Raw genomic sequence first — 72089 nt, forward strand, 5'->3', positions numbered from 1 at the left:
CACATAACGAAAATTTTAATGCCCCATATTAACACTTTTTTTTTGTTGCTACATCAATCTGAAAACAGCTAAGTGTACACCAAGAAAAAGTCGTTGCCTGTGTAGAATAATAAGATGGTCCAAGATTTTCTTTCAAATCAAACAGCTTAGTCATTTGGACATTTTGACTATAAGATACAACAAGATTTGACATTTAAAACTTAAAACCTCACTAACAAACGGAATATGTCATATGAAATTATGATTTAAAATTATGATATGAAATTAAATTGATATAAAATTAAATTTTTATTTGAATATGTAATTTAGATTTTTAAATTATATTTCTTTTTCATATAAATATGAAAATCTCACAAGTTTTGAAAATTTTCAATATTTCTTCAATTTTTATACAATCTTACCAACTGAACAAACCTACTTGATAAACAAAATATCAGAATAGAAAAAATTACGCGAATAAGCAAACATATATAAGTTATTTAGTTAACATGGCTATAGTTTAGCTTATTTACAATTCGCTACTAACATTTAACGTTAATTACGATTCGAGTTTATATAATTCGCACGTTTGTATAATTCGAATTTTGTATAACTTTTGTATAATATAATTTGTACAACTGTTTAAAGTTCATATATTTCTATTTGTATAAATTCGTTGTTTATAGTTTATACAAAAGTAACTCAATTATCCGTGAATTATACAACCCACGAATTATACAAACCTGCAAATTATACAAAAGAGACAGCTTAAACTATATCTACTGCCCATAAATATACAAACTATAGCTAAGGAGCCTAATTAAGTTTATTGTAGTGGTTATTTGTGAAATCTCCCCATCAGAATATCCCAAAGGCCCACATTAATAAATTGCAGATGTTCATGTTCCCTTTGTAAATAAATATTTGCGATTATAATTTTTCAAATACACATAATTTTATAAAGATTCACTAGTCTATAATAGTCGTAACTAGTTATTTTTTAATATAATTCTTTCACATGATACAAACAATCTCATACGCCTGCCTATCATGAGTCTTCTTTTACAAAATTTAAAATATTTAGTCTTATTTTTTTAACTAAATATTAAATTATGAGTCAAATTTTACATTGAAATCATTATTCAAAATCTCAAATCATTTTTTTTTTGTGGAGAATTTACAATTTGAAATCTTGTCCAAAGATTATTTGAAATCGTAACTTCATGTTGCATTTCCAAATGCAAGCCAAGTATGAGAATTGAAATCTTATGAGACAAAATATTAAATCATGATCTAAAATTTTATAAATTACAATAAATATTAGGTGACAATTAACTATTTTTTCTATAAAGTTAAGCAATACATCGGATTCTAACGTTATTCGGAAGGGTAATATCAACCATTTATGTTGGGCTTTATCTGATATTTGGGTTAAAGTACCATAGAAATGTTCTCATGGACCGGCTCATTAAATGTGATCTATTCTAAATGGGCTACAAAATCAATTAAAAAGACCATTAGAGTTTAGAGAAATAGTATTAGCTTAACTTATGAGTAAACATGTTTATTTGCATAATAGTTGGAAATAATTGTTAGGATATAGAATTTTCTTGCAAATACGATCGACTTAAAAAGTATGCTATTAAAAATTAGAAATATTCCAATCTTCGATAAAAGTAGATTATGGAATAGCTTTTTAGTCGTTTTCTTTCAAGTTAGGCCAACTTACATATATGATAGATTCTTTATAATTTAAAAGTGCATCGGATTTCAAATCTAGATCTAGACCAAATATAACCAACTATAAGTAATCTTCACAAAATCATAAAGAAAATGGAAAAGATTAATAAGTCCATTCTCAAGACTATTGTTCCATGGCTTTAGTTTAGTAGTAAAAGAGTAACATATAATGCACGGTATTTAATAAGTTCAAATTTTATTGTAGACAAAAGCTTGATATATAAGCGAAAAGATAGAGAAACAAACTCATTGTTCACAAAAAATTTATGCCATGCATCTGTTACCCTCGAAAAATTCTTTACTATAAAATAAACATTTTGGATTTTGAAATTCAAATAAAATTATCTTTGATCGTAATTTTTTAATATATCTTTTAAATATTTTAAATTGTTAATCATTCCGATTTATAATACTTTTGACCGAGTAGGGGTAAAAATTACTCGGTAAAAATACTATAAGTAGAAAATAATTTTGAATGTGATCAAACAATCAAAAATTAAAAATTTTAAACTAAATTCATGATTAAAATTAGTCTGTTTGACTCTCAAAGTTTGAAGTGACTATTTTTACAATACTTATAAAGAAAAGTGAGTAAGAAAAGAAGGAAACAGAAATAAACCTAAACTAAGGGTATCACAATTGAATTACAAGTTTTTTGTTGGTGCAAACTGTAATAATCATAACTTCAGTGGAAAAGGTAGAAATTCTGCGATTCATAATTTTCTCAGAAGTCTTTATCAGAATATTTCATCTGCTATCGGCGATTGAAGCAAAAATCGTTAAATTCATCAGCTGAACAAAAGGTAAATTTCTGAGCTCCATTTTTTATGTTACTGTGTTCTTGATTCGTTTATTGGTATTTTTATCCATTTTTTTGCTTGATTTTTAGTGCATTATTTTGTTATGTAATGAAATTGAATGAAATAGATATAGAGGATTTTGATATAGGCGATTCAGCTAGTTTGAGATTGAGGTGTAGTTGATTGATTGATTGTTTGATAGATAGATAGATTTCAACTTTAATCAATTTCTGTCAGATCTCATTGATTATAAGTGTAAATAGTATCCTTAAGGGTGTGGCATAGTCGTGAGTGAAGTGAGTTTGGAAATGATGAGTTCTAGGGTTTAAACTCCATCAAAGATAAAAAAAAATATTAGGTGATTTATTTCCATCTCTCTGAGCCTTAGCGGGCGGAGTTGTTTGATATGTGTTGCTGGTGTGAGGTGACTAGTACAACAACAGCAACAACAAACCCAGTGTAGTCTCAAAAGTGGCGTATGGACGTGGTAGAGTGTACACAGACCTTACCCCTAACTCGATTAGGTAGAGAGACTCTTTTTTCGAAAGATCCTCGGCTCGAGTAAGGAGCGCCAGAGTAGCTAAAAGAAAAAGGAGGGGGCAGATATTCGGTGGAATTAGTTGAAGTGCATGCTAACTAACCGGGACATCACGATTATTATAAAGAAGTAGTGTAAATAAGAACAGGATGTATGCTTATGCATGTGTATAAGAGATTGAATTTGTTGTAGGTTTATGTTTTGTGTTTTTTGGTGGGAGATGATTAGGTTTTTGGTTTATTGGTTTGACTCAGCTATGAGCCTATGACTGATGATGTTTGATTGTTGATGTTTAACTTTGATCTATGAGATGGAATCTGAACTAGCTAGGAAGGCGTCAGCTTAAGTTTTGCAGGGTTTGGGAGCAATTACTTGTATTTTGTCAATGAAAACATGACAAAAAGGTTGTTAACTCAGGCATGTGTACAAGGGATTGAATTTGTGGTAGGCTTATATTTGTGCTTTTGATGGGAGATGATAAGGGTTTTGGTTTATTGGTTTGACTAAGCAATGACTGATGCTGCTGCTTGGTTTGTGAGAGAGAATCGTAACTAACTAGGGAAAGTGGGAAACCTCAACTTCCATTTTGTGCAGTTTACTGGTTTGGGAGAGATTACTTGTATTTTGTCAGTGGAACCACGAAAATAACTGTTGTTAACTGAGGCATGTGTATTAGAGATTGAATTTGTGGTAGGCTTATATTTTGTGCTTTGACGGCAGATGATAAAGGTTTTGGTTTATTGGTTTACTTGGCTATGAGCCTATGACTGATGATGTTTAGCTTGATAAGTGAGATAGATTCGGAGCTAGCTAGGAGAAAAATACCAGCTTACATTTTGTGGGGTTTCGAGAGAAATTACTTGTAGTTTGTCAAAGAAACGACAAAAAATACTGTTCTTTTTTTTCTTGTGTGCATTAAGATACCGATGATTATATGTAGTTAATTGAGATGAAAATCTTAGATTTGCCTGTTTTTAGTAGCGTCCACGTTGTTGTCTTATTTATTTGGGAAATAATATTCATTGAAGTTTTGAAGTTGGCCCGAGATAAGAGTAAAATAGGCGTATATTTCATATAGATGGGATTGAGGCTTAGTTGATTGATTATTTGATGGAGGTTTAGGAGTTGAGACTCGATTCTGTTCTTATTTTTAGTACAATAGAACGGACCACAAAACAGAGGTGTGCTCCATTCAGAGTCATTCTAGGTACATGTGTGAGCAAGTTCGAAACTACTTGATCAAAAGCCCCATTCACTCCAGAATTAGATTGCTAAATAGCTGACCTTTTGCTGTATTTCTCTGAGGGAAGTGGTAGGCGATATTTTGAACCTTTTTCAGGCTAGATCGTTAGTGGTTACCTAATTTAGTAAGTTTGTGGAATAAAATGTTTTTGCATTTGATTTGGTGTTTTTTTTTGAATTGAAAAAAGCTGGTGTATGTCTGTGATAAATATTGTTGTTGGTGGTGGCACAATCTGTATAAAATGTCCATCAAGCTTCCAGAGATCTAGCCAACTTCTATATAATTGGGCGTCTTCACTTAGGAAAAGCTAAAAGAAACAAAGCAAAACGTTTGGCCCTGGACAATGAATCCTCAACCCTTTGTTTTTTCTATTTACTTCTCACAATAATAAACAAAAAATACAGAATGGTGTGGCCTTCCCAGCTACTTCCTGCCTGCCCCCAAGTTGCAATTGTATCCGCCACTGTGCTAGGGCGTGTATTTTGGTCTATTAGCTCATTTGATGTTTGATTTTATATCCTTTATTGCTGGGTCCAGGACTTTCTTGGGTTTGATGGCATCCAAGATTCAGCAACTGCAATCTAAGGCTTGTCAAGCTTCACAGTTTCTCTCTAAGCATGGTACTACCTACTACAAACAGTTGCTGGAGCAGAACAAACAATATATAGTGGAGCCACCCACTGTTGAAAAATGCAATGAGTTGTCCAAGCAGTTGCTCTACACTCGCCTTGCCAGGTTATACTCTCATCAGCCTAATTGCTTGACATCTGTTACTAAGCTTTTAGTATCACTCATTGTTCAAAAAGAATTCTGTAATAAGCAGGCCACTATCTGCTTTGACTCTTCTTTTAATATGCACAGGAAAGCGAGTGTTAGTAATTTTGGTTCCTTGGGTGATGGATTAAAGTACACCAAATTGGTCTGATTTCACTGATGCAGAGTAGACCCTGGACTGCATCTTATAGTTCTTTTATTTGATAAGTTTTTGAAGTACAAAATTTTGTGCATGATAATGTGTCTGTGGTGTCTTTGTCAGTCAAACCAAGTAAATAGTAAAGCCATATTCATAATCTCGTGTTAAAAAACACAAAGTATATTATTTACTGCCATGGTCATTAAATTCTCTGGTTAAATATTATTAGAGGCAATTCTATGCTCTATAATAAAATATTACTATGCGAACTAATCTTCCTCATGTAATGTAACATGGCCAAAGACATCATTATGTATTTAACACACACAAAAATGCCTCCCCTGTCTGAGATTTTATGATCATTTCTTCCATAGAGCCAAGTGGAGTTGTATGCATCTTTACATTTGAAATATTTATGAGTAGCTTACTGGCCGTTATGAGTTCCATTTGTCATTTGAACCTATTTTACTCCTTCCAGCATCCCCGGCCGTTATGAGTCATTTTGGAAGGAAGTCGACTCTGTCAAGCACATGTGGAGGAATAGAAAGGAATTGAAGGTTGAAGATGCAGGCATTGCTGCTTTGTTCGGCTTGGAGTGCTTTGCATGGTATTGTGCTGGTGAGATAGTAGGAAGAGGATTTACTTTCACTGGTTACTATGTCTGAGATAACAGTTTCTGAAAATTTGTTTGGGCAAATTGAACAACTGTAAGGTCTCTCTTTTCTATTAGGATGAGTTGAGTAACAGGGAATTCATACAACATTTTGTTTCCCAAGAGAGTTTTTGGATCTGAGAAATCCGTGTTTAAATTGATGCAATAATTTGCTCGTCTTCGCTCATTTCATTCCCACTTCAGTGGAGAGGCTTAGACTGAACTTTGTAAAAGGTAAACTTTATCTTTTGAGTGATAGTGCTGCCTATGACAATATCTGTCTTTGATAGTGTTGTTTTTGTTGATGTGGGGATTAGCTGACCTACCATACCTCTTGGTTCCATCAATAGAAATTTATTTGCTCGAACTCTTCAAAATTACAGCGGGATGTGTGTTGATCCTCCAAAAGTCATGCATTTTTGGAGGATCCGAGCAAGATAACTGTGGTTTGTCTGAGCTACAAACCCAGTCTCTCCTATCATTTGTATGCCTCAGTACTTAGGAGTTCCCTGTTCTTTGCGTCAGGTAAGTTGTCTACATTACACTCTCTTTGGGTATGACCCCTTACCTGCGATCATGCTGGATGCTTCGTGCACTAGTCCTCCCCTTTTTACTGGGCTGCATGCCTTACTAGTTGAACTATCTTTTTGTCAATGTTCCCCGCTAACCTCTCCCACCACAAGAACCAAAGCCGGATCATTAATCCTTAAAGCTTGCTCATGAGGTGAGAGATTGTCTAAGATCACATGAGGAGACTTCTCTTTCCTTCAATTAACGTGGGACACTTTTGACAGATTTCCACTCTACACCGCCCTCACTACCCGAACCTTTCACCCACTCACCCCTCATGACACAACTCAGCCCTTAACCCAGTTACTGCCAACATTTTGCTCTCAATGTCCCTTTATTTCACTTTTCTAACTACAACTTACCCTTCACTTTCCCCATTCAATTCTCTAAACCTTCTGTTGGAGTTCTTCTAGTCAAGTAGACTGCAAAATACAATGGAAATCTTTTACTTTAATACTTTTTCTCAATTATTTTAATTGTTTTTGGCTCCAATATTACTATATTTTCATGAGCTCCAATCTTCCGGTATCCAATAGGTATCCAATGCCGGTACCCTCTATTTCCTAGGGCTCGAAGAGGAAACCTCTGATTAAGAATGGATGGATCCTATCCATGATCAACCTCACCACATCCCTGATTTATGTGCTCTTATTGATTCAACACCATATTTTCTTTCTTTTTTTCTGTAAATGTGCTCAATTTTCATCTCTATCCTTGACTCCACTGATACATTAAAATTCAAAATTATCTGCCTCCTTGTATGTAGGTAAATACTGGTAAATATTTATCCGCACTAGGATGTTTATACCAATTTAATTTAACTTACTATAGTTAAATAATTTAATAACGTGAAAATATGTATTAATAAACCATGGTTATTTGAAACCAAGACCTCAATAAAAAACGTGGAGGAAGTAATATAAGAATCATCGCTCGTATCATAATCAAGTCTTCTCTTTACTGCTCACAACAAATTTTACAAACAATGATATATCTAGTACAATCCGACTAGTGAAGTCCGGGAGATTAGAACGTACACAGATTTTATTACGTAGGTGTCATTTATAATGGACCTTTCACTCAAAAGAAAAGAAGAATTCAAAGTGATTATAAGAAATAAAACAACTAAAAAACAGGATTCAAAAGCAAATGGAGTACTAGATATGTTGCTAGCGTTCTACCATTATTCAAAAAAGTGGGGCGTTCCGAGAATCGAACTCGGGACCTCTCGCACCCAAAGCGAGAATCATACCACTAGACCAAACGCCCTTGTTGGAAAACATGCCTACCAAATCAACTATAACCGTCTCATTTGGGAAGACCCAAAAAAGAAAGGGGAAAAAACTCAAATATGACATCGAATTTTGAGAAAAGACTTATTTATGCAATATGCTAAAAGTTTGGCTCATCTATGCCATTTTCATTTGAGAAAAAGCTCATCCATATCAGTATTTATTGATTGAAAACAGTTCCAATTTTGCAAAACCATTTTTTAGAAGAAAAAACGCTCAAATATGCCATCATACTTTGAGAAAAGACTCATTTATGTCACTCATTAAAAGTTTGGCTCATCTATGCCATTTTAGTTAACAAATAATGACATGAATGAGCCTTTTTCTCAAACCAAAATGGCATAGATGAACCAAACTTTTAACGGATGACACAAATGAATTTTTTCTCAAAGTTAGATGACATATATAAGCTTTTTCCCAAAAAAATGATTCATCTTTTAAAGATAATCGTTTTTAGACGTTCCATTTTTCCTCTTGAGTTCTTATAGTTCTAATAACCATAGCTCCGGATCAACTTATGTGCACATCGACTAATTCTATAAGCTACCTACTACCTTCCACTAGCACAAGGAAGTCCATTGCACCTTGGTCAAGCCTAAAGGCATGATTATAATGAATTCATAAGCTCCATACCTCATGAGAGAAGTCACTTTGGTCTTTAATTCATCCCGCTTTTGCAATTTTGATTTCACATATTAAATATGAACTTGACGTTTCTTCAATTTACAGTTTGATGCTACTCCCATTTGATTACTATTACATCATTTCACAGTTTTAAGTGTATTCCACTTATATGCATCTCTTTAGTAGGATTCCTGCAACAATTTTTTTGTAAACGGTATTTGCCAACAACCCATAGTTGCTTTTCATTTGTTTTTTGTAAACAAAAAATGTTTCACAAGCCTATTCGCGGTATTTATGTAATAAGACTAAAGAGAGCTAACCAATGAAAAATCCAAAGAAGCTGAAAACATGAATAGCATAGAATCATGGTGAGAACTTTGAAACACAAAAATACTCGAGTATCATGAACAAAATTTAGCAGTCTCACAGCACTAAAAAGGATCACAAAAAACACTAATAGTATCATTCTTCACTAAAAATGACAAGTTTATTCCTCATCCTCGATGATCTTGGTACCAAGACCCTTCAATCCTTCTGCTGGGATCTCAGCAACAGTGACAAGAGAGTAGAGCTCCTCCTTTGCGTCCTCATCGTCATTTCTCTTGCGAGCAATACGAACTCTGACACGTCTTGGAACACTCCGAATGCCCCTGCTCCAGATCTGCTTGTTGAGCTTCACATCCACTCTGACATCCTTTGTGCCCATAGCTTTCTGTGCAAACTTTCGGATCTCCTTGATGGCTGTAGGGGCCTTCTTCTTGAATGTGCTATTAATAATACAGCCAGTCTAAAGTTAGCCAACATAAAGAGTAATATGAAACAGATTAAATTGTTTTGCTGACGTATGGGACGACTTGATACGATTTGATAGTTCTCAAAGCACATGCAGGGTTCCACTAGTCCTATAGCAGTGCACATCAAATAAAGCAAATTGATAGATCTCAAGTTATAATCAGTTTTCACCTGTGGAGTGGCATAGAATGTAGATTGTGTTACAAAAACATTAAGATTGCTACAAAATTACCATTACTTCACTAAGTTTACTACTTAATTAACCCTATTGTAGCTTCCACACAATTTCTATGTCCAACACCATATCCTTCCTACCTTAGACTCTCAAAAATTCCCTATGCATTTCTGTGTGCAAAACCATATCCAACCTCAGAACCTCACAGGTTCCCTATGCATTTTAAGGCAAGTAAAAAATCTATGGCAACAGTTTTTCATTTTGGCACCATAAACACAAACTTGATAGATGATAGATCCCAAATGATCTCTGTTTTACAGATTCCACCAACTCAAAAATTAACAAACCAAACAATCACCATTTCCCTTGAAAAACAATAATCCTCATATGACCTCTATACATTCATGTTACTACTGAACATCACCTAGATTCAAAGGTCATTCATTCATATTAAATATCGTAAAAGTTCAACAATTCATAGAACAACAATATCTCCAGTGTAACTCCACTAGTAGCATCTAGAGAGTGTAGTGCATACACAACCTTTCCCAACCCCTACCGTGTAAAGGTATAAGTGTGTTTCCAATAGACACTAGGCTCACCTCATAGTTGACAATGAAACTACTACTACTATTACTACTACTCAATCAATCAGCCAATCACTTCCCTACCAAACTAGTCGAAATCAACTATTATCAATCCTTCACACTCCTTACAATTCAATCAGCAGCATCCTAACACTCAACTAAAACACTTCAATTAAACAAAAGAGACCTAATATAACCAACAAAAAACGCATCTGATCGATGAAAACAATATTTTTTTTAAAAAATTAATCAAAATAGTCAATAAGAAGCGAGAAGATTTTTACCATCCATGCAAACGCTTGTGGAGGTTAATGGTGTACTCCCTGGAAACAACCTCCTCTTTTCTTCCTTTAGTTTTCTCCACCATTTTCGTTCCTTTTTTTCACTCCACTTACCGTTTCCTGCATTCAAACAACAAAATCCATTAACACCATTACTCAACACTGATCAAAAATTCAGATCTGCAATGAAAACTAATCAATAATTTTCCTCCATTTTAGAGAGAGAGAGAAAGCTTACTAGGGTTTGAAGGAAGGAGGCGAAGTGCTAAGAAGAAGAGAAGATGGAAGTATATATATGGAACGAATTAAAACCCTAGTGATATAATCGTAATTTTGGACTATATGAGGGGTTGTTTTGTATTTGAAAATGTAGAAAGTATTGATGGGCTTGGGCTCTAAAGACTAATTTGGGTCAAGTTCATGTTGCTTTGGGCTTGAAAATCTGAACTACAGCTTAGTTTGGGTTAAGTGCACAAATAGTAATTTTCTAGGACATAATATTTAAAAATATAGCTGCATTACATAAATTTTATAAATTTAGCCATTTAGAATGTTGCTGAAGTTAAGTTTATCAAAACCAAACTTCTTAGATAATTTGGAAGAAAAGATACTTCATTGCGAACTTCAGATAATTTTGTCTGAAGTTTGGTTTGATAGTTCCAAACTATAAAATCTAATGTCAGATTAAAAATTTTGAATAGAAAAGGTATTCGAGAAATCTGACATGAGTATACGAGAATTGTTATAATGTATGTGAAAATTCATTAGTAATAAACTCACTACATAAATAAGTTGTTGTTTCTAAATGAGGGCTTGGAACCTTTTTTTGGGGTGCAATCCAACTCCATATCTATCTTGTTGATCCCTATAGTTTCCTGCAATATTTGTGTTGAATGATGGGGTTATGTGAATTGAATATGATGTTTTATATCGTCGAGTTTTTGTTTGGATAATGTTTTGTTTCAAGTAAGAAAGAACAAACTTACGTGTTTGGTGTCCAAGTTCATTTGGGTAAGTTTAATATATACAGAAAACTAGATGAAAATTATTGTATGATGACTAAATAAGAGTAGAGATATGGACAACTCTTTTATTTGAAGTTTAAATTGGAAACAAGACAAAATGATGGGATGAATTATAGACATTATCAAACGTGTTTTCAAGAAGTGAATACAAAATTCAGAGGCATTATGTTTGAAATAAGTGTTATCTCCATTTTAAACTTTTTTGTAGATACACTAAGTTTGAGATAAAAGGAATAAATTCACTTGAACTTGCAACCCCCCCCCCCCCCCCTCCCTCTAACCATTATAAAAAATAACCAAAAAAGTGACTAGTGAACGTTATTTCTACCTACGTATAATATCAATGGGCAAAGCCCATGCTAAGACACTTATTTCTTGGGTTTAATATGCTTAGCATCAAGTGTAACCAACTTGATATTTCTACTTATGTTTTGAATCATAAGGTTTGGTGTGAAAGAACCAAAGAGACAATCAGCACAACACTTGCCAAATATATTTAGATTCAATTCAAGAATCACAAGTTGATTCACGAGTTGGAGGTTGACCTCATGCGGGATCCTGCATGTGCAAGCTTCAATCTGCTACTAAAACGACCATTGAAAGAACGGAAATGGAATCTCTAAACCAAAGAAACGAAAAATAGAACATAACCAAAGGCGGAAAAAAAACCCTCTCATACTTTCTCAATTATAAGGTAGGATCAAACCCAAGATCAACTTTCTAAGCTTAATAATCCTGGCACAACCTAATGTTCTATATAACAGTCACCGATAACAAAGGCACATTGATATATGGTACAAGAAGGCCAAAGCTGAGTATGAACAGATATTTTGGCAAAGAATGCACTGAAATCTCTCATGCAAACCATTTAATTGTACTACTTTTGGGTTGGATAAGCAAATGTAGTACGTTGCTTCCTAGTACGTAGGAGCAACAGTTCCCCGTATCTCTACTACGATTTCAGTGTACTTCGGGAATATTTCCATAAACTGAGGGACAAAACTGTTACACCAGCAATTCCAGCCAAAATCTGAAATAGTAGGCAAGACATAAACACAGCTTATAAAAAAGCAGAACATGAAGAATGACTTCGAAGGTTGAAGGTTATGGATGTCTAAAGTACAGCTTAGGAAAGAAATCTACTTAGGAGCAATAGCACCAATTTGTTAACTTTATATTCATGCATGTGTATCAATTTCAGAGCTCCAAGATATGGAACTAAGTTAGGCGTAAGTTAAAAGTATTAGACAAAAACACTAGAACATGTTTAATTATTCCATACTACTGGCATACTTGTGCAAGAATAGAGTAGAATCCTCAGGCATGACACAACCTAAGTGTTGTCGATGTTATGTAGCTTTTCTTGTTTGAAGTGCTGATCAGATTCACTTTTTCTTTCTTTCCGTGGCAAGGGACACGTGAAGAGGGAAGATATTATAAAGATAAATGCATGTTAGAATTTAGATCATGACGCTGGAAGAGGAAATATGAGAACTACATGAGACTAACCTTTGCATCTCTTGAATAACTCTTGGATACAGATTGCATCAATGACTTCAACTTTTTTAGACGAGATGCCTGAGGCATCAAAATTACTACAGTATACTGCTTTTTACAAGGGAACGGCAGAATTCTTTGCAAGGCTAGTTGGGCAGTTAATGGCGTTAAGATGCTTCTCACTTTGGAACGTGCAGCATCTTGGATCTGCATAAGAGAATTAAACAAATTACAAAAGGTGTTGTCCCATAGGATATTCTATTCTAAGGCCATCTCTGAACTTAATTGAAATAACAGAAGTTACAAAGGAAAAACTATATGGCAAACTCCGAGGGTCCATTTTGGCAGCGAAAGGGAGCATTTACGAAAAAGAGAGTGAAGCATTTACATCTTAAATTTTCCAAACAACTTCGCATGTTTTCTTTTCCCCCTTTTTCGAAGAAGGAAAAACCCAAGGAACACAAAAATAAAAAGGAGCCACATTTGAGAGTATTCATAAATATGTCAGGACAAATTCTTTAGATAGGATGAAAATTTTGAGGAAACCCAATTTACAACTCTTTGTGCATATTCAACACACTGTAAGTCTACAATCCTAAAATGACGACCGTCATTTATTTCAGAAAGGCATTGATGACAAATAATGGGATAAGTTCAATGTGCACAGGGAATAAGAAGCACCAGACTAAGCAGACTGTGTTTAAGGAATTGTACAAGCACTTGAACTAAAGACAGACCTCAAAAGAATTGCCAACATCACCAGAATAGATCCGTGACTGGTAACTACGCAATATTCTATCTAGCCAGTAGTAATTCTCCTGAAAGAAAAAACAGCAAACAGCAGTGGATCAAATGGATATTCAAAACTCAAAAATTTGGACAGCAGAAATTTGGGACTTTAGTATATATTAGATCTGTAACACTTCATATCCATCTTCTCACAATGTTTGCAATCAAATGAAACTTTGATCCTCTATAGACAAAGATTCTGGTGAATGTCACCTGTAACCCATTTTCATGTGCTCTTTGCTCGATTTCTAGCACAGCCATAACATCGTCATTTGAAGGTCCTTCCTCTTGAAGATGTAATATTTCCTCCAAAGCAAGATCAACCTTGTCAAAAATTCGTGATGTTAGGATTTGCTAACCGTTTTTTGCAACATGCCGATAAAAAATTGCAAACATACCAATGTCGATGATATGTCTGGATCACAGGAGAAATTTATACTAATATCTCCACGGATATTGCCAACTCTGGAGGGCTTATTGCCGCCAAGAAAGACAGAAACTCCAGCAGAATAAATCTAAGACACAAAAAGTACCAAGAATAACAAGTTATCGAAATGCATCACAGAATATCACACAAATTACAAAAGAACACACCTGTCCATACTTGAAGCGGAGAACCTGTACTATCTTTGTTTCCAGAAGCTTGCTCAAAAATCCAACAAAATGAACATCTTCCATCTGTAAATAAGATGAGATAGTGTACATGTCAATGTAACAAGAAAAGCTTCAGAATATATAGATCTTATATTAGGTATCTAAACCACGTACCATGTTTTCATTCTTTAACTCGACAGGAAAGCATAACTGCACCGAGCATTGTGCTTCCACCATTGGGCTCCGAACAACTTCTCTACAATCAAATGCAGCACATTAAATGGGGATGAATTTTTGCACATAAAGCACATCATAGAACGTCAATAGTTTATCACATAGAAGAAAATGAACACTAACACAGGGAGCCCTGCGCCCCTAATCAAGGTGGATCTTCTATTCTTATTTTTTTTAGATATTTTATCGGGTAGTGGTTATAACAAAGTGTAACCGATGGTTCCAGGCCAAACTGCAGTAACTTCACATAGTGAACAGGAATCCTCTCCTGATCAAGTACTCAGAGACTTACTCCCCCCCCCCCCCCCTCCCCAGTTCATCAAAATAAAGAAAACAAAACAAAGAAGTATAAACGATATACATGTGTTTGTCTGTATACAATTTGCTAGTTTCGGAAGAACAATATAATAAAAATTATATCATTAGGACTCCCTCACCAAGCCCCCAACTCAAAAACCTTAAGGCACCAGGGGAAAAAGAACAATGGAAAAGGACAAGGTGCAAAGGGAAAGGCTTTGAAGCTACGGTATCCTGCAATCAATTTTAATTGGAGAGAAAATAACACCGGGACCACCTAGTTATTGTCGTAGGGAACTGAAAAGGCAAGCCTTTGAGGTCATCACGGCTGAAATGCAGAACTAGTTCAGGAGGCCTTGGAATTCCACCCTGCATAGTGAAGAATAAACCAATGACAGATGCTAAACAATGCTAGGGACCAACCCCATTAGAAATTGTAGTACCTACCAAATACTGTAAAATCAATGGACATGCTATAGAAGGGTCAATATTCCCAACAATCACCACCGTGAAATTTGAGGGGTCCTTGAAGCAACTATTGAAATATTCGCAAGCTTTATATGGGTTGACTTTTCGAAGGTCATTAAATTTGATTGGCTGCAAGAAAACACTCTACTATATAAGTCATGAATGCACCCGTCACTACAGAGTTGACAATGCAGATTGAAAGTCATATTACCCTGAAGAAGTAGGAGTTCCCATAATTGAGCTCCCTCACTCGGTTTGCAAATGCAGTGTAAGGATCTCTCTCCTGAGCACGTATGGCTTCTTCGGCCATTTGCATCACAATTTTGACATCTTCTTCCCCTGGCTCAATGGTTGTTGTGAAAAGTTGATATACAAGCTGAGAAGATGCAGAATGCAAGAAGTGAATATCACATACAAGTAGGACAAACAAAATAATGAAGGTTACAGACCAATTCCACAAGGTATTTGCTATCTCCCACCAGCACAGGTACCGAGTAACTCTGTCCACCAAGGTTAAAGTAATGCTCTTTTTTTAATACTATTATTTACTCAATTAATATCTTTTAAACAATCTTGCTACTATTATCCAGAAAGTATATTATCAATTGATGGGAGAGAACTTTCAACAAGAGGTCACTTAAAGAAACTGGGTTTTAACTAAAAGTTTACAAAGCAGAAAACATTTGAAGCAGCTAAAGTTTGAGATGCCGCCATTCAGAGCTACTCAATCAATAGCTAGGCGCCCTTACTTTGAAAATTTTAGAGGACCACATTTCTGATAAGTGGGCTCTCTAAAAAAAATTCTGACATTGAAATAGCTTCTCTTACTGGAAATAAACTACCATGGGCAGACAGGCAGAGCAGTATGCCATTGTTGCTATTATCTGCCTAAAAGTTGTTGAAATTCCATTTGCACTCATTTGAAACAAAAAAGATAGTTGAATTGTGATCAATTGTCACATGATAATTTTTTAGTTACATTTTATACCCCCACAAAATTCCTTGTAATATTGGTACTTAATGGACATGTATGGAATACTCAATCGAAAATTTTCTACGGAAAACTACACAAATTGGACCCAACCCAAACTATTAACCTGAGTTGGATCCATGGCCCAAACTACTTACCCGCCTGCCTCCTTGTTATATTCACTGAACCACTACTTCTTCATCCTTGATACCATCGGAGTTATATATACACTCTGATGGTATCTATGTATATACAATCTGATAGTATCTATATACTCTGATGGTATCTATAAACTTTGATGGTATCAAACAGTAATTGAGTAGTTTTTTCATTGAAGCACTGCCTATTATATATATACTCTAAATGGTATCAAGGAGTAACTGAGTTGTGTTCTCTATTTCTCTTTGATACCATCAAAGTATATATATATATACTCAGATGGTATCAATCAGCAAACGCGAATTAGCAGTTAAAAATAAGAGGGTATGAAAGTAAGGGGGTAGTTGCTTGTAAATAGTTTCCCTCTTTGGGGTACAAATGTTTTTCCTCCAACGTTGTAACTACTCTTTGAATAGAGAAATCTTCATGAATCATCTGCAAAGGATCATAAGGAATCATTATGAATCTTCAAACTCCTGCTTAATACTTTCTAGGTCCAACCAACTCATCCGTATTTGGCAATATTTATCCTTGGGACAACTGATATGGAGGATTTATCATTTAGTCCTGCATGCCTTTTGTTTTCTTATGTGATATACATAAATTTAGAATGACACAGATATGTAGAGAAGAGAGATATACAAGATAACAAAACAGATGCCATGTGCACTTCAAGAAAATGGTCTAACCTGCAATGCAGTTTCTAAGTCTGAAGGTGAACAATCACCAGAAAAAGTTCTCATATATGCTCCAAGTTTTGTACCAACTTCAGCTCTTTTTCCAGCAAGCATGTCCATGAGTACTGATGGTCTATAACCAAATATACCAATTTCTCCAGCAATGGTTGAACCCATTGAACATGAAAAGTATTCATTCTCAGGGAGTTCAGACAAACCCCCGTATGAGAACCCTGTGAATAAAACCTATTTAAACAAGATGTTAATAGGAATAACAAGTACACATCAACTTGGACTCAAAAAACAATGTGTTCCTAGAGTTACTATTCCTAGAGGTATCTTTTAAAAAAAATGAATCTCTTTAATGAGTAGTGAAAGCTAGATTTCACAACTCAAGGGAATCTTGAGATGGAGATCTTGGCTTGGTAAAGAAAGCAGAAGCATTGTCCTAGTAACTAGAAAGAAATAAAAAACATAATAATCTGCAATGGAACGTTATCGAGCCAAAACAGTGCTGCATATGTTTCATGAGCATATGTTTCTATTCCTAGAGGTATCTTTTAAAAAAAAATGAATCTCTTCAATGAGCAGAGAAAGCTAGATTTCACAACTCAGGGGAATCATGGTATGGAGATCTTGGTTTGGTAAAGAAAGCAGAAGCATTGTCCTAGTAACTAGAAAGAAATAAAAAACTTAATAATCTGCAATGGCACATTATTGAGCCAAAACAGTGCTGCATATGTTTCATGAGCATCCATCTATTTACCAAACAACCATCTTCAACGACAAGAACGACTATCCGCGACGTTCATTCACTAGTCTATGACAGCATCCCAAAGGAAGGTTGATAAGAAAACTTCATCTCCAAAGAGAAACAAGACAGGGAGACCTCTGAATAGAAATCTCATAAAATATCTTCAGCTTAACCTCTGTGCCTATTTACCTGGTCATCAAGGAAGTCAGTAGATTTATAGCAAACACGCATTCCATTCGATAAAATCAACTCAGTGGCTCCAATGTTATTATATTCAAGCTGCTGTATTATATGCCTGGAACAAGAAACTAGGATCAGTTTCAGCATATATCATGACAAGAATGAGACTTAAACTGCCACATGATTACTTTTCTTTTAGGAGAACAAGTCTGTAAACTTGATGACCAAGTCAAAGAAAATGCTGGAGTAACAGAAAGTGCTTAAACAATTGCCTACTAAGTCAATGTGGGCAAATTGCCTGCCTTCCCAGAGAAAATCGTTCAGACAGTGTTGCTTTGTCCACAGGTAACTATCATCTTAGGGTATTTTCTTTAGATGCAGGTGGAGCAACAAATATTTTCATTTTGGTCTTTTACCTCTAAGAATCCTTTGGGCCTCAAAGACTAATTCAGGAAAGTCAAGTAATACCACTTCGTAAAATCTCTGAGAATGCAAAAAATGCTGATAAATGAAGTAATAATCAATAATATGAACAGTAACAACATACCCAGAGAAATACCACAAGTGGGGTTATCAATAATATAAACACACTTTTCAATTTTGCTTCAATATACAATAGATAATACAGTAGCTCATTGCACAAGCTCAATAGTTCTTATATTATTTTTGGGGGGTAGATCAGGCTTAACAGTTCTTTTTGACATCCTAGTTTGATAAAAGAAAATAGAGTTTACTCCAGAATCTAGTTAGCGTGGAAGTCATAGCCAGTTAGAATAGTTGCAAAATAAATGCACCTTTTTTATAAGACACGGGGGATTTAATTTTTTTTAAAAGCCGAAATTACTCTTGACCAAGTTCAGCTAAGATGTTTCAGTAAGCTAAAAATAAGCAACAGAAGTCAAATTGTACGTGAATAACACCAGATTAAAATGTAGCCATGGCCATATGCCTTGGTAAAATATATAAGCATACTATGTGAACTTCGTGTCACAACTCAGTGGTCACGCTTAACTATCCTGGATTTCGTCCCTTTTTGGAAAAAGAAAGGATAGGTTATCCAAAATAGGCATGCACATTTTATTTAAAGCACATAGTAGAAAATATGGGGGAGAGGTGATAAGACAGAACATAACGCAGTTTCAACTTACCGATGACATTACCTTAGATTGGAGGTTGTGGAGGGCACGTTAGGGGAGAAGGTTATAGGTAGGAGTGCATTGTTCGTCCATACTAGTAGTCGTAGTATTACTCTTGTAATTTCTTATCCTTCGATTTTTGTTACTATCTATTGTTTCATGTACTTTGACTATCGAATTATTTTGTTGTGGTGTTGTTCTTTTACTATGTGTTGTTTTTGTTACCATTTGTTGATTCTTGTACTTCCATTACTATCTATTGTTTTTTATTGAGCTGAGGGTCTATCGGAAACAATCTCTCCACCTCTGAGGTACGGGTATTGTCTGTGTACACTCCACCCTCCCCAAAGTCCACTTCGTGGGACTACACTGGGTATGTTGTTGTTAACAATGTAGCAAATAGCAACAGAGAAGAAGTTATCAAGGATATCTGCTAAGAATGATGCATTGCCTTGCAGATCACATAACAAGTGTCAAAGCTTAATACAAAGGCATAAACACAGATGAACTGCAGTTCTAAATTTTATAACATGGTAGCCCACATATAAACAATATATTGAGTTACGACTTGCAAGACTCTGTTCCTTATGAGTGCAGTACTGGTACAAGGTAAAATAAGAGATTATGAAAGTTAAACGTGATATAAGTTACCCCGGATCTGGTTTTGCACAGACAATTTCTTCTGGGATGTTTTCATCATCCCAAGGAGGAAGACCTTTTTCTATTTCAAGAGAATTTATCTTCATTACAACAGCTTTCAAATCATCCACTGCAGCAGTTGCTCGGGGCTCAATTGTTTTAACAACACAGCTAGTTGAAGTCTGAAACTTCTCAGAGTATTTGGACACCTCGGATGCTGATATGTCTACAATCAAAAAAGATTTAGCAATATCAACATCCCCTCCATCAGGTGAAATGAGAAAAAAATTCTCTTGCATTCCCTCTTTTCCCCTCCTAAATACAATGCTGTTTCACATATATAAGAACTCATAAATAAAAGTGAAATACTAGCAGACACTCACATGGTAGTAGAGTTTTCTGGAGCTGTGCCTCATACTCAATCCCAACGACAGGTTCATTTCGAAGAAAATGCTATAAAGAAAAAACAAAATCACTTGAGACTCATACATTGTGGAATAGGTGTATTCAGGCTCTTACTAAATTTTATATAGGCTTGAGATTCACTCAATTGAAGAGGTTTGTGGCAAGGCAACTTGAAAGAAAGGAACGAAAGTAATTAGATGCACCTGCAAATATTCATCACGTAAGCTGGTTGATTGCATTTGATCTCGCTCCAAATATGCAGATTCAATCTCTGACATCAGCAGAGCCCGAACAACAGATATTTCACGTTCAGAAAAACCATGAATTCTTACTCTAGCAACCTGGAACCAAGGTATTAGAAACAACTAGAAAGCAGAATATAATTCATAAGGATTTGGAAGCACACCTCCGTCAACATTGATTCCAAGGCCTCAACGGTACCCTTCTCTTTACAGGATGATGTCATTATATAGGCCTTAACTGGACGAACAAGGGTATCCGCTGCAGCCGAGCAAGAATAATAAGGAGGATCTTTGCTACGAGATATTTTAAAAAATCTCTGGTTTAAAGCATGAAAAAACATGGATTCAGTGAGCAATTCCCGGTAATCTTTCACTGTCTTGAGCTCTTCCACAGGCATTTTGCAGCTGATCATCACCGCTGACTGTTACAAGCCATTTCAAAGAAACGTCTTATGAGAAAACCCAGAGCAGCATAAAGGCACAATGTATGAAAACCCAGAGCAGAATAAAGGCACAATGTATCAGCTGTGACTGATGAAAGATCTGCAAAATACTAACCCCAGCTGCCTCAGATTCCACAAAGCATGAAAATCGTGGCTCATCGTGCGATGGAACCGAATAATATGGTATAAGAGGAGGATCAACTGCTGGAACCTTCTGTCCAAAGTGAGTTTTTATCAACTCAACAACACTCTGTCAAAGAGAAAGGCAAATGATTAATATAATTATTAATGTCCAATTCCAAAACTTTATGTAAAGATAAGATCTAGGTTAACTCCATCTCAGTTATGAGTTGATCCACTAAAATCTTGGGCAGTGGTTTAGGATTAGATAGCAAGTATTCCCTCTGTCCCAATTAATATAAGTCATTTTCCTTTTCAGTCAGTCCCAAAAAGAATAACACATTTCTATATTTAGTAACAATTTACTTTTAAAATGTTCATTTTACCCTTAATGAAATGATTTATAGCCACACAAACATAAAAAGGGCAGCCCGGTGCACTAAAGCTCCCGCTATGCGCGGGGTCCGGGGAAGGGCCTGACCACAAGGGTCTATTGTACGCAGCCTTGCCTTGCATTTCTGCCAGAGGCTGTTTCCAAGGCTTGAACCCGTGACCTCCTGGTCACATGGCAGCAACTTTACCAGTTACTCCAAGGCTCCCCTTCTATAGCCACACAAACATCTATAACTTATTTTAGACCACAATATTCAAAAGTTTTTCTTAAACTCCATGCCAAATCAAACTACATCACATAAATTGGGACGGAGGGAGTACTATTTATCCCCATTGAATATGTCAGAAACTGAGAAATGATTTTGAATTATTATGAGGTCGAGCAATTTAGAAATATATCAAATATATATAGATGTAACATATCACTTCAATAATTTCAACTGAATTACATGATCGATATTGCCATTAATTAATGGAAATAAATCAGATAATTGGGACAGACAGAAAGTATGAGATATTTCAGGAAGGAGACAATAACAGTCTACGAACCTGCGTATCAGGAAAGTCCCCGACAGCAATCACAGCCATATTCTGCAAATGGTACCACTTCCTGTAAAATTGCTTTACTATCTGAGGAGAAACTGTTCGGATCACCCTTTCCAGTCCAATAGGCAGCCGCTCAGCATACTAATAGATAAGGAGATCAGGATGAGAGCAGTCAGTTGAGGAAATAACTTCAACAACATGGTTTAAAATCAGAAATGGAAAACAAGATATTAGCTCTTTTAATTATTTTATGGTATTACATTCATGAGTATGCCAACTCATACACAATGACAATGCTAGTCCCAAAAGAAATAAAAAATAAAAATAGAAAGAAAACAGCTCGTAGCATTATTTTTTATTAAAAAATAATAATTTTAAAAAAAATCAAAGGAAAAAAATCTCATTATATGAAGGCCATTTCCATCTTGTTAAAGAGTAATATAACTAGCCATCTTATTGTGGTTTATGTTTCATTCTAGTAAGTACAGTGCATTCAAATAAAAAATCATTGTTTAAGGTGGAGAAGGAAAAGTGGAACTGGTAGAAGTCAAGAAGAGCTAGAAATGTTACCTTTGAACCTTCCATCATGAGAACCCAGTGTGCATCCTGCATCCTTCCATTGGCATTCCTGGTTCCTCTATACTCTTCCATTACTGCTCCTCTTTCCTTTTCCAAGTCATCTGGTGACACTCTGACCTATATATAGAAAAGTCAAATAAGAAAACTTGAAATGATCTACATTATACCATGAGAAAGGCACTATAAGCACCTCTGAACTGAACTCAGCCAACACCGAGATCGCCTGAGACAATAGTTCAGGTTTGTCTACAGGGACAAATAGCTCATAAACAGTTTCATCAGCAGAAGTCACTGCATTCTGGCAAGCACCAAATTCTGCCCCAATACTCTCTAGAAACTTGACAATATCGTGATTTGTGTATTTCTCTGTGGCACTAAAAGCAAGATGCTCAACTATGTGAGCAACTCCACGTTCTTCCTCTTCTTCTAAAACTGACCTGCGATGGATTAAGACCTTGAACTTAATTAGCACGTCAACTATCTCTTATCAAAAGAACTAGCACGTCAGCTATCATAACGGAAGAAAGCACTGACTAATTAGGCAACAATGAAGCAAAGTTGAAGTCAAAGCACTGTGCAAGATTACTAAAAGAATTGATGGAAGCACCAGATTGAGTTAGTATTTGCAAGATTACAAAAAGAATTGGAGTTAATGGAAGCACCAGATTGAGCTAATATTGCAAGATTACGAAAAGAATTGGAGTTAATGGAAGTGCCAGATTGAGTTAATATTTGGAAGATTACAAAAAGGCCTAACCCATCGGTGGCCCCTCAAAGTTGGCACCAACTTTCACTTAGACACCTCAACTAAGCTTTGTTCATTTTAGACACCTCAAGTAAGGTTCCGATGTGTCATTTTGACACTTTTTTTTACAATCACCCAAATATCTAAAGTGTGTAATACACTTGCCGCTGATGTGTCAAAGTGACCAATTAAATGAAGTTAATGACCACTTTTTTTCTAATCAAAAGTCATTATTTTAAAATTATTTTTGATATATCTGTCACGTTTCTCCATTTAATTGGTCACTTTGACACATCAGCGGCAAATGACACATATGAACCACTGTAGGATATGCAACTTCCTCTGTACTAGGTTGAGTTCTGCTCTATGCAGCATGATTTTCAGGTGATTTAACAACCAAAAGGTCGTTTTTCTCATTATGCCAGAGTGATACAAAATGATTGAGCAAACAATCAAGAAATATGCAAAGGACTATAGTTTCATTTTAACAATTATCTGGAGCTAATTTACCAATAATTATAATTTCTCATATGCCATTATGCATTAATTGCATTACCCCCTTACTCATAAAATAAATATGTAGAAAGCTCCTTCTCATTTTATCCCAGCAGAAAGAGTCTCGAAGCAGAAAAAGCAGTTGATTTTATGCTCTGCTGAAATAGCAAGAATTTAATAAGCCTTACATTTTATACACTGACTGCACAAATGAATTTTACTTTATTATGTTACTAGATTTGTAATCTAGAAAAAAAAGGTCAACTAAATTAATTTAGACTAATCAAGAATAAGAAAATTATCACGCAACTTGAAAAGATCTTTTTCTTTTGTCCAATTATATTCTAAGGGCCCGTTTAGACATGCGATATGGAATCATGTGAAATCAGATTGATTTGAAGTTGAGGTTTTGTTTGGACATGCAATTTAGATTTTTTAAGTTAATTTTTCCTCATAAACATGAAAAACCCACAAGTTGTGAAAAACTATCAAAATTTTCCCAATTCTTATACAATCTTACTAAATAAGCAAACCATAGTTCATAAACAAAGTACCGGAATATCCTAAGGCGCAACATTGATAAATCGCATATCCGTATGTTGCTTTTATAAATAATTGTTTGTGATTACAAACTTTTAAATACACATAATTTTATAAAGATCCACTAGTCAACAATAGTAGTAATTAGTTATTCTTTAATATAATCCTTTCACAAGGTACGGACAATCTCTTCATGCCAAGCATGAATTTTTTTTGCAAAAAATAAAATGATGGTCTCTTTTTACAAAATATAAACTTATAGGTCAAATTTTACATTTAAAAAATTGAAATCATGATTTGAAATTCCAAATCATGTGTTTTTGGAGAATTTGGGATTGAAATCATGATTTGGAATTCCAAATCATGTTTTTTGGAGAATATGGGATTGAATCATGAATCATATTGTATGTGCAAACACAACCTAAAACTATTACTCCCTTCATTTTAATTTGTTTGTATGATTTTGGCTTGGCACGAAATTTAAGAAAGTAAAGAAAATTTTTTAATCTTGTGGTCTTAAACTACAGATATGTAGAAAGTACCAAAATGTCATATAATCCTATTGTCTTAAACATGTCATGTGAAAAGTTGAAACTAAAGAGTTACCAAAAAATGAAAGAGACATTCTTTTTTAAAGATACTAAAAAAGAAAGTAAAACAAACAAATTGAACAGGCGGGAGAAATTTCTATTAGGTGACGCATTTTGTCACATCCTTTCAGCAGATCAAGAATGAACCCTGCTTCACCTTAATTGCTAGCATTTGAACAAGTGAAAGCTCCATCTTCTGTGTATCCATGGAATTTTGAAGAATCCAAATATCTCAGAGATGGATATACAAGTAGGAATTTCTAAGAGTAAATTTTTTTTACAATGTCAATATACATTACTTAACCAATCAAATATTGTTAATTGGGGTTGGCATTGCAAGACAATTGTTCAATTTTCATGTTGCTACTAACTCCCACAATCAAGATTTGAGTAAAATAACCAGACAAACACAGTAAACTTGCACAACACTTTATCAAACAAGCCAGTGCATGGTAAAAAATACAAATTAGTCACAATACATGAACAGTAAAAGGATTATACGATTGTAAATAACAAGCTAAATACAGCAAATCAAATTAACAACACAGTAAGTGCAAGTGCAGCTCTCATTTTGGGTTTAGAATTAGACACCATAAGTTATCCCATTTCTCGAAGTAAAAATAATTTACAATGTCAGTTTACATAACTTAATCCAGTCTAATACTGTTAATTAGGATTGACATTCTTATCATTTGTCCTAGACTTGGTAAATAGAGTTAGCTAATATTGTCTTATTGCTGGTGGAAGATAGCAGTATCACGTAAAATTAGTCAAAGTGCGTGAAAACTAACCCCAACACCATATTTATCAAAATAAAATAACAAATTGGGGTTGGCATTGCTATAAAATTGTTCAATTTTCATTGTGCTACTCAATCCCCTCGTTCAACATTCAGTAGCACAACCATACAAACACAGGAAAACTTACACAACACTCTATCAAAAACAAACCAGTGTAAAGTCAAAAATCACAAATCAATCACAGTACATGAACAGTATGTACCACAATTATACAAACAAACTAACTAACAACATAAAGAGGTATTTAAAAACACAATTAGGTCATACCCAGCTTTAACAGCAAGTGCAAGTGCCGCTCTCATTTTTGGTTTAGAATTGGATCGGACATAGTAAGTTAATCCATTTTCGAGCTTCCCGTATTCAACTCCTTGAGGTGTTTCCGATAAAACTTCATCCATATTCACATTTACAAGCTTCAGTGAACGAAATCTGTGCTTCTTCGGCAGCAGTATCGCCGACGACTCCGCCGTTAGCAAATCCATTTTCCGGTGCCGTCTCTTCTTCCTCTCCGGTCTCTAATTGAAACTAATTTTTTAAAAAAATTTAACTGTTCGTTTTTTTTATTTTTGCTAAAGTATTTTTATTTTACCGATTGAGGAAATATATAGGATCTACCGTAATATGTTTTAGTTTGGTATATACGCCGGTATGTATTGGATCAATTCGGTTTGATTTAAAGTATTATGAATTTACTTTATTGGTTTTTGATTTTTAAATGCACTAAATCGATAGCTAAATCAATAAGATATTCGTTATTGATTTTTGGTTTTTAATGGTTCGGTTTTCGATTTAGCCAATAAGAAAATATTGTTAAAATAAATATATGACTCCTAGAGTCGTCGTTGTAGTAACTTATATACCCTTGTCACTAAACACTGAACCTAAAATGGCAAAGCTTAAAGGATAAATACTAGATAGTATGATATAGTGATTAACTGATTATATATTTATATTAATACTTTTTGTTTGATATTTATGTATGAGTAAAAAATTAATAAATTATTATAGTATTAATGAGTTATCGGCTATCCAATAATCCAATATTAAAAAAAATTAATATCGAACCGATAATTCAATAATTTTTTTAGGCTTAAGTCATATGCCGCCGTTTAAAGTTGTCTGCATTTTTTATTTAGACACCTTAACCTATCGATGTGTCTATTAAACACCTTGTTTATTCAAAAGTCATTTCTATTAGACACAAAATACTGATATGGCAAAAAACGTGTATTGCACTCTCTATAAGCGCGTAATGCTATTGAAAATAATTATTTTTCTTTTTTTTCCCCAACTTATAGTATACACCTAAATTAATTTTAAAAATTTTTTTTTAAAAAAAAAAGAAAAGAAATAGTCGTCTTGTTCCCCACCCAATATTCCCATTCCTGCAATCATCCTCATCACCATTTCCATCATCCTTCTTACACACACGCACACCCCACTGTCCCGTCCACCTCTCTCTTTCTATCACCCTCTACAGTTCTTTTTCTGTTTTCTTTCTTTTTTTCTTAGTTAGATCTACGTCTCAAATATTCCGGCAAAGTTTTATTTATTCCGGTGAAAAAATTATGAATTGATTTTTTATTGGAAAAACGTTTGTTATTATTTTTTGTAATTCTGATAATCTTTAATAATGAAAAGAAGAATAAGAAAATAAACAGTAGGTTTTGATGCTACCGAAATTGAAGAGAATGAGTATTTAGCTTGGGTGGATAGCAATGATGTAATGACGATGCCAGTGATAGCATAAAATTCAATGGAGGAGAAGAAAGTTTTCGGGCTAATTTATTGATGTTGTCGGTGCCGGCAGGGAAGTCAACGCCGCCGGTGCAAGGGAAAAATGGATCTCAAAGAAGAAGATGAAGGAAGGGGGGGAGCCGGGGGGGGTCTGTTAATTTAAAAAGTAAGTTTTTATTTTTTTAAAATTCTTTTTGGGTTATTTAAATAGAGCTTTTTTTAAAAAATGAATCCAATGCCATATATCATCATTTTATTGGTTCGCTAGTTATGTATTGGCGTTTGAGATACACACATTTTTATTTATCAATTCATTGTCATTTTATGTTAAATAGGTATAAATTTTTTAAGGTTAAAGTGTTCAATAGATACAATTCTAAATTAAGGTGTCTAAGTGAAATATGCGAACAACTTTAAGGGTCGCATATGACTTAAGCCTTTTTTTTTTTACAAAATCAATAAATAACCGTTAATTCAATAACCCAATAATAATAAATTAATAACACTTTTTCAATTTAATTTATCAATATGTTCGACTTTTGCACACCCTTAAGCCGGACGCGTCTAACAGCTTGTTTGGATGGTTACTACCTTTTGTATTGTGCGATTTGTTAACACTCAATTTTGATCCTATTTTTTTCTAATTTATATTTTTTTGAGCTTCTACATTAATAATAAATATAATCACCTTATTTTAAGTATCATTTTGTTGTTATCATCCTTTTATAAACATTATCATATTTTTAAAATTACATATTTTATAATCGAAGTTACTGCTATCATTGTACACCTCTTTTCTTAAACAATTGATTGTCGTGATCCTTATTTCAAGTTTCGTTCCTATTTAAATTAATATTCTATATCTATGTTTTATGTTAAATTTATAATATTAATGTTTTTACATAATATATATTGTATAAGTTATCAAGGTTTGTTTCTTTGTTCTATTTTTAGAGTGTTTCAAAGCTTTTTCAACCCAAAATCAGAGAAAGTTTCACTATTTTGAAGTAGTGTCTAAAGCTTATGACCAAATCACGTGAATATCAAGTGGAGCCTACTACGTTTGAATTTCAAAATATTTCAAATTCCCGCTCAGCAAATTTCTTGTTGCGTCCTATAAATTGGACTCGTTGCACTCATTTTAGAGGAGGTTTTTTTTTCTTCACCCCTGCACACGAAAACAATCACTTCTTCACTCGAAATTTTAGTTTTCTTTCCGCTAGTTAATTTGCTAAAATGCTCCAAGTATTCAGCTCTTTTGTAAAATCTCGAATCTGAGCATAGTTCGTATTTGAGTGTGATTTGGAGACCGAAAGCCCCTGTTCACTGCCCCACAACAAGTGATATATCACTGTGATAAAATTTGTGAATATTTTAAGAAGATAATGTGTCAAGAATATATTTTTGCTTAAGTTTAGCCATAACGATGAATGATGTTAAAATTTGTATTTTATGGACCTCGTTCCAGATATGTATGAATCTGAATCCATTTTTTTAAGGCTTGTACTTAAAAAACAATTTAGTTTTGTGAGTAAATATTCATTTGAGATCAGTTTGTTATTAGCTAATACTCATTAGAGTATCTTTATATTATAAGGATTTTGCATTATGTTTGCTTAGGTAGAAATGTGCTTTAAAGAGACTGAGCCTATTTGCAACTCTACTTCATGTCCCCATGTCCACATTTTTAGTCTTTCTATACGCTTTGTTATCTGAAGCATGTGTATGAGTAGCCATTTTAAAGGAATGTAATATAATACTGAATGACTTATGCATCAAATTTCATTATTTTTTTTGCTTCGTAAAAGTAATGTTTCATTTGTATTTTAAATCTGATTTGTTTGAGGTTTAGTTTGTGCTCGAAGTACATTTATTATGATTTAGCTATTTTTAGTTGGTTTTTAAAGTGATCAATCGTAAGGCAGGTATCTTTTCTAGTGCTTGCATATTTCATGTTCAAGATTATATCTTTATGTTGTGGCTTTACTTGACTCTATATTTGTTTTATTTAATATCATGAAAAGTTGATTTGTCTTACTAATCTCTTCCTTCTCTCTTCATTTACATGAACTTTCGGAGCAAAAATGGAGTCTCTGTGAAAGACTCTCACTGCCGTATAAGACATTGAAAATGTGCATCATCTCTTTCACGTTGTGCTTTCGCTCCCTCGAAACCCATACAAGAGCAAGCAAATCTGAAAAATTACTCCTCTCAGTTTTTTAGTCGCTACTACTTATATTATATTTGCTTTTTTTAATGATATCCGTGAACCTATATTATGTGACATTTTTCTTGCTCTTTGATTACTATTCTTGAGGTTAAATCTTCTTTAGTTAGTAGATGTAACTATTTTAGTTTGTGTGAGATTCTTTCATTTAGGTAAACTTTTTTTTTTAAAAAAAAAAGAAGCTTTAAACGATGACAAATGTATCCATTAGGCCTTTTGAGTTTCTTTGTTAAAACATGGTTAGTTTTTCAATAGAAATTTTTGATATAAAAGTATCTTAAAGAGCTTTAAACCTTTAGCTTTGTTGAGAGTTTTAATTCTTTTCAAAATATGTTCTAAATTTTTAGTTTATTTTATTTTATTTGCGCTTGGCTAATGCATGAGCAAAATGATCAAATTTTTCATTTGATTTTCTTTCTTAGACATAAATTTGGAGCCAGTAAACTATTTTAAGCAAAATAATTTTTTAATTCCACCAGGTTATAAACATGCAAACGAGATATTTAGAACCTTTACCTAGAATTGCACAAGGTTAATTCATTTTCTTAACTCATTAGTCTTCCGATTTCTTAGCACTCATCTTTAGTATTAATTAATTAACCTAAATTTCGTCCGTTAACCATTTTTAATGGATGCCTAGTCTCTTCCCTTTAGGATATTTAGAACCCTTACCTAGAATTGCACAAGGTTAAATAGACCTTAATTTAGAGTTAATCGAGTATTACCATAGCAAATAGATGTCCTAATTCATCTTTAAAATAATTAGGTGGCGACTCTTTAAAATAACATAAGAATCGTCAATACGTTGTACACCGTTTGACCTCGAGTTGAAATGGAGTATAATACAATTCATTTAAATACAATATTTATTTTGATTGTTACTTGAATTTGATTGTATCATGTTGTTTGTGATGACATATAATCACAAACACTTTTATGTAAAAGGAAACACAGAGATGTGAGATTTGATAATGCAATGTCTTAGGATGTTTTGATATCTTGTGTATAAGGAGTCAATATCTTAAGGGGTTACTCAATTATGATTGGCTCATTTGATAATAATATTGCAAGAATTAGAAAAATTTTGATAGTTTGCACAAATCAAGGGATTTCCATATTTACGAAGAAGGTACTAATTTTGAGATTCAAATTTTAGAACCTAGTAAAAAGTTCAACTTTAATATCAATTTGATTTCAAATCGACAATTTCAAATACAAATCATAAGCGAGAATAATAATGTAGAATCAGAAAATTTATAAATCGAGAATGATGAATATGATTTATAAAGTGTATTTATTGAACGTGGATTTGTTGAATATAATTTATAAATAGTATTTATTGAGAGCGATTTACAGTGACGCTCAATGCATTTACTCATTGGACTTTATATATATGTGTGCATCTCTAATGAAGACCTTAAATTTTCAAATGAAGACAAATGGACATTTCAAGTGAAAACATATGAATCATATAAGATAACATGAAAACTCCACACAATGGAGCGACAACAAATGAAAAAGTATGCGAACACATGATAAAATAAAGTATATGAACAAATAAAATATATAACATATGGAGACTCTCGTCATGTGTAGTTTAAGACCTCATTGACTTACATAAGAGAAACATGTGATTGGAAGGTGGAGTTTCAACGATGAAAGAGAATTTAGCCTTATATATCTCAATTTGATTTCTTAGCGTATAATTATGATCAATGCTTCTTTACGAATTCAATCTATAACAATAACGATAATAAAAACTCAAGTTATATATTAAAGTTGTAAAAAAGGATTTTGATTGTTGTAATACGCTAAAAAGACAAAAATAAAATAACAAAATACAAGTACATCAATTTTTTTCTCAAAATCAACAAAGTATAAAAATTTAATACAACTCCACTCTTAACATAGAAAACAGAAAAATTACAAATATGTCAACAAAAGTTGCATTAAGCATTTAGAACCAGAAAATAGTATTGAGAATTAACTATACTCTATAGGACCAAACATATAAATAATAAACCTAATCAGAAAAAAAATATTGGAAAAATTAACATAAATAATCGTCCATCAAAACAATAGATTTGTATATTAATATATACATACATAAAATATATATTACTATTGATACATAGTATATATTGTGCAAGTGGATGTTCCATTTTCTAGTGGGACCCACTAAAATAACAAATTGCAATTTGCTTTTCCCTTCCACTTTTTCCTCCACTTACCTGACTCCCCACGTTTTCTCCTTCTTACACTGCTATAAATAGATCAGTATTGTGAACTGAACACACACTGAATTCTGCAATCTCTCTCGGTCTCTTACTATTTCTTTTTTTTATTAAATTGCTAAGTTAGTTTATTTTATAATACGTTATCAGCACGAGCCTCCATCACTTTGAGCTATTTTAAGAAGATAACAAGAAGGTAAGAATTTTATTTTCTTAAAATGTCGAATATCTCTAAACTTAAATTTGTTGCTCTTGATATATCTGGAAAAGGCTACTCATCATGGGCACTAGATGCCGAAATACACCTAGAATCGATAATTCTGGTAGACACTATCAAAGATGACAATATGACATCTAGTCAAGACCGTTTCAAAGTCATGATATTTCCCCACCACCATCTTGATGAGGGGTTAAAATTATTGTATCTCACATTAAAAGACTCTCTTAAACTATGGAAGAATCTAAAAAAAGGATATAACCACCTGAAGTTGGTCATCCTTCCACAAACACACCAAGATTGGCTCAATATAAGATTAATGGATTTTAAAAATATGACTGAATATAATTCTGTCTTGTTTAGATTTATAGCTCAGTTAAATTTATGTGGAGAAAAAATCACTGAGCAAGACAAACATGAAAAAACATACTCCACATTTTCACCTGCGAATATGCTCCTGCAACAATAATATCGCGAAAAGGAATTTAAAAAATATTGTGAATTACTTTCTCACATTCTTATTGCTAAACGCCACAACGAACTGTTAATGAAAAATTATGATAGTCGGACCATTGATTCTTTGCCACTCCTTGAAGTGAATTAAGCAAACTATAACCAACGAGAAAGAGGTCATGACTCCAGTCGTGGTCGTGGTCATGATCGAAGAAAAAATTATAATCATGATGCTCGGCTGGCACCGAAAAATGATCAGCAGTATAAAAAAATAAGTGAAAAACAAGAAGTTATACAAAAGAAAATTTCAGAAAGTATATGTCATAAATGTGGAGGTATGGAACACTGGTCGCGGACCTGCCGGTCATCAAATTCAACTATATTAGGCATTCTTGAAGAGGGCAAAAAATAATTCAGAGACAAACTTTATCTCTGAAGATAATATTAAGCCTATGCATCTGAATGTAGCTGATTTCTTTAATTTTTCAGAAAAAATATGAATATTAATAAGCCTAATAATATTTAAATAATTTTTTTTTATTTTTCTCTACTAAGTAATATGTTTATATTTTTCTGATTCATGTAAATAAATAAATTTTATATAATGAATCATGTTTTAACTATAATGTTTACCTTATTTCTTTTTGAAGAAAAATATGAATATGCCTCAAATTTTATTTGGATCAATGATCAATCATGAAGATATTTGTGTAATTGATAGTGGAACAACTCATGCCATTTTAAAAGACAAAAAATATTTTTTCAACTTGCTTAGAAGAAAAGCAAATATTATTACAATTTCTGGTAATTCAAAAATGATTGAAGGCTCCGAAAGAGCTACTATATTTCTGCCTAAGGGGACAAAGAATGTTATAGAATATGCATTATTCTTTTGTAAATCCCAAGAAACTTGTTAAGTTTTAAAGATATCCGCAGAAATGAATATCATGTTGAGACACTAAATGAAATGAATATTGAATACTTTGGTATAACCAAGAGTGTCTCGGGCCAGAAATATATTTTGGAAAAATTATCAACTTTGTCGTCTGGCCTATATTATACAAAAATTAGTGCAATTGAAGCACATTTGATTGTAAACCAGAAGTTTGTTGACCTAAATACATTTGTGCTATGACATGATCAAATAGGTCATCAATAATGATGAGACGAATTCTTGAAAATTCAACTGGACATCCGTTAAAGAACTTGAAGATTCTTACAAATGATGAATTTTCATGTGCTACTTGTTATCAAAGCAAATTAATTGCCAGACCATCAACCCTAAAGATTGACATCAAATCTCCTGATTTTTTAGAGCGTATACATGAGGATATATGTGGACCTATTCATCCACTTAGTGAATTGTTTTGATATTTTATGGTTCTAATAGATGCATCATCTAGATGATTTCATTGTGCCTCTTATCATCTTGTAACCTGACGTTTGCAAAGTTGTTAGCACAAATAATAAGATTAAGGGCACAATTTTCAGATTATTCAATTAAGGCTATTCGCCTTGATAATGCTGGAGAATCTACATCACAAGCTTTTGATGATTATTGCATATCAATAAGGATAAAAATTGAACATCATGTTGTTCATGTTCATATTTAAAATGGCATTATAGAGTCATTTATTATACTCTTACAATTGATAGTAAGACCTCTACTAATGAAAACAAAATTGTCGATTACTGTTTGGGGTCATGCTATCTTACATGCAGCAGCAGTTGTACGTTTTAGACCGACAAATTATAATAATTACTCTCCATCATAATTAATATTTGGCCATGAGTCAAATATAGACTAATTATAAATTTTTTATTGTGCGGTATACGTGCCTGTAGCACCACCACAACGTACAAAGATGGGTCATCAACGAAGGTTGGGCATATAAGTTGAGTTTGACTCACCCTCCATAATTCACTACATTCAACCGTTGATAGAAGACTTATTTACTGCTCGATTTGTAAATTATCGGTTTGATGAAATAACTTTTTTGCAATTAGGGAGAGAGAAAAAGAAACCCACGAAAAAAACTGTGTGGAAAGTTTCATCACTACCTCATTTTGATTCACGTACCCACACATGTGAGAAAGTGGTCTAGAAGATCATCAATTTACAAAAAATAGCAAATCAAACGCAGATGTATTTACTGTTTTGTAACGGATAACTAAGTCACATATCACTACAGTAAATGTGTCTGTCCTGATTGATATCCCAAAAGGACCATCTACTAGTATCATAGCTTCTGAATCTCAAACACACCTGAAGCATCGTAGACCATTAGGTTCAAATGAAAAAAATCTAGAAAGACAAACGTGAGAAATAATAAAGATGATACTACAAAAGAACCTCTTGAAGAAGATCAAGATTTGAGTAATCCTGATATTTTTGAAGAAATTAGTAAATCCGAGACTTAAGTGAATGAAGAACTTTCAATAAGTTCTACCGGTGATGTGATAAATTTAGATCAATAAAAAATTATGATAGATAATATTTTTGCATATAATGTTGCAATTAACCTCATGCAAGATAGCGAAAATTTTGAGCCTAAATTTGTCGAAGAATATCGACGTAGATGTGATTGACCAGAATGACAAAAGGCAATTCAATCAGAATTAGACCCACTTACTAAATGTGAGGTTTTTGGACCTGTGGTCCAAACCCCTGAAGGTGTAAAATCAGTTCGATATTCACCAGTTATGAATGGAATAACTTTTCGATATCTCATCAGTTTAGCTGTATAGAAAATCTTGAAATACATCTAATGGATGTAGTTACAGCTTACCTTTATGTTTTACTTGATAATGAAATTTACATGAAAATTCCAGAAGGATTAAAATTACCTGAAGCAAGTATTAAGTCTCGGGAGATGTACTCAATCAAATTGCAAAGATCATTATATAGTCTGAAACAATTAAGACGTATGTGGTATAATTGTCTTAGTGAGTACTTGATAAATAAAAGTTATATAAATGATGTCATTTGTCCATGTGTTTTTATTAAGAAAATGGAATCTGAGTTTGTTATACTCGCCGTTTATATTGATGACATAAATCTCATTAAAACCTCTGAAGAGATCCAAAAAGCGATTAAATATCTAAAAAAGAATTTGAGATCAAAGACCTTGAAAAGACAAAACTTTATCTGGGTCTGCAAATTGAACATTTAGCATACAGGGTTTTTGTCCACCAATCTGCCTACACTGAGAAAATCTTAAACGATTTTACATGGACAAAGCACATTCATTAAGTACTCCAATGATTGTTCGATCATTTGAAGTGGATAAATATACATTTTGACCTCTAGAAGAGAATGAAGAACTTTTTGGTCTTGAAGTACCATATCTTAGTGCTATTGGTGCACTTATGTATCTTACTAACACAACTAGGCCTGATATAACATTTTTTGTTAATTTGCTGGCAAGATATAGTTCATCCCCAACGTGAACACATTGAAATGGTATCAAACATATTTTGATATACCTAAAGAGTACCATTGATATGGGTCTGTTTTATACTAACAAAGGCTATGCAGACTTTATTGATTATGCAGATGCAGATTATTTATCATACCCATATAAAGCTTGATCTCAGACAGGCTATCTATTTATACACGGAGGAACTGTTATATCATGGCGATCTACAAAGCAATCTATTATTGCTACTTCTTCAAATCATGTTAAAATAATAGCAATTCATGAAGCAAGTAGAGAATATGTGTGGTTGAGATCGATGATACAGTTCATCAAAGAAAGATGCGGCCTAAAAAATGATGTCAAAATGCCCACAGTTATATTCGAAGACAATGCCGCGTGCATGGCTCAATTAAAATGTGGCTTCATAAAGGGAGACATAACAAAACATATTTTACCAAAATTATTCTTTACACATGATCTCTAGAAGAATGGTAATATTAATGTACAACAAGCTCGTTCGAGTGATAATATTACAGATTTATTCACAAATACGTTACCAACATCAATTTTTGAGAAACTAAGGTATAAGATTGGAATGCGTCGTCTCCAAAATATTAAATAAAGTTTTCATCAGCGGGAGTAAAATACACACTGTACTCTTTTTTTCTTAACCATGATTTTGTCCCACTGAGTTTTCTTGATAAATTTTTTAATGAGGCAGCAATCAATGCGTATTACCAGATGTGTGTACTATTTTTTCTTCATTAGGCTTTTTTTCACTGAATTTTTTTCTAGTAAGGTTTTAATGAGGCCAAAAACATCTATGGGTCTTCAGGATAACTATGTGTATTGTCTCATGTATAATTTTTTTTATGAGGCACATTACACATGGATATCTAAGGGGGAGTATTGTGCAAATAGATGTTCCACTTTCTAGTGGGACCCACTAAAATAGCAAATTGCAATTTGCTTTTCCCTTTCCCTTTTTCCTCCACTTATTTGTGTCCCCTTACGTTTTCTCAGTGTTGTGCAACTGAACACACACTGAATTCTGCAATCTCTTTCTCAGTCTCTTACTATTTATTATTATTTTTCCTTCTTATTAAATTGTTAAGTTAGTTTATTTCATAATAGTATATAATATTTTGTATATTTCGCTAGCAATGTAATTATTTTCAATCGATCGGGCCAATTAAAGGAACATATGTTTCGGGTAATCGTTTGGACTCTCTTCCTAAGGCCCAACTCTTTTTCTCAACAAGGCCCAATATGGATTCAGGCCTATAAATTCGTCTTCAACTCTCCCAAAAACCCTAGCCCTAGTATTTCACTTTCGCAACTCCCAAAGGATTTCAAGCTTCTCCGACGACCGGCTACTCAGAAATCAACCATGGGTAAGCTCCGGCGACACTTGAATACTGTTCTCTTCGTTGTCAATTTTTCAATTTTTGCTAGATTTTCTCAGAGTAGGTACAATTATTCCGTAGTAAAATGGAACTATATAAAATGGATCTTCATCCACATAGAAGATCACATAGCCGATATCTTTTATTCCGTCACAATTTAAGTGTCTTAATTTGACTGGAGACATGGTTTTAGAAATAAAGATATACTTTTGAATCTCGTGGTCTTAAAAAGAAATTAAAATACGTAAACTGGGATGGAGGGAGTAGTTTGCGATTCTGAGATAGTAGTTGTATTTGTTGTTGAATGAGGATTGATTTGTAGTTTTTGATTTTGTTAATTGTAGGTAAGGTTCACGGATCACTTGCTCGTGCCGGTAAGGTTAGGGGGCAAACACCTAAGGTTGCAAAGCAGGATAAGAAGAAGAAGCCAAGAGGACGTGCACACAAGCGTATGCAATACAATCGCAGATTCGTCACTGCTGGTAACCGTTTTTTCCTTTCCGTATTTCATTTTATGAATGGATCTTAACTGCCTAAACGATTGAAGTATATATGTAAGTAAAAACTAATAAAAGTTATGTCTTTAAGCAAGTCTAAATCTTTTGTCTGGAAGTAGTAATTGTTTCATTGGTACACAATACCTGTAAGCTTAAAATTGTTGTCTCTGTGGTATCCATTTGCAATTGTAATTGTATATGCATTAGCATTTGGGAAATGCATATAAGTTAGCACTCGCACATCCTTTCCAGGATCGTTGAAAGCTTAAAACAGATTTGAACTGTTACTTGAGTATACAAGATTGTGCATTTCTGAAGAAGTATTGATGTTCTAAATGAAATTTCACCTTGTCTGGAACCTCCCTAATAACCTTTGAATCTTTGCTATCAAGCATTCTAGTCTACTTTTGCGTCTGTAAAATCTTTATAATATATAATATCCATGTGGTTTAGTTTGAGTTCATCAGTTCTTTTTAGCAGTATATGATCTTAAGACGGTGATATGCTATTTCATTTCTTTTAAAGAAACAAGTAGGTTTACTGTTAATACTTAATACCTTTAGACATACCCACTGATGTTTAGACTAAACGTGTGTACAAATTGCTTATGTACCTCACTTAGACATGAATATACTTAGAGTATCATAATTATACTTGTATTATGCTGGTTATGAATGTTCCAGTGAAATTTTGCCTTATGGGAACTCTCCCTAATCCGCCTTAGTTTTTCCTGCATCTTTGCTACTAAGTGGTATTCTAGATGAGATTTCTGATTTCAAGTCTTCCGTAGTACCCGGGCTGCTTAATTTGAGTTTTCCTATTTCTCTGCCCATCATCGTATGATCGCAGCAGTTAATTTGTTGTATTTCTACATACAAGTGCCTGTGATGTTTCTGGTGTGTTTACCTTTAACTGTTTAGTTTTATCTGTATTTGGTCGATACTTGTATGTGATTTATTTTGCTTGGTAACTTTTTGGAGCTTCTCTTTTTGACATATGCTTATGTCTGCTTTCAGTTGTTGGCTTTGGAAAGAAGAGGGGACCAAACTCTTCTGAGAAGTAGATGAGGACTTCAGTTATGTTAGGTTGGGAAGTTACTGTTTCAAAAGTTTTCATCTTTGTGATGTTTATAAATTTTGATTCTCAGACCTCATAATGAGAAAAGACATGTTTACTACTGGCATTTGTAGGATGGATGATTACGTTCTGTTTTGCAAGAATTAATTAAATTTTACCCTTGTCTTTTATACTCCTATCATTTTCATTCGTTGCTTGAATGTTTTATGCTGTTCACAGTTCGTGTTGTCACTTCACGATTCTTTGAGTCACCCTTGATACTATTGCTACACTATTAGATCAGATAAACATGATAGGATTGTTTTCTTAAACTTTGTGATCTATTTTCGTTTCCCCCTTGAAGTGTATGGGATTCTACTCAAGTTCTTGAATAGAATGTTTCCTTACAGATGTTCTATTAGTTCAGTGAGATCATTCTGATGATTCCATCAAGTAGACGTTTGGTTGAATTTGGTAAAATATATATGCATTTGGAATATCTCATGACTTGACCATATTGATTTCAAGAGGGAGTCATTGGCTTGCCATTCAGAATGTTGTTTGTCTATTCCAGTTACAGAAAAGGGCCAAAAATACCTTCATCTTCCACATAATGAATTAGCACCTCAACGAGCGCACTTTGATCATATACTCGCTCACTGCCAATATAGGCGGATCTAAATTTGAAGTTGAGTTTCTACTGAGAATTTACAAGTGAAAAGGACTAGTTTGCAGTTATCTCTGAGAGCAGAGAAAAACTTCTACCCTCAAAGCAGTACGATTCAATATTGATAACAACTATGACTCAATTCCAAATAAGTTAGGGTTAGCTATATCAATCATATTGAAAAAAGAAAACAATGATGTGACTAGACCAAGATTCTTTATGACTCGCACCAATAACGTCACTGATGACAGAACCTTTTTTTGGATGATCAACCAAACTAGCTCCAACACCAATTTGATTTGGAACAAGTACAGATATCAAGTAAATAGAAAGAGAGGAACCTACTTCTGCTCGGCTGAATGTAGCAGAAATTATTTTCATCCACAAGGTTCTTGTTGTACTCTCGGAGGACCTTACAACTCGTCATGAAAATTTTGATCCCGAGTGATTGATTTTACTTGATGTTCAAGAAGGTAAGTCGCGGCTAATGATGCATGTAAAGCAACACCGTATGGAAGTGCATCTTCATTGACTCTGTAGAAAGGGGAATGCCCTGACTCGAATCGTCCTTTAGTTTCATCAACCATTCCAAGTAAGTAGAAGTATCCAGGAAAAGCCTCAGCAAAGAACGAAAAATCTTCTGTCCCCATCGTTGGTTTCTTTTCTATGATCTTGTCGATTCCCAGCATCTGTCCAGCTACATTTCGGAAATGCTCATGCAAAGCTTTGTTATTTACTGTCACCGGGTAAAAGGGCCTATTTTTTATGTCAAAATCTACTGTAGCATTGCACCTTTGTACATCAGCTTGTCGTGTGATAACCTGTTAATTGTTTCCAACAGTAGTGGAGTCAGGAGTTTTACTAAGGGGTGTAACAATATAGAAAAAGTAGATATACGTAGAAAATAAAGGGAGTCAACATATAGTATATATACATAGAACTAAAGTTTTGACCTAGCTAAACAGTGTAATTTTTCACTCAACAAGTCGAGTTTTACCATTAATTAGTCATAGCACATCCTTTTTGTGGAACAACCTTCAACTGTCATATGATAGTTTGGGCATTCAAGTACTAATATTAAAAGTATACCTCTATGATTCTCTGTTTAAGTTGTGTGAAACTTTCTTTTGAGAATGCCCTGAAAGTTCCACCGATTGTGACAGAGTCAGGTATGACGTTAAATGCACCACCACCACCTTTGAACTTTGCAACCGTAACAACCTGCAAAATCACGCGTCTTTGAGGTAATCGATAGATAAGTTGTAAAGGCCAACGTAAAGTCTTTGGAGATTGAAAAAGGTATGGTTACTATTTGAACATAATTTTTATCGGAAGGATGCAGAACTATTAGCCTTGTTCTTGAACATGCAAAATGCATATGAACAATTTTGTTTTACAAGTGTTAGAATCCCATCTAACATTTGTGCATCAATCCTAAGAAATTGTGAGGATGCTAAAATAGATGTGCGGTCATACAAGATTAGAAATGATCACATTCACAATAAACTTTATGTAGCACATATCGAGGATAAATTGATAGAAGATCATTTAAGATACTTTGGTCATGTCCAGCATCTACCTCCTCTCCTGATGCACTGGTAGGTTAGTGTGAAACCATGGTGAGTGAAGGTGTTAAAAACAAGGCGAGGTAAACCTAAAATCTATGCATACTTGGCGAAGGATAGGATATGGTAGAAAAAAAGATCTATATAGACGATACCTTTTTTTTTTTTTTTTTGGTAAACTATATAGACAATACCTATTAGTTGAGAATATGGTTTAGACATGTTAGTACTTTTATTGTAGTCCGATGTTTTCTAGGGTAGTTTAGCCTTTTGGAAATTTAGAAAAATATAGAGCACTTGCGTACTTTTTCTTTGTACTTGTATATAATATTGGCTTGAAATGAGTTTAATTAGAGTAACATGACCAGTAAGGATTCACACAGCCAACCCTAAACTTGCTTGGAATTGAGGTGTAGTAGTAGTTGTTGTATAAATAAGCTGCATAAATTTGCACAACTGCTAGAACATATATATGTGCATGTGTTGGTATTCACATAATACTAGATTACGAGAAAGGGAGAGAGAGAGAGAGAGAGAGAATGCGCACCTGTGAGTCCAAGGGATCAGCTTCCCGCGAAACAAGATGTTGCAAACTAACTATAATGTTAGAAGCTGCTAATATCGGATCTATAGTGTGCTGAGGGATTGCGGCATGACCACCTTTCCCCTTTATTACTGCCTCAAAGAAGCCACTTCCAGCCATGATAGGGCCATAATTAGCAGCAACCGTGCCAATAGGATTAATGGCGGAAATATGAAGACCAAAGATGGCATCAACATTGTCAAGTATCCCAGATTCAAGCATTTTCTTTGCTCCTCCACCACCCTCCTCAGCTGGCTGAAAAACCAAAAGAATAGTTCCCTGCCATGAAAAAGTTCTGTCAATACTCAACTCCTAACTCGATCAACTTTTTAGATAACATCCATGTTGTTCGTATATGTTGATCTAACTGTTTAATCCTCGAACACATCACTAATATCTTTACAACAAGCTACATGAGCATTATTGCTTGTGGTCTAAGTTTTCTGATTAACCAATGAGTTCTTGGTCCAGTTAAATCAGTTTGAAATGTCATTGCAACAAGAGGACCAAATGTTGCTCGGACTCTCCTAATGTTGCTGCACACGTGTCAGATTCTCCAATAATGAACCCCTTTGGAGGATCAAACAGGCACCCGATAACATTTTTGAAGTCCAAGCAACATAGGTCCAGAATAAACCTTGTAAACAGAACTATCGATAATCTACAGCTTCTACTATATCAAAGAAACTATAAGGGAGAGCAAGTGAGCAACTACTGAAGTTTTATCTATCGAGCAACTTTCCCTCATTCAACCTCAATTTTATTTCCAAGTCAGAGGCGGAGCTAGAATTTTGAATTTATGGGTTCTAGGTTCTAGAAAAGATAGTTACTTGGTTCTGGTAAATTACTTATACATATTACATGGATATTTTGACATAGATATAGGGTCTGGGCCAAAACTATTGAGTTCTGCTGAACCCAAACAGAGTTATAGCTCAGCTCCTTTTCCAATTATCACCACTATATAAACAGAAAATAGGGCCAAAAACAATACCATAACATTTTCTTTTCTAGATGCACAAAAACTAATGATAGTAGAATTAGCCAGCAAACAGAACAATGACATATATTCTTGAATCCAAGCTAAGAGAGAGAATGCAGTATGAACCTGCATATCATCACGCTGCTCCTGAAGGATCTTAGCAGCACCCAAAAGCATAGCAACATGAGCATCGTGTCCACAAGAATGCATCTTGCCCGGAATTTTACTCTTGTGCTCCCATTCCACTTCCTCCTGAACCAATCAAACAACATATTGAAGGCAAAGTGCAACACAAATAATTACATGTCAAGAGTTTTACATCTACAATTTCCCTCTTACCCCCTCCCCCCCAATTATCAATAAATACAATAAGGTAGTACCTCATTATCTGACATTGACAAGAAAGGAATACAACAACAATTACGCCTCAATCTCCAACAAGTTAGGTTCAGCTCTACGAATCTTCACAGACCATGTCGCTCCATTTAAGCTCACCTCGAACCAATATAATTGTAAAATAACAAAAAGTACTGACATGTCTAAAACATTGACAAGAAAGGTAAACAACAACAATTACGCCTCAATCCCCATCAAGTTAGGGTGAACTATATGAATCCTCACAGACTATGTCGCTTCATTTAAGCTCACCTCGGGCCAATATAATTGCAAAATAACAAAAAGTACTAAAATGTCTAAAACATTGACAAGAAAAGGAATATAACAACAATTACGTCTCAATCCCCACCAAGCTAGAGTCAACTATATGAATCGTCACAGAGACACATACTATGTAACTCCATTTAAGCTCATCTCAGGACAATATAATTGCAAAATAAGAACAAAGTACTAACATGACTAAAACATTGACGAGAAACATATACAACAACAATTACACCTCAATCTCCAACAAGATGAATCCTCAGAGACCATATCACTCCATTTAAGCTCATCTCAAACCAATATAATTGCAAAATAAATTTAAAAAGTATACTAACATGACTAAAACATTGACAATAAAGGAATACAACAACAACTGTGCCTCAATCTCCAACAAGTTAGAGTCCGCTACATGAATCCTCACAGATCATGTCACTCCATTTAAGCTCATCTCAGGCCAATATAATTGCAGAATAAGAAAAAAAGAACTAACATTAAAACATTTACAAGAAAGGTATACAACAAAATATAATTGCAGAATAAGAAAAAAAGAACTAACATTAAAACATTTACAAGAAAGGTATACAACAACAATTATGATTTACGCTATATGGATCCTTACAGACCATGTCACTCCCTATTTAAGCTCATCTCAGACCAATATAATTGCAAAATAACAAAAAATACTAACATGACTAAAACATTGACAAGAAAGGAATACATGAACACACACATTATTGGTAAAAAAAACATACCTGCATAGCAAGAGCATCCATATCAGCTCTCAGAGCAACAAAGGGTGGTTTTCCAGTCCCAATAAAACCAACAACACCAGTAACAGCAACAGGGTAATTGTAAAAAATACCCATTTTATCAAGCTCATTTCTAATAAGTTTACTAGTCTCAAATTCCTCAAACCCCAACTCAGGATTTTCATGAATAGTCCTCCTAATACTAACTATCCAATCAAAAAGCTCAGGTCTTTTTGCAATATTCAAGAAATTGGCTGAAATATTTGCCAACTCCTCTTTGTTCAAAAAAGAAGTTGATAAGATGGGTGTTGCTAAAGATGTGTATAAAATGAAAAAGGCAAGAACCCATTTCAAGAAACCCATGAAATGATTTGGATGAAAAATGTTTTGAGTTCTTGGAAAAACAATCTACTATTTTCTTGCCCCTTTTTATATAAGGGCATGTTTAGTAGGGGTTGGGGACACAAGTTTGATTAATTAAAAAACGTAAAAATATCTTTTTGACAAAATAAATTTAATAAAAATAAAAATATATAATTAGTAGGAGCCCGTTTGGATGGGCTTAAAAAAATAACTTTTATGTATGAAGTGGTTTTAGAACTTTGAAGTGTTGAAAATTATTTTTATAAATAAACAGTTGAGTGTTTGGATAAAAGTGCTTATGTTGAAAATAATTGTTTGAATTTTAGGGTTAAAAGAATAAAAAGGGTAGTTTGGAAATTTAGTTAAAATATAAGGGATATAAAAGTAATTTCTATGGTCAAACAAAATGGCTTTAAGCACTTAGAAAAAAAAAGTTAGAAATTCTAACTTTTTATTTTTGACTGACTTTAAAAACTTTATGGCTTAAAGTTAGCATTAGACAAACACGTCTAAAAGCTAAAAAGGGACTTTAAGTTGATTTTGACCAACTTAAAGCCCATCCAAACGGGCTCTAGGATAGAAAAAATAAGTTTTACAAATAGCAATCTCAATTAGAAAAAGTCTTAAATATATCCTCAACTATTATAAATGATATGCATATAGCCTCCTGTTATACTTTAACATTGTATATATTCTTACCGTCATATTTTTGGTACATATAGATCCTAAAGCTAAATGTACAAACAAGTGGCGTCATCTCAACAATTTATTGGATTTTATTTAATTTTTTATCCAAAACTAAAAAAAAACATAGCAATTTGCTATGCTGCTATGGGTTATTTGTTGTGTTGCTTAAACTCTTCAAAAATGAAAATAGGAGTGTGTCGAATCCTTCAAAAGAGTATATTTTTGGAGGATTAAATGCAAGTACAATAATATTTTTAGAGAATCCAAAAAATTATTTGTATTCTTTGATGGACTTTTGATATTCTAGATTTAGACATTTCAAAATCAATCAACTTCTTTTGTAACCCTACCAACTGGCCCAAATTGGTTATAACATGTTTGTTGATTTGATTCAATGGATTTAACTCGAAATAACCAATCAAATTATTAAGTCAAAATGGGTCAAGATAGTGTAAGCCAACCAAAATCCAAACATACAAAATCAAATTTGGAGATTGAGAATTACGTACATTTAGAAGAAAAGTGCACTAACTTTCATATTCCCTTTTTATATCAAAAAGCAAAATACAAAAAGAGTACGAAGATGGATCATGTTGGCGGGTTGAGTTATTATCCATTTATAAAAGGTAAAATTCATAAATAGCCACTTTTCGACCAAGCTTAGAGTGACTATTTTTCAATTACAGCCGTTGAAATGAAAAATGGCCACTGCCATTATTTTGGCCAAGCAAACCATAGATGGACTCTTTAAACACAAGACTCTCATGTTTTAAATTGGAGTTTTAAATTTTTCTATTGATTGGTGAAAAAGTGAGCAACAAGTGTTTGTTGAAAGACTTAAGAGCGACCATTGTTGTTGCTCGAACTCTTAAAACATGTCATATTCTTTAAAAATACATTTATTTGAAAAATTTAGCATCTATTTTTAAAGAGTTTGAGCAACATATAGTTGTTGCATTTACATATCTTTAGATATCTTCATGGGTCATTGTGTACATAGACTTGTTGCAGAAAATGGAGATTTTCTACTCATAAAAGCATTTATGTTCAATTTGCTTTTTATTATATTTTCGTTTAGTTATGTTGTTAGCATGCCCCTACACAAGGTTGAAAATCTATGTTGTTTTGACTCTTTGAAATTGTTGTTGTATTTGTGTTGTATTCTATAAAATACACTATTTTTGAAGTATCTGACACACACGTTGATATTTTTGTAGAGTTCGAACAACATAGATTTTCATCTGTTCGCCTTCTTTTTTTTTTTGCAAGTTCTTTTGTACAATTATTTCACATTTGCGATGACATTTATGAAAATTGATCCACTTGATCAAAAATTTCTTATTCTAGACAAATGAATCGTGTCTAATTTTGAATCTAAAAAAGACTTGTTAGGAATTTGTTGCAGTTAATATAGAACTCTTTGATCATAATTTCTTGTTTGAATACTGCGATTAATAAAAACATTTTTTTATTAAAATAAATTGCAAGCAAGTGTAGAGCTATCTATTTAAGGGGCACTCTTTCATCGAGAAAATTGCATCATGTAAATACGTAAAAGAAAAAATTATGTATATATACACTTTATGTTGAATTCCATTGACTTTTTTGAATGTTTACTTTGGTATATTTTGAATATCCTTCATAAAAATTAGGATTCGCGCTATTTGTAGGCAAAACATTAGGTAGGAAAGGAGAAGGAAAGATATAAAGAATTTCTACAATTTAATCATTGATCGAAAGAAATAGAGAATTTCACCCTCCAAAAAGAATACAAGAGTGAATTTTCTTTTTTAAAAAAAAATCACAACCAGAAGAATAAGAAGAAAATAAATAGAAAGAAAAGTTGCAATGCTTAGTGAATCATATAAGTAATTGCCAAAGCAACCAGCATTAGCACATAAGCTATACCTTGGTCAATTGCAACTCCTGCAAAAATCAAATCAATAATACCACATTAACTATTTACATTCCTGAAAGAAAAAAAAATGTGTGCGCATATACAAAGAGTATACCAAAAAATAGAAAATTTCTTAAGAAAAATATAGAATTTCTGCATATGAAACATAATCTTACATGCATATAGAAAATCGCATGGGTGCACCAAAAGGAAATAAGTGAATGATTTGACTATTTGTAATGGAACACATTGGTTAATCCCCCACCCCAATCCTTGAGGAGGTCGCAATATTATACCCGATCCACAATGATCACCAAGGATTAGGGTGGGATAATTGAAATTCATGTATCCTTGATTAGAATTCTCGAGTTCAAACTTAAATGGAGAACTTATTGGTAGATAATAAACAGAGCCCACCTAAAGCAAATCCACATTAATGAAACATTTTATCGACTTCGAAACTTGAGAATGAAGAGAACTCTTTGGATGGGAGGTTTTAGGCCTATCACACTAATCTAAATTGACTAGGCTAGTGAACTTCAGATACCATATAGTTAAATGTACACATAACAAAATGTCTTAAACTATTACTATATACAAACTTAAGAAGTAATAGATCGATATCTCAAATCAAGAATTGTTCATTCATACATTATGATAAAACCTCAAATAAACAACTTGGGGGTGGGGGGAGTGGGTGAAGAGAGAACTAACCATCACTTGTAGGGGCAGGAGCAGGAGTAGGAGCAGGCTCAGGCACTTGAGCATTGATAGAAGGAATAGCCAATGCCATAACCAAACAAAAAATAGCCATTAAACAGAGTCTCAATACCTCCATTTTTTTCTTCTTTTCTTGAGAGACCCTTTATGTCTAAAAGCTCTAATGTTTGTTTACTTCAAAGAAAAATGGGGGTTTTATAAATAGGGAATAATCTTCAAATCCCTATTTGCTTCCTTTTTTATATTTTGAAAATTTTGATTGTAAAGGATCTCCACTCAGTATCCACTCTGTCAAATTAAATTTCTTCCCAATCTGTAGAGGATTTAATAATAATAAGCTGTTTTTATAAGCCGTTAATAAAGGAACAGCTGTAAGGTTGAGATTCATTGCACGTTATGAATACAGATAGTTTTGAGTTGTACAGTATAAAATAATTTATTGTGGACCTCTTCCAATTAATGAAAATTCCTTCTTGCCACTTGCCAACATGAAGAAAAACATGATTGTTTGTCCTTTATATTCTTTCCTTGTTTTTTCAAAATTTAAAATAGAGTTGGTTGTTGCTTTTTTGACGTTCTTGTTGCTAGCTAAATAACCGTTGTTGTGGGCTTTGGTCAGAGCTAATTGGGCATATCTCAATTATTGGGACTTTAATTCAACCGTTAATAACTATTTCCGGCACCCAAATTAATGGATTTCTATAATATGACATGGGACTTTAATTCAACCGTTAATCACTAGTTCCGGCACTCAAATTAATGGATTTCTATAATACGACAAAAAGTACTTTGATGCCATAGTAAAATGAAACCTATCTATTTATTACACTATAAAATAATTCAGAAATAATAAAATCTATGTATAATTAAGATATGTCTTAACAATTTCGATTATTATTGAGGGATACTTGTGTATTATCTCCGACACAAATAAAAAAAACTAAAACAATAATGTGAATTAAAAATTAATGAGCAAAGGTAATAACCTATAAAGTATTAATATAAATATTTAATATTTATTTACAAGTAATATAATAAATTACTATTGTCTTAATGAGTTATCAATTAATTCAATAATCCAATATTAAAAACCAAATCGAACCAATAACCCGATAATTTCTTTATAAAACCATTTAAAAACCCAATAACCCAATAACAATAACCTAATAATATTTTTTTCAATTCAATTTATTAATCGGTTCGACTTGAATCGAGTGTAGGGGAATGATGAATTTATTTCTTCGCCTTTTTGACAATAAATCAGAATTTTTCACACCCCTCTAACAATAGTCAATAAAGCCTCCTAGTATCCACAAGCAGTTTACTATATGGTCACCCATTAACCTCCACATTCTTTAGCGTGAGATTTCCAGTCTCCTCGAGTGTCTACTATTTCACCACTATGACATCATGAGGACAAAAAAACAAATTGAACTTAAAATCTTTTCTGAAAATATACATTTTCCTGGAGAGATAAACAAGACATTCAGACATAGCGAGACATGGTTATGGCTATTTGCCTATTCAGCTGCCCAGACTAAATTCACACATATGGGCATTAACTAAGAGGCATTCTCACTGTGCATATTTGATTTCGATAGTGCTTCTCATATCATTCAAATTATTAAAGCAAGAACCAAATCCTATACCACTGGAAAGAACATAGTAAAAGGTAAAAGGACATAAGGAAAATATATGTCAAACTGGCTTTCAGCCAATTTAAAGATCACCCTCAGTAACTGTAAGAGGAACCACTGCCGGCAACTCTAAGTAGTCAAAGTCATCTGTTATTCCGACCTGCCGTCAGACAAGAAAAAGACTAATTCAACATGGTAGCGGAAAGTTTACTAGTAAGCTGTGTATCTGCATTTAGTTTGTTTCTTCCTATCATTCATTATTTGTCTTTTTATCAAACTGTAACACATAACCCCTTCAAATTTGAAAATATGCTCTTAACCTTAGCACAAAAAACTGAATCATTTTAAACTGAAACTATGCAATATTGTCTATAATCAAGTTCAAAAGCTCCCAACAAGAAACAATGAAAAAACAAGAGAAAAAAAAAAGAGGATTATAGGAGGCTAGGATCAGGTGGAAAGGTCACAACGGGGCTTGTGGGAGGGATGGAATAGAAAGTGTTGAAGGTTAATTTGGTCAATGTATAGGGGAAAACTCCATTTTTACAAAGTACAAGGAATTGATTTAATTCTGCTTCGATTATTTTTTTGAAATACCTGATGGTGTCACATTAGTCAATAAGGTGGAGGTATGATACAGTGTATTTTAAAGTAGAGGAATCATGGTCGCAAAATCGATATGAAATATGGCGAAGTCTCTTTAACTTTCTAAACCTCTTCTGATATATCCAAGGGGTGCATGATCTAGCAGTAGTTCACAATCCTATACAAACAAATTCATGGCACTTTATGATGGATACTGCTTGTTACCTCACTGTATAGGTGATCAAGTTGCTCTTTTGCTTGGGGAAAGTTATTGGAACACCATTGCCTCAATGTGAAGATGTTATCTGTGTCGAAAATGCACATGCTTGTTAAGAAAGAGAGCAATAAGGGAAGCATACAAGGTAATGACTGGATTATGCAGGAACAGACAGACCTGTCCATCTATTAGCTGATGAATGAGCAACTTCAATCGCCTTCTCTGCCAAAAAGAACTTCCAAAGTTAGGAAACACTCACATTCTGGTAAAGAGAAGCATACCAGTGCATGCAAATTGACAGCTGAATAATTAGAAATATTGTCTGGTAAATACTATTAGAGCCTAAAAAGTATGCTCAAAGTTCCTTACTCATTGCTTCAATAGTAGCAGGATCATTATCTGCATACTGTGCCAATTCCTCCTGAATAAGAAAATAATCTCACCTTAGTTTTTTCAGAATCAAAATGCTAACACGTATTCATCTTTAATTTCACAAGCTCCAAAACATCAAAAGGCACGCCTCAACCTTAAGTTCCTTATGTTTCTGTTCAATAGCTTTCAGCTCATTCAAGGCCTCTTCTCGTGCATCCTAGTAAAGCCACAGAAGTGAAAAGTAGAAACAGCCTGTCAGTTAAACTAATCTATACAAAATTATGTCAATTATCCTAGAGGACCATCTAGAACTTGGTGTACTTACTGATTCTTCGCGTCCCTTTTTCAAAGTCTTGCATTTTTCAACAAGTTCAGTGTGCCGCTTATTATTGTTCTGGAGATCAGTCTCAAACTTTCTATACACAGTTCTCAGCTGTTGAATGAACAACATGTATGAAGCAGCTGAAAATAAAGATGACAAGCATGTGCAAAGATTAATCCAAACACTTACCTGGTTCCCAGCACAACTTGGCAGACTCCAAAAGTATACCTGGAATTTTTAATTCATTTAACATACTTGAGATTGATTGTAAAAAATGAACATGCTTGAGATTTTTGACTTGTGGAGGGGATACGGATGATGCTTTTATACACATAAAATACAGATGATATACTTTATGCTTGGCAACAAAGTATTAAAAAGATGATGCTGTTATTACACAATGCATAAATTACTCACAGAAGTCCCTATCTTGTCTTTAAACACAAGATCATCGTCCACCAAAGTTTGGATAACGTCTTTCACTGACTGGCTGATAACACCTTTCTTAGGGCCTAACTTTTCAAGTTCCTTAAGCTGAAATAACAAGGAATTGAAAAATGTAATACTAATTAGATCATAATGCAGGAACCAATATACTGTAAATAAACAAAATGTGATTTGTCCTCCAGTAGTAATTGGAAGATGTTGACATATTCCAGAAGGCAACAGGCGTTCTTTTCATGGATCGTGAGGGTCAGAAAGAACAGGATAAAAACAATTATATATGAAAAGAGTTTGGTGGATTAGGCAAGGTGAGACTCATTCTTGAAGACATAAAAACAGATGCATGTATTTGTGATTCAAGGATACATGTTTTGGTCTATATACCTGTATGCACGAGTGTCGGGTTCAACCACAAATATTTAGATGTTTCATGAATATGCGAATTGAAAAATAGTTTTCCAGATGCACTGCTGATTCGTATAAATCATACCACACTCCGATTCAGTCTTAGGGAGTTTGTCATCATCAACTTTTTTAAGTGTTTGGCTGGCCAACTTAAAATTATTTTGTGCTTAAAATAAGTCCTATCAATAATTGGGTTTGTTTGGATGAACTTATTTTAAACAGTTTATAAGTAAAAAAATATATATAAGCAGTTTTTAACTTATAAGTTACTTAAAATAAGTACATCCAAACATGCTCTAAATTGCATCTAAAGTAGATGATTTTTCATTCGACACAAGCAAACCTAACAGAATCGTTGAACAGTATTTTGAAGGATCAAGTACTGTTAAAAGGGCCGAGTTGATCAGTATGTTTAAGAAAAAGGTTTGGGGTGATGATAATGATGAAGATGCTGTCAAGTTCGCAATATTATATTTCATTTTTTCTAATGAGAAGAATAGTTCATCAGTACCAAGGAAACATTTTGATCTAGTTGAGTGCGGGCAATACACTGAATATCCTTGGGGAAAAGAATCATTTGCAGCATTGGTCAAGACAACAACAACAACAACAACAACCCAGTGAAATCCCACAACGTGGGGTCTGGGGAGGGTAGATTGTACGCAGACCTTACTCCTACCAAGGTAGGACGGCTGTTTCCGAGAGACCCTCGGCTCAAAAAAAAGCGGAAAAGGGGGTCAGATAAAGTTAAAAAAAAATTCCAAGCGCTATAGAAAAATAAATCACGAAGGCATCACAGATAAAATAGAGTAATCAAAAGTACTGAAAGCAATAAATAGTAACAGAAATAGCAGAAATGAGAGTACAAGGAATTGTAATGTGCTAGTGCGCCTATGAATAGGGAAGAATAACGAGACTATGTACTAGCCTTCTACCCTAATGCGGGTCCTCCACAGCCTCCTATCTAAGGTCATGTCCTCGGTAAGCTGTAACTGAGCCATGTCCTGTCTAATCACCTCTCCCCAATACTTCTTCGGCCTACCCCTACCTCTTCTGTAGCCATCCATGGCCAACCTCTCACACCTTCTCACTGGGTCATCTGTGTCTCTCCTCTTCACATGCCCAAACCATCTCAGTCGCATTTCCCGCATCTTGTCTTCCACCGAGGCCACTCATACCTTGTCCCGAATAGCCTCATTTCTAATCCTGTCGCTCTTGGTGTGACCACACATCCATCTCAACATTCTCATCTCGGCAACTCTCATCTTTTGAATGTGAGAGATCTTAACTGGCCAACACTCTGCCCCATACAACATAGCCGGTCTAACCACCACTTTGTAGAATTTGCCCTTAAGTTGTGGTGGCACCTTCTTATCGCATAGCACTCCGGAAGCGAGCCTCCATTTCATCCACGCTGCCCCAATACGATGTGTGACATCATCGTCAATTTCCCCGCTGCCTTGCATGATAGACCCAAGATACTTGAAACTACTTCTCTTTTGAATAGCTTGGGCACCAAGCTTAACTTCCACGCCAACCTCCTGAGGTGTCTCACTAAACTTGCACTCTAAGTACTCTGTCTTGGTCATACTCAGCTTAAACCCTTTAGACTCCAAGGTATGTCTCCAATCCTCCATCTTAGCATTAACTCCACTACGAGTCTCATCAATCAGGACTATGTCATCCGCGAAAAGCATACACCATGGCACCTCACCTTGAATTTGTCGCGTCAATGCATCCATTACCAAGGATTCTAGGGATCACAAAAAAGATGGATTCGTCGAAACAATACTATAGGATTCTAGGGATGCCTCTTGCTATGCAACTTTGGCTATATGAATGTTGTTCTTCTGTTGATCCAAAAATCGCCACAAAAGTATCAAATCGCTATTTCAAGTTTGATACACTTTGTAGCCAGATCAATACTTATATGATCAGAAATTAGTTTAACCAAATTAGAATACAAAGCATGTTCCTTCAACAATATTCCATCAATGTTATATTCAATGTAACAATTCTCTTAGTTCCATCTTCCAGAATGCTTGATCAATATCGTTATGGTAGCCATGAAATTCGTTTACTGAAAAAATAATATACAATATAACTTCACAAATACATAAGTTAATTGAATACACTAACGAAAGTTAACTCAAAATATTGAATACCTTCAGAACTATAGAATAAAAACAATGGAGATGAAGAAGAGATGTATCCTGAGTGTTTGTCGTTAATCTCTTTTCATTATTATAATTTATGGTAAATAATAGTTGTTAATTAATAATGGAAAGTTGAGAGGTTTAAGGGCACAAATTTAGGATAGAGATGTGTACAAAATTTCCCTTATTTACTCATTCAAATTAATTTTGTATTGATATATAAAAAAAAAAAAAAAACGAATAGTTTAATGGCACGAATTTAGGGCCTGGTAGTTACAAAATAGATACTTTTTCCTTATTTACTGCATTTGAATAAAGTTTGTATGTATAAATTAAAAAAAATTAAAAAATGTAATAAGAACACAGCTATTTAATGATATAAAATGTAGTTATTTTTAGTAAATATATAACTTATAGCTACTCAAATTCAACAACCCTAAAACTATAGCTATTTATGTAAGTTTCTCCCGTTGAGATTCTTCCCTTCCATAAGTAATGTCATGGAAGTAGCCACCCAAATTTCATGCATATCTTGCTAATTACAGACATTACCAATAGATAACTAATTCCTTTTTCACCATGGCATTCTTATCAACCCACAGATGAACACTGGTGCAAAGCATAATAGATACAGAAAGAATAGTCAGACAACAGATACATAAAGAATAGGCAGGACGATGCCAAATTTCCTCCAGATATACCAGATTTCATGATAGGATCGGTTCCCAAGAAAATCAGTCGCTAAAGCTGGGTAAGAGAATGAAATAAAACTTAGGAATTGATTGATTCCTACACCTGGTGTGACTGTGACATCAAACATGAACCAATACTAAAACCACTAAATGAATTAAATAGCATTGATCTCCATTGTTAATCTGCATGATTTATAGCAAAAATCAAAGGTTTAAATGGAACTAGTATACTTACAAGGAAGAAACCTTGTGAATCATAAAAGATCTGTAGCATTTTCTCTCGTTTCTCTTCCAATGAAAGACCTCTTTTCTTCGACTGTGACACAAAAAACAGGAGTTGGATACTGGATATCACAAAATGCATATCCATCAATGCTACATACTAAAATCAAAGTTGAAAGGATAGAATATAGAGTTCAAAGTAGACTTCTAGATCTAAAGGTTTACACCTTATATGTTCCAATGTCAAAGTACTACATCCATGTAAATTATCTAGCCAAATACAGGACACTTAGAATAGCTATCTCAGCATAATAGAGCTCCACAATGTGGAACTTCTTGTTCTTTTTAGATAGTTAGTAGAATAAACCACAGCTACATGTATGCTACATCAATCAAAGTTGAAAGGATAGAATATAGAGTTCAAAGTAGACTTCTAGATCTAAAGGTTTACACCTTATATGTTCCAATGTCAAAGTACTACATCCATGTAAATTATCTAGCCAAATACAGGACAGTTAGAATAGCTATCTCAGCATAATAGAGCTCCACAATGTGGAACTTCTTGTTCTTTTTAGACAGTTAGTAAAATAAACCACAGCTACATGTATTTCGTTTAAGACAAGAACCAAAAAAAGGATTACATGAAAATTGAAGAATATAATAAAATAGAAAACAATTCACACAGACACCTAACTAATTACAACACCAGCAGCACGAGACAGATAGCTCATCTTATATGAATCAGATAACAAAGAGTACAAACTTATTGAGGCTACAGAAGCACTTCCTACACTTAATCTAGTGCATGAAAATACACAATTATCTGTGTGTATACAGATACAAACACGTGTGTGTATTCAAAAGTGATGTTAGACTGCGATATTTACCTAAATCAAGTCGCAGGACAAATTAACAAAAGATATACATCTATTACCGAAATAGTTCATACAAAGGATCTGAAAAATTGTAATGGAACCGGTGAACTTCATTTCTGGATTTCGATACCATGGAAATTAGATCCAGCGACATATTTACAGTCGTACAAAGCCGCAGAGCCACAAACCCACACAGATCAATGAGAATATATAAAATAGAAAACAATCCACACAGCCACCTAACTAGTTGCAATACCAACACCGCAACACAGATACTGAATTATCAGAGAACTAAGCCTCATCTTATATGAACCAGATAACGAAGAGAACAAACTAATTGAGGCTACAGAAGCACCTCCTACACTGAATCTAATGCATGAAAATACGTAACTCTCTCTCTCTTTCCGTGTACAAATACAAACACATATGTGTGTGCTCAAAACTGATGTTAAATTGCGGCATTTACCTTAATTGGAGCTCAAAAAAATATATCAATTACTAAAAAAAGTTATACCAAAAGATCTGAAAAATTGTAACAGAGCCAGTAAATTTCACTTCAGGGTTTTGACACCGTGCGAAGTAGATCCAGCGACGTACTTACAGTCGTGCATAGCCGCAAACACGCAGAGATCGATGAACTCAAATTGATAAGCTAAGGTATTTACAAAATACAGAAATGCTTACCATCTCAAATTAGCGATAATCAACAAGTTAAACTGTGATATTTACCTAAATCGAGGCGCGAAAGAAATACATCTATTATCGAAATAATTCATACAGAATAAGTGGAAAAAAATTGTAATCGAACCGGTGAACTTCATTTCAGGATTTCGACACCGTGAAAATTAGATTCAGCGACGTACTTACAGTTGTGCAAAGCCACAAACGCACAGAAATCGATGAACACAAATTGATAAGTTACGGTTAATAGAGAATACAGAAATGCTTACCATCTCGAGTTAGCGATGATCGGAAGTTGGCTTTGTTGCCGGAAGCTGAACGGAGATGATAAACAAAATTGGGAAAAGCGTATTGAAGAAGACTCCAGAAGATATTTTGAAAAATGCTTTGATTTGGCGGGAATTTTTTTATTTGCCTCGCTAATAATATTGATACAGGGAAAGTATTTATATAGACTCGGTATGTAATAATTAGGGAATATGTCACGACCCAAAATGGGCCGTGGTACCCACACTTAACCTCCTAGGTGGAGAATCAATGATACAAATCCCAACTAATAAATATGACAATAACGCGGAAGCTCAAATAAATACGTTTTTTCCAAAATCTGAAAGTCATCGCATGAAGGACATCTAAATTCTAAAACTAAGTCTCGAAAATATCAGCACCAGAATAAACAATTAACATAGTGTATCCGAAAACTAAAGACATCATGCCATGACAAGAGATTCCATCGCCAGCTAGAAGGATAACTCACCCTGAAATCTTATGAACTGGGGACTGACTAGAGCTGAGGTCGAGTCGAAGTCGGTGGAACACTCGCTGCACTCGACAAAATGAAACAAGAAAAGATACAAGTAGGGGTCAGTACAGGACAACATGTACTGAGTAGGTATCATCGGTCGACTCAAAATAGAAATCAATATGCATAAAGTAATAGCGGAAAATCAACCATAACACTTAACATGAGGCAACCAATGAACAATTACATAACCAGTCAACAATATCAAGATCACACAGGAGGACTCAAGCCTCCACATCACATTTTTTTGGAAAATGAGTTATGGAGATTGGGTAGTGTTAAGTCATTTTAATTTATTTTTCTTTAATATTACCGTGCCAGAATGTGACACCCGATCTAAATATACCGTATCGGAACGCGACACCCGATCCAAATATATCGTGTCGGAACGTGACACCCGATCCAAATATACCGTGTCGGAACGTGACACTCGATCCAAATATACTGTGTCGGAACATGACACCCGATCCAAATATAGCGTGTCGGAACGTGACACCCGATCCAAATATAATTAATTTATCATTCTTCATGATTACCTTCCACTTCATTAACAATATTTCATCAAGCCTTCTTTATTCAAGACACAATTTTTGATAGAGCAAGTTCAAGATTATGGATTTCATGGCCTCGGGATTTTAGACCAATCACAACAACATATCAACCATCCAAACCACAATAATTAAATGTGTAGTAAACTTCACACATACTACTCAATGAATATCAATCACTTTAGGAGTCTATCTATGATATAGAATAAAACCATAACCTACCTCAACCGAAGAACCGAGATCAAGCAATTACTCCTAGACTTGAGCCTTCCCTTTTCCTTAGGCTTTCCAAATCAGTGCAATCTAATCAAATAAATAATCACAATAAGATTTCAAAACTAACAACACCCTTATTACTTTAGTTAATTTCTTGAATCTCAAGCCTAGGGTTAAGCCTTAATTTCTCCCAATAACCTAAATCTAATGATATTCATATAATATAATACATCTAAAATTAATTATCTATCTCAATATATCAAAATTTGAATTATAATATAAAAATTTAAAGAATAAATTTTAAAACGAAGCCAACTGATTCGAACTAATGGCATATGAAGAAAACCAATTTCAGAATGCTACTACTACCACCACTTCAATCTCACCCCTCCTCTCCCAATCCTTATCCAATCACAGTCACTCTCATTAGTTAATAATGAAAACAATTCCTTAATTTCCAACCAAACAGTTTACCCCAATATTCTTTTCACCTCATAATATACATAGTTATTACATGTTCACGTGACTACCAATAAGTATGCATACAGAAAGTGTTTTGTGTCATGACCCGCTACTTGATCATGAAGACGGGGGAAAGATCTAGTCTTGGAGAGGTTAATAGAAGACTCTAGAATGTCCAAGAGAATTCTAGAAGAAGGTAGAAGAACCTAGAGTCTTAGAGAGGTTAATAGAAGACTCTAGAATGTCTAAGAGAATTCTAGAAGAAGGTAGAAGAACCTAGAGTCTTGGAGAGATTAGTAGAAGACTCTAGATTCTTGTAGAAGCTTGTAGAGAAGTCTTGGAAGACTTGGAATTCTCTAGAGTGTGTGGAGAGTTCTAGAGTAGGGACTACTTTGTAAATATGGAAGGACTTGTATAGTAAATTTTATTTACACTTAGGCCCCTTAGGAGTAGTATAAATAGAGGGGGCATTCATTGGTAAAAGATCATCAAGCAATCAAGTATTCTTCCAAGCAATACAAAAGCCTTCTTCATAAAAACTCTCTTGTTTTTCTTACAATCTAGCATTCCCTTAGCGATCTAGTCTTAAAGGCTTACTTGAGCTTACAAGATCGTGAAAGATTCGTGAGTAAGTTGTCAAGTGTCGCACGGAGGTCTTAGCGTGAAGTCTAAGTCCGTGACATTTGGCTACAATTTCTTACCTTGATTGGTTGCTCCTTGCGCGTTGTTCACCGCCGCACTTTCGTTCGCTCACAGGTAGTTTCTTCTCCCTTTTTCTTTTCTTTTCTACTCTTATGTATTAAAAGTGACAAATACCTCTAACTTATTTTAATAAATAAGGAGTATAGGGTATTAAATATATTACCACTTTAGTCCATTAATTAAATAAGTTATCTAAATTTACCCCTAAATTAAATAACCATAGTTATCGAATAGTCTAAAATACCCATTAAAAATTTACTGGGTGAGTCTTTTATGAATAAAAGCCCTAATACTTAAAACGACCTAATGGGTCATTACAACAATATGAATTTTTTTATTTCGTATTTGGTTCAACATTAATATCACTATTAGTAATTTTGGGAATATTTATATTAAAATTATTGATTAATTTTGAAATTATTAATCATGAGATAAAATATCAAATGATAAAGATGCCCTTCTCGAAAAGTACTTTTAAAGTTAAGATTTAAGTTGAAAATAAATTTATTCCATTTCATCTAGTGTAAAACCAAAAACATGTTTATATTATATCTAATATATTCTATATTTAGAATCAAATATTTGCTAATAAATAATTTTGTTATAAGCTTGTTCACTAATTACTTGAGCGGGTGATCTATTATACAAAAAAAATCCTACCTTCATAAGATGAAATAAAGTTGTGTATACACTATTTTTATATATTTCACTTTTTGAAATAATTCTGAATATGTTATTATTGTATAATTTGTTCACCAATCAAATAATCAGCGGGTTACATAATTTTTATTATTAAATCATATGAACTAATTTATTTGCATTTTGATATTGGATTGGAAAACAAGGATTTTGTTTCTCTAGTTACCAAGATATTTAAGTGATGTTCGATGCCTAAAGTAAATTGTACACATTAATTATATTACTTCATTTAGTGATTACTTTCATATAATTTGAGCTCTATTATACATTTTTTGCGGATTAAAACAGACTTTAAATTCATAACATATATTATTTACAATCGTGCTTCGCGCGGTATATTAGTAAAATTTAAAAATCATCGTTTATAAATTCATTTAAAATAAATCAAAGAATTTGTTTTGCTTATATCCGTAATATTTTTTTATGTAAAATAAATGATACCAAAAAATAAAATAAATCATCAAAATAAGTTGAAACACCATAAAAAAAAATTATCAAAAGAAAAGATATTTGTCTTTTTGAATTACGTTAGCCACATCAAAAGGAACATAGAACTATGATCCTATTTAGTGATATTGATATATTTTTTTTTTGAGGACACATATGTCACGACCCAAAATGGGCCGTGAGTGGCACCCACACTTAACCTTCTGGGTGGGAGAACCAACGATACAAACCCCAACTAATAACAATAACGCGGAAACTCAAATAAATATATTTTTCCCCAAAATCTGAAAGTCATCACATTAAGGACATCTAATTTCTAAAACTAAGTCTGGAAGTATCAAACACTAAAATAAACAAATAACAAAATGTGTCCGAAAACTAAAGACACCATGTCATAACCGGGAGAATTCATCACGAGCTAGAAGGATAGCTCACCCTGAAATCCGATGATCTTGAGACTGACTAGAGCTGAGGTCGAGTCGAAGTCTGTGGAACACTCGCTGCACTCCACAAAATAAAACAAGAAAGATATACGTAGGGGTCAGTACAGGACAACATGTACTGAGTAGGTATCATCGGTCGACTCAAAATAGAAATCAATATACATAAAATAATAGTGGGAAATCAACAACAACACTTAACAGGTGGCAACCAACAAACAATTACATAACCGGTCAACAATATCAAGATCACACATGAGGACTCAAGCCTCCACACCACACTCTTTGAAATATGAGTTTTTGGAGATTGGGTAGCATTAAGTAATTTTAATTTATTTCCCTTTAATATTACCGTGTTGGAACGTGACACCCGATCCAAATATACTGTGTCGGAACGTGACACCCGATCCAAATATACCGTGTCGGAACGTGATACCCGATCCAAATATGCCGTGTCGGAACGTGACACCCGATCCAAATATATTTAATTTATCATTCCTTATGATTACATTCCACTTCATTAACGATATTTCATCAAGCCTTCTTTATTCAAGGCACCATTTTTGATAGGGCAAGTTCAAGATTATGGATTTCATGGCCTCGGGATTTCAGACCAATCACAACAACATATCAACCATCCAAACCACAACAATTAAATGCGTAGTAAATTTCACACATTACTCAATGAATATCAATCACTATTAAGAGTCTATCTATGATATAGAATAAAAACCATAACCTACCTCAACCGAAGAACCGAAGTAAAACAAACTAATCCACCAATGTCCTTCCTTTCTTCAATGCCTCAGGCCGTTTCCAATCTATCAATTATATAATCACAATAAGATTCCAAAACTAACAACACCCCTATTACTTTAGTAATTTCCTAAATATCAAGTTTAGGGTTACACCTCAAATCCTCTAATATCATAAATTTGATGGTATTCATATAATATATTACACATAATATTTAATTATCTATCTCAATATATCAAAACTTGGATTATAATGTGGTAATTAACTAAAAATAACCAAAAGCGAGATAACTATTAGAGACAGTGGCCACGCACTATGCGACCAAATTGCAGAACCTCTTTTCTAAATGTTCAATTCATTTTAACTTAAAAGTAGTACTCCTAGTGATTAACTATTAATTAATAATACATATGCATCACATAACTTATCAATTCACATGCAGAAAGGAATTGAGTTAGCCGCCTGAATGTTGCGGTTCCGCCTCTTCTTTCTTTTCTTTTCTTGTTTCAGTTGTAGCAACTCATGAAGAAAAATACAACCCTAATCTATTTTAATTTAATAAATAGGAGATAAGTGGTATAGGATATTAATTAAATTAACACTTTAACCATAAATTTAAATTAAATATCTAAAGTTACCCCTCAATTAAATAACCTTAGTTATCAATTAGTCCAAAGTATCAATTAAAAATTTACGGGGTGAGTCTTTTATGAAATAAAAAGCCCTATTATTCAAAACGACCATTAAGGGTCGTTACAACATCATACATTTAAATTTGATTAAGACTAATTTATATCAAGTGATAAGTTCAATGTGCAATTACACATGACAAATATCAATTTAATCTCCTTTTTATTCTAATTAGCTTTCAAGAACAAATGAAACAAAATTAAGATACAATGTAAATTTCAAGTACTTTACATATAGTTAATTTGTTTTTTAAAATTTTTAATATAAAATATATAGTTGAACGCGATAATCTCATACTTCTTTATGATAAAAATAAATAAAGTTGATATAAAAATGACTTTTCTTTCACTAACTTATAAGTTTACAGAGACGAATGATGCATGAAATACATTATCCTATTGAATCATACAAATTATGCTCTTTTTTTGAAATAATTTTTTCTTTTATTTGAAAATAAATATATATGATCCTGAAAATTTCAAATCCAAGTTGAAGTTGTATTTCAAAATTTGAAATTATTTTTTCATCCTACCTATTATTTTTGAAATTGCATTTAAGTATGTTCCCCTTTTAATTGAGCAATGAAAATAATTATTTTTAAAAAATTATTTATTTTTTGTGCAATAGTTTAAGAAACATATGAGAAAAAATATACAAAAAAATGATAAAAATAAATAAATATCAGTGGTGGACTAAAATGGGTGTCACATTATCTTTCTAAAAATTCAAAAAAAAAAGGGTAAATCAAATTTCGTAAAAGAAGTTGCAATTTTGATGAAATTATAATAATTAGTTTCTAGGAATAATCAAATAAAGTAAAAGAAAAAGAACGAAGAAAGGAAAAGATGTGATTTGAGGAAACAATATAAATAACATTAATGATGAGATTAAGGAAAGGAAGTAAAAGAAATTAATAGCATTGATGATGATAGGAATCAAATAATGTCATCTTTGATTTTATGAATTTTAAAATAAAATTTTCAGTCTTTTAGAATTCGAAAAAACTTCAAAAAATAAAATAAAATTCGAGGCACAAATTACTTTTGGAAGAATAACTTTATTGTTGAGCAATTATTTTATAAAAATATAAGAAAAATATTTTTAAAAAGATAAAAATAAATAAATATCAATATTTGACTAAAATGAATGTCACATCGCAGTTCTATTTTATCTTTATTATTACATATAAATATAAATGAAATACATTAGCCTATTGAATCATAAAAATTATTCACTTTTTGAAATAATTCTTTATTTTATTTGAAAATCAATATATGATCATGAAAATTTTAAATCCAAGTTGAAGTTATTTTAAAATTCTAACTATTTTTCCATCCTAGTTATCACTTTTGAAGTTGTATTTAAGTACACTGCCCTTTTAATTGAATAATAAATGTAAATAATTATTTTCAAAATTCGATAGAGTAACTTTATTTTTTGTGCAATTAGTTTAAGAAACATATAAAAGAAAATATCAAAGAAAAAAATGATAAAACAAATAAATTTCAATGATGGAATTTTTAACTTTATATATATAAATGAGAGAGAGAGATCTTTTAAGCTTTACCAGCAGAGGCAAATCAAATTCTATAAATTTTTTTGCAATTCTTATTAAATCATACTGATTAGTTCATACAAATAAAAAAATAAAATAAAATAAAAAGAACAAAGAAAGGAAAAAAATAATTTAAGAAAATACTATAAATAGCATTAATGATGAGATTAAGGAAAGGAAGTAAAAGAAATTAATAGCATTGATGATGATAGGAATCAAATATAGTCACCTTTGATATTTTATACAATTTTAAAACAAAATTTCAAGTCTTTTAAAATTATAAAAAGACTCCAAAAAAATAAAATAAAATTAGATCCAAAAAAATAAAATAAAATTAGAGTCATAAATATTTTTGGAAGAGTAACTTTATTTTTGAGCAATCATTTTAAGTAAAAATATTTAAAAAAATTAATAATAAATAAATAAATATCAAAATTAGACTAAAAAGAATGTCACATCGCATTTTCTATTTTCGCATTATTATTACATATAAATACAAATCTTTAGCAGACGAAATGATTTAATTTTTTTTTTAAATGACAAATCAAATTCTGTAAATATATATATATATAACATTAATAACTAATTTCTTGAAATAGATAAAAGGAAAAAAGTGATTTAAGCAAATCATATAAATAACATTAATTATGAGATTAAGAGAAGAAAGTAAAAAAGATTAATAACATTGGTGATGAACGAAATTAAATATGATCATCTTTTCTTCTAAAATTAGAGAAAATGCCCAAAAAAACAACAAAAAATAAATAGAACTTCAGGCCTTATATATATATATATAAACTTTAATTAAAGACGCAACAAAAAAAGACAAAATAAAAGAAGACATCAATTAGTAGAATAAAGAAATTGAAAGAACTAAGGTCCGCAGTAAACATTAATTAAAGGTAAATAAGGAAAAATAATATAAACTTTAATTAAAGACACGTTAAAAAAAACTAAGACGAAATAAAAGAAGAAAGGAATTAGTAGAATACTTATTTCACTCCTAACTAATTTGATATGAATTTCATAAATAGATTGATTCTTTCTCTAAATAATTTTTCTTATCCTTTGAAGCACTAATCACTTTTTCTATAAATTTCTCAACCAAAATGAATTTTTTTTCTCAATATATATTTTCTTACAGGAGGAATCAACATTCTTTCAAAAAATCTTTTATTTTGAAGAAAAACTTTTGTTACATGATCTTTCTCCTTACATCAATATCTTCATATTGATCATGAGATACTCTTTCTTTCTTTTTTCCTCAAGAAATCACAAGACCTAAAAATTTGTTAAAAATCTCATCAATAAAATTTGACATTCGTATATTCATCATAAACATCAGAAGAAGAAGAGGCAAGGTGAAGGCGTCCCATTGTTGATTGTTACAATTATTCATTTTTTTTTATAGACTAAATATTATAAACAGTTATGAAAGTGAAAAGTTTTTGGGTTTTTCATCTTCTATGTACTTAAATGTGTATTGATGTGATGAAAGTTTTAAAGGAACATGATTAATGGGGTAATGCATTTAAATACTTTCAATTTTTTTTTAAAAATACAAATAAAAAATAGAAAACAAAGATAAAATGTCAAAAAAGGGAGATAAAAGATAAATAGAAATGCTGGTCACAGAAATGTGTCACATTAGATTATTTATATCCAGCTTTATATATATATATAGAGAGAGATATTTGGATTCAATAGACCTCACAAATTTGTTTTTTGAATTATGTCATCACCGAGTTGAAAAACATTGTATCATATGATTTGTGTTATGCTTTATAAAATTCTCTATTTTCTTTTGTTTGCATTGAAAAAAAAGAGAGAAAATTAAAGTAATGACAGGAGCTCCACCCGTCAATTAAATATATATGAGATTTACATAAAATATCATACATGTACACCCCTCTTCAAATATTTATTAATCTAAAAATCTATCGATCCATCATTGTATATGGCTCGTCCTCATCGATAAATCTCTTAGACTTATTAGTAAATTTCATTTAGACAATTAAATATAATTAGTTTCAGGTAAAAATTTGAATACACGATAAAGTGTTCATATTATACACTTTTGTTCAAATTTTTTGGAAAAACTATTGTGCTTGTTGAAGTGACCATTATTTAAATAAGTTAATTATTTAAGATATATCACATTCTTTATTTATACGTATTAGCCTCAATAAATCGTAAAACTATAAGTATGTTCCAGATAGGTATAGTAGTGTAAAATAGTCAGGAGGAGGTGAAAACACATTAAATAATGAATGACTGTTAGTAATTCTTAATTAAATCAATTATAAGTTGTAAACAAATTGTCACTTAATTTATGATTTTGATGGATAAGTATTGATTATTGGACATAATTCAAACTTCGTTTAGACAATTAACAAGTGGCCTCTCATCAAGTCTCTATTGACCATAATAAATATACCACATACCAACATGACTTGTGGTGCAGTGGCGAGGCTGTTTCATTCTTAATCAGAGGTCTCGAGTTCGAGCTCTGGGTATGACCTTGCAGTGCGCGATCCAGATTTAGTTGAGACTTCACAGACTCCGAACACAGAATGGGAAACTAAAAATAATAATAATAAATATAGCACATATCTTATTTCATAAAACAATAAATCATGAATGTAAGAAGTACTTGATAAAAAGGATTATCCTAAAGATTAGTAATCTTATATATCACCTAAGTCTAACCTTAGCCCTATCCTTAATCCTAACCCTAACAACCCTAAAGGGATAGGTTTATGAATCAATGTAGAAAAAAATATATTTTGAAGAGGCACCAATTATTTTGTGGAAGCATCAGTTAAAATATTTCAACCACACTAGCTAGGATTGAAAATGTATCATTTCCTCTTTTTTTCCTTTGTGGGGATTAATTATTATATTCAACTCTCACTCTTATTGGCCAATATTTTAGTTGATTAAAAAAGAAAAGTTTGGTCAACCATTTGGGAGAGGAACATATTAATGTCAAGTAGCTTAAGCTTATTGAACATATATAATTACTTGCCAACAAAACACTTTCTCCATTCTAATTTATGTAGTGATATTTAATTAAACACATAATTTAAAAGTAAAAAGTAGATTTTTTAAAATTTATAATCTATAATAAGTCACAAATAATATTTATTTATGCGATTATGAATTATTGAAAATGTCAAATGTAGATGCAGACGCAATCATTTCTTCGATCGTGAAGACAAGGTGCTTAATTTTTTCCACTAATTATTCTAATTAATTGTTTATTAAAAGTTGGCAATCAAAAAGAGATAACTATTTATCGTTTTCTGTATCAAAGATCATTATTATTACTTTCTACAATTTTATTCTTCAATTCTTCTTATTATTTTTTTCCTCGATTATCGTATATATTATTTGTTGTTCCTATTGTAACCTTTTCCTTTTTGTTTTAGCATATCTTTTTAGTATCATTCAAAGGGCGCTTTGGAGTAACTGGTAAAGTTGCTGCCATATGACCAGGAAGTCACGGGTTCAAGTCTTGAAAACAGCTTTTGGCAGAAATGCAAGGTAAGACTGCGTACAATAGACCCTTGTGGTCAGTCCCTTCCCCGGATTCCGCGCATACCGAAAGCTTTAGTGCATCGGACTGCCCTTTATCTTTTTAGTATCACTGTATTTCCTTTTGATACTTTAGTCAAAGTTCTATCAAAAATAATATTTTTATCTTCACAAAATAGAGGTAAAATTGTATACATAATACCTTCCTCAGACTTCACTCGTAAAAATACACCGAGTATTGTTGTTGTATCAAAGATCAAGCACTAAAACCAGAAGTTAAAAGTGGTGAGATGGTAAGTACTTTCTCATCTTAATCAGAGGTCTTAGTTGAAACCTGCAGTCAAATACAAAATCATTTTTTTTAGGAAGCAGTTTACTTTTGATATGAGATTCCTAACGAAAATTCAGTAGTCGAAATTCAATGCGAATATCGGACAGCAATATAAATAAGACGTCAACACGCTATGAATTTTCTCTTTGAATTGGGCAAATTCATGCAATATTCATGACTACGTACTGACAAGTCGTCTGAAGTTAACAATCTTGCACGATGCTGACAATAGAGTGACAAGCTTTGCACATTTACATGCATTCATGGGCAACTTGCTCCACAAGTTAATTCTATATACGTACCACAATAATTAATGATATCTTCTTTCAAATTTGGATTTAAGATTTGACATTTATGAATTTATACGTATGATAATCTTGAATTATCTTATAATAATAATAATTGAGTTTTTAATAAAATAGTTATAAATATTTTGTGAATTATTTAGTAAATATATATAATGCGAGCAAAAATTATCGAATTCACGTCAATCCGCACGTAAAGCTTTGGATAAGTGTGCCATATAATGTCCTCGTCTCGGAGGTGGCATCAAAGAATCTAATAGAAGTATTCATGAAAATATAAATAGCGAGTGATTAGATATGTAGATTTAAAATTTAAAACATACGACTATTTTTATAATGATTTCTAATTAATATTTACAATAATAATTGGCTTCACACAGTAATAAGTGATTCTTACTCTATATACAGGGTTTAAAGTTATTGAATTTCCATGAATCTGTATATTATATTCTAGATCTGTCTCTCTGACTTAGTCATCCGAATTAATACACATACACAAAAAAAAACTATATACGAAAGAGATTCAACAATTTATATGAAATTATTTTTACGCTATTATACAATGTAAGATTCGGACAGTAGTGTTTGGTGACCTGACATGTCATTTTGATTAAAGTGGATGAGATTAATGGCAGGACAAATTTGATTTACTTTAACACACAACCTCAAACAACTTTGACAACCTTTTAGCCGCTAAACTAAACATCAACTTGTGTTAAGAGGTGTCAATACTTATATATATATATATATATATATATATATATATATATATATATATATATATATATATATATATATTAAATCAAATTTAGATTTATATATACAATGTAATTTTCCGACGAAGGAATATCGCTTTGACACCACTAGAGCGCTCTGTCCATGCCGATAATATAACATTACGTATGTATATGAACAAATAATATAACATCCAAGAAATGTATGAAAATCAATAATATAACATTAAAAACTTATATAGATCAATAGTATAACAAAGACCAATATTAAACCTTTTCTAATAACAAGAATTTAAGTTGAATAGTCGTCATCATCATTCACAAAGAGGATAAGAAGTAAATAAAAATACACATCGTAGATGGAATAAGATAATTTCAATATTCTTGACTAATAAGAGTCAATTATACATACAACGTTATCTAAAAACCTAAATTAGTAGCTAGGGACCTAAAATAAAAAAATTTAAATGCAAATCTTAGTAAAATAAACCTACTTGTCCCTCATGTTATTTTCTTATATTAAATCTAGCTAGCCCCTTAGCTAATTTTCAAATCCTTTGAAAAGTTGATCAATTTCAAGAATATTATTGTAATAGGAAGAATTTGGATCAACTCCTCCTATAGCATTTTCTTGAAATTCAAAGCCATTTTCAAGAATATCATCATAGTAAGATGATGATGAGGATGATGAAATTCCAGAGCTCAAATCCATACAATTATAGCCCAGGTTGCTCGACCTCTTCAAAAACATCGACGGATATGTGTTAGATTCTTCAAAAGTAACGCATTTCTGGAGGATCCGACACGAGTCCAAGGAGCATAGATTATAACCATCTTCTTCAATTGTTTGAATTGTTGCATCATTTTCTTGAATTTCCATCAAGGTTGGAAGAGGGAATTGATCACAAGTTGAATTATTGGTTACATTTGGATCCATATGACTTGTGAATGTATTAGAATAATCCAATTTCCCAGAGTAATTTCTTGAATAATTGTGATTGAAATCACTAGAATTAATATTGTTGGTGAAATTGTAGTTGATGTCTCTAAGATTATTGTTTTGTGTTACCAAATGCTTTTTCTTCAACTTGGTATTCCAATGATTCTTCACATCATTATCTGTCCTTCCTTGTAGATTTGCAGCTATCACTGACCACCTTCATTTTTCACCAATAAATTTAGTATCAAATTAAATATGCGTTTGAACATGAATCAAGTGATATTTGAAAAATAACTATAATACGAGAAATTAAATTGAAAAAAAGAATGTGAAAGTTAAAATTATGTATCAATATGCATTTCTGATTTCACAAAAAAATATATTAAAATTACCTGCTTCCAATTTGACTATAGAGAGTTAAAATAATGTTATCTTCTTCCTCAGTGAACCCTCCATGTTTGATGTCTGGCCTAAGATAATTAAGCCATCTTAGCCTGCAACTCTTTCCACATCTTCTTAAACCTTAAATAATAATAAAAAATTATAAAGAATAAGAATTTAATTTTTATACACTAAACATGTTAACTAGCTAAAATAATACTATAGGAAAACTTTTTATAATAAGTGGAACTAATCGTTCAGTAAAAAATTATACTGATCAATAATGTAAAAATTCTATATATTATCAGTATATATAAGTTGAATATCATGAAGAAACAAATAACATAGTGAGGCAACACTAAATATACTTAATCATAAGGATTTAAAGGGAAGATATGAATATCACTATTAGAAAATTGCTAATTTTCAAGGAAAATTGGTTTGGTACCAACTTCCTTACATGCTAGTCAAATTTTGTCAGAAATTAACGATTTTCTGATAATAGAACCTGCTTTTTGAGGCAAAGCAATCCAATTGCCACCAGTGCCATTTTTCTCAAGATACTTCTTCAGAATGTTGTCTTCTTCAGGAGACCATGGTCCTCTTTTAACTTTGGTTTTGTCACAACAAGGAGCTCTTCCCATAATTTCCAAATTATAAAAACACTAGCTTAAAAATTTTATTTTTTTTCCACACAATACTAGAATGTCCTAAGCAAGACACTTAACTATATAATATAGTTGTCTTTGTTACTTAAAAAGAAGCAAAACAAAGAACTCCCCATTAGTCTAACATTATATAAAGAGAGAGAGAGGGCTTCCTTTTACCCTTTTTTGGGGTGGTGGGTGGGGTTGGGGTTGGGGGAGTGGGGTGTTAGTGAACTTGACTTGGTCAACATTTAAAGGGTTAATTGCATTTCTGGTCCCTTGTTTACTGGTAAAGTCTGATTTTAGTTCTTGTAATATTTTGTTATGCACATATAACCGTCAAAACAATGTGTTTTTTTGGGGTTGTTTCGTAAATTTGCAATATTGAGCCTATTTTTTAGAATTATATTACCTTTAAATATGGAGTAAAAATAAGAAATTAATATATTGTGTCAATAGTTAAATGATTTAATAAAATGTGTCAATATTTAAATGGTTTAATATTATGTGTTAATAGTTAAATGGTTAAATATAACGTCTTTTGTTTTTAAAATTAATGGAGTTGAAATTGAAGATGAAGTTGTATTTGATTATACTTTTTACAAAAAATATTTGTGTTTGAATGAACTTAAATACAACTTTAAAAGTGAAAAGTGAGTAGCTGTTTTCCAAAATTAAAATATAACATCAAGTTAAATTTGAATTTTTAATGATCAAATACTTATTTTTAAATAATTTAAAAAATATTCCCTTAAAAATAAATACATTTTTATCGCCAAATGGGTCCTTTGTCTTTGAGTTGAAAATTTCATTTTCATTTATTGGATTAAAAATAGAACTCAGTCAATATGTTTGTTTAAAGACACTTGAGGGGCTACTATGCAATTGTCAACATATCTCCTATTTTTGCTATCAACTATATGGAGCCCACAAAACATTTTAATTAGCTCATGGTTGAATGGTCAACCTCTTTTACACCTACTAAACTTTACCATTTCTTAGAAATTTAATTCTAACAAACATTGAGATTTTACTCCATTATATATATATATATATATATATATATATTTGAAAGAGAGATTTGTTCAAGTCTTATTATTTATTTTTTTAAGTCTTTAATTTCTGTAGTTATAATTTTTATATGTCTATCTTTATTCAAGTACGATTTTTTAGCTGAGAATTTTTTTAAATAATACTTTTTACGTTTGTATGGCTTATGATTATACGAAGATCGTAAATAAATAAGAATGATTTATATAAAAGGTGATTTTTCGAAATGAACTGATGGTAAAGATTCTATCAAATAAGTTTTATCAAATATGTTGTAAATCCTACTCAGTATTACCTATTTCATATAGTCTCATCATGTTTATCTAGTGGAATACACCCTGTTTTTTTCGATTTTTTTTCTTTTTACTAATTAGTATTTCATATTTTACAAATAACCTAAACACAGTTTGTAGATGTCTCAGATGTTCTTGTATATTTTTACTAAATACTAGAATATCATCTACATAGACTAATACAAAGTTTTTATAGTCTTCAAACATATCGTCCATTTTTCTTTGAAAAATAGGCGGTGTTGTCTTTAAATGAAAAGGCATTGCTAACCATTCAAAATGTCCACCAGGCAGGCGGCCACGGGTCATAATGCACTCTTCGCACAA

General features: G+C 32.8%; 7 protein-coding genes and 1 non-coding gene across 10 annotated transcripts; 2 read left to right on the forward strand and 6 right to left on the reverse strand.

The window, feature by feature from the left end:
• The first annotated feature begins 2373 nt into the window (after positions 1-2373).
• On the forward strand, positions 2374-6139 carry LOC129871234 (uncharacterized). The gene is made up of 3 exons (XM_055946135.1): positions 2374-2522; positions 4838-5035; positions 5692-6139. The coding sequence occupies exons 2-3, from the start codon at positions 4854-4856 to the stop codon at positions 5876-5878; spliced, it is 369 nt and encodes a 122-aa protein (XP_055802110.1). The 5' UTR covers positions 2374-2522; positions 4838-4853; the 3' UTR covers positions 5879-6139.
• Positions 6140-7632: 1493 nt separating this feature from the next.
• TRNAP-UGG (transfer RNA proline (anticodon UGG)) lies at positions 7633-7704 on the reverse strand. The gene has a single exon. It is a non-coding gene; the product is annotated as a tRNA-Pro (tRNA).
• A 984-nt stretch (positions 7705-8688) lies between these two features.
• LOC129870919 (60S ribosomal protein L31) lies at positions 8689-10526 on the reverse strand. The gene is made up of 3 exons (XM_055945795.1): positions 10425-10526; positions 10190-10306; positions 8689-9118 (listed from the first exon to the last, which is right to left on the reverse strand). Exons 2-3 carry the CDS (start codon positions 10270-10272, stop codon positions 8839-8841), a joined length of 363 nt encoding a protein of 120 aa, XP_055801770.1. The 5' UTR covers positions 10273-10306; positions 10425-10526; the 3' UTR covers positions 8689-8838.
• A 1167-nt stretch (positions 10527-11693) lies between these two features.
• LOC129870416 (zinc protease PQQL-like) lies at positions 11694-26081 on the reverse strand. Of its 2 annotated transcripts, XM_055945201.1 has the most exons (21): positions 25771-26081; positions 22524-22770; positions 22325-22450; positions 21758-21895; positions 20811-20945; positions 20417-20674; positions 20214-20351; positions 19989-20058; positions 19618-19831; positions 17840-17945; positions 16909-17142; positions 15302-15466; positions 15070-15219; positions 14900-14991; positions 14266-14347; positions 14092-14175; positions 13896-14012; positions 13711-13821; positions 13446-13526; positions 12721-12915; positions 11694-12241 (listed from the first exon to the last, which is right to left on the reverse strand). In XM_055945201.1, exons 1-21 carry the CDS (start codon positions 25983-25985, stop codon positions 12164-12166), a joined length of 3036 nt encoding a protein of 1011 aa, XP_055801176.1. In that variant the 5' UTR covers positions 25986-26081; the 3' UTR covers positions 11694-12163. The 2 variants fall into 2 exon arrangements, with proteins under 2 accessions (XP_055801176.1, XP_055801177.1); XM_055945202.1 differs by lacking the exons at positions 11694-12241; positions 12721-12915; positions 13446-13526 and having other exon boundaries at positions 13716-13821; positions 14102-14175.
• A 10997-nt stretch (positions 26082-37078) lies between these two features.
• On the forward strand, positions 37079-38940 carry LOC129871441 (40S ribosomal protein S30). Its single transcript, XM_055946353.1, has 3 exons — positions 37079-37184; positions 37541-37678; positions 38710-38940. Exons 1-3 carry the CDS (start codon positions 37181-37183, stop codon positions 38754-38756), a joined length of 189 nt encoding a protein of 62 aa, XP_055802328.1. The 5' UTR covers positions 37079-37180; the 3' UTR covers positions 38757-38940.
• A 597-nt stretch (positions 38941-39537) lies between these two features.
• On the reverse strand, positions 39538-44380 carry LOC129871213 (IAA-amino acid hydrolase ILR1-like 4). The gene is made up of 5 exons (XM_055946102.1): positions 43959-44380; positions 42673-42798; positions 41529-41843; positions 40506-40637; positions 39538-40237 (listed from the first exon to the last, which is right to left on the reverse strand). The coding sequence occupies exons 1-5, from the start codon at positions 44316-44318 to the stop codon at positions 39830-39832; spliced, it is 1341 nt and encodes a 446-aa protein (XP_055802077.1). The 5' UTR covers positions 44319-44380; the 3' UTR covers positions 39538-39829.
• A 4497-nt stretch (positions 44381-48877) lies between these two features.
• On the reverse strand, positions 48878-56643 carry LOC129871626 (meiotic nuclear division protein 1 homolog). Of its 2 annotated transcripts, none has more exons than XM_055946582.1 (10): positions 56500-56643; positions 54688-54768; positions 51173-51289; positions 50945-50983; positions 50759-50866; positions 50588-50650; positions 50431-50482; positions 50239-50283; positions 50070-50149; positions 48878-49022 (listed from the first exon to the last, which is right to left on the reverse strand). In XM_055946582.1, the coding sequence occupies exons 1-10, from the start codon at positions 56500-56502 to the stop codon at positions 49017-49019; spliced, it is 594 nt and encodes a 197-aa protein (XP_055802557.1). In that variant the 5' UTR covers positions 56503-56643; the 3' UTR covers positions 48878-49016. The 2 variants fall into 2 exon arrangements, with proteins under 2 accessions (XP_055802557.1, XP_055802556.1); XM_055946581.1 differs by lacking the exon at positions 48878-49022 and adding an exon at positions 49052-49419.
• A 12085-nt stretch (positions 56644-68728) lies between these two features.
• Positions 68729-70523, reverse strand: LOC129870852 (transcription factor MYB87-like). The gene is made up of 3 exons (XM_055945726.1): positions 70284-70523; positions 69787-69916; positions 68729-69611 (listed from the first exon to the last, which is right to left on the reverse strand). Exons 1-3 carry the CDS (start codon positions 70417-70419, stop codon positions 68996-68998), a joined length of 882 nt encoding a protein of 293 aa, XP_055801701.1. The 5' UTR covers positions 70420-70523; the 3' UTR covers positions 68729-68995.
• Between the last annotated feature and the right edge of the window lie 1566 nt (positions 70524-72089).

The sequence above is a fragment of the Solanum dulcamara genome, chromosome 10, assembly GCF_947179165.1.
Source record: "Solanum dulcamara chromosome 10, daSolDulc1.2, whole genome shotgun sequence".
NCBI lineage: Eukaryota > Viridiplantae > Streptophyta > Magnoliopsida > Solanales > Solanaceae > Solanum > Solanum dulcamara.

Coding starts and splice junctions, on each gene's coding strand:
- LOC129871234 (XM_055946135.1), top strand. CDS start 4,854: ATGGCATCCAAGATTCAGCAACTGCAATCTAAGGCTTGTCAAGCTTCA. Junction 5,036..5,691: donor CTCTACACTCGCCTTGCCAG/GTTATACTCTCA, acceptor TACTCCTTCCAG/CATCCCCGGCCGTTATGAGT.
- LOC129870919 (XM_055945795.1), bottom strand. CDS start 10,272: ATGGTGGAGAAAACTAAAGGAAGAAAAGAGGAGGTTGTTTCCAGGGAG. Junction 9,119..10,189: donor CACAAGCGTTTGCATGGATG/GTAAAAATCTTC, acceptor TATTATTAATAG/CACATTCAAGAAGAAGGCCC.
- LOC129870416 (XM_055945201.1), bottom strand. CDS start 25,985: ATGGATTTGCTAACGGCGGAGTCGTCGGCGATACTGCTGCCGAAGAAG. Junction 20,946..21,757: donor GGGACTTTCCTGATACGCAG/GTTCGTAGACTG, acceptor TCTCTTTGACAG/AGTGTTGTTGAGTTGATAAA. Junction 14,176..14,265: donor AGTTAAAGAATGAAAACATG/GTACGTGGTTTA, acceptor TCTTATTTACAG/ATGGAAGATGTTCATTTTGT.
- LOC129871441 (XM_055946353.1), top strand. Junction 37,679..38,709: donor TCGCAGATTCGTCACTGCTG/GTAACCGTTTTT, acceptor GTCTGCTTTCAG/TTGTTGGCTTTGGAAAGAAG.
- LOC129871213 (XM_055946102.1), bottom strand. CDS start 44,318: ATGGGTTTCTTGAAATGGGTTCTTGCCTTTTTCATTTTATACACATCT. Junction 42,799..43,958: donor TGGATGCTCTTGCTATGCAG/GTATGTTTTTTT, acceptor TGATTGGTTCAG/GAGGAAGTGGAATGGGAGCA. Junction 40,638..41,528: donor CTGATCCCTTGGACTCACAG/GTGCGCATTCTC, acceptor GTGATTTTGCAG/GTTGTTACGGTTGCAAAGTT.
- LOC129871626 (XM_055946581.1), bottom strand. Junction 50,284..50,430: donor TGCTACTATTGAAGCAATGA/GTAAGGAACTTT, acceptor TCTTTTTGGCAG/AGAAGGCGATTGAAGTTGCT. Junction 50,150..50,238: donor ATCAGCTAATAGATGGACAG/GTCTGTCTGTTC, acceptor TTTTCGACACAG/ATAACATCTTCACATTGAGG.
- LOC129870852 (XM_055945726.1), bottom strand. CDS start 70,419: ATGGGAAGAGCTCCTTGTTGTGACAAAACCAAAGTTAAAAGAGGACCA. Junction 69,917..70,283: donor TGCTTTGCCTCAAAAAGCAG/GTTCTATTATCA, acceptor TTATTATTTAAG/GTTTAAGAAGATGTGGAAAG. Junction 69,612..69,786: donor TATAGTCAAATTGGAAGCAG/GTAATTTTAATA, acceptor TGAAAAATGAAG/GTGGTCAGTGATAGCTGCAA.